The sequence below is a fragment of the Cibotium barometz genome, chromosome 25 (assembly GCF_041138505.1).
Source record: "Cibotium barometz isolate CiBa-2024 chromosome 25, ASM4113850v1, whole genome shotgun sequence".
NCBI classification, from domain to species: domain Eukaryota; kingdom Viridiplantae; phylum Streptophyta; class Polypodiopsida; order Cyatheales; family Cibotiaceae; genus Cibotium; species Cibotium barometz.
The window spans coordinates 6,020,506-6,092,594 of NC_141070.1; the positions used below are offsets into that span (position 1 = coordinate 6,020,506).

The 72,089-nt window shown below is 40.8% G+C and overlaps 1 protein-coding gene and 1 pseudogene across 2 annotated transcripts; both read right to left on the reverse strand.

The window, feature by feature from the left end:
• Nucleotides 1–16,295: 16,295 nt before the first annotated feature.
• LOC147624188 (abscisic stress-ripening protein 3-like) lies at nt 16,296–17,141 on the reverse strand. The gene is made up of 2 exons (XM_086819901.1): nt 16,874–17,141; nt 16,296–16,781 (listed from the first exon to the last, which is right to left on the reverse strand). Exons 1-2 carry the CDS (start codon nt 17,030–17,032, stop codon nt 16,599–16,601), a joined length of 342 nt encoding a protein of 113 aa, XP_086676027.1. The 5' UTR covers nt 17,033–17,141; the 3' UTR covers nt 16,296–16,598.
• A 23,811-nt stretch (nt 17,142–40,952) lies between these two features.
• On the reverse strand, nt 40,953–43,421 carry LOC147624189 (putative LRR receptor-like serine/threonine-protein kinase RKF3 pseudogene; annotated as a pseudogene). The gene has a single exon (XR_015269138.1). The product of XR_015269138.1 is annotated as a putative LRR receptor-like serine/threonine-protein kinase RKF3 pseudogene (transcript).
• Nucleotides 43,422–72,089: the final 28,668 nt, after the last annotated feature.

The following is a 72,089-nucleotide window of genomic DNA, read 5'->3' on the forward strand; positions in this document are numbered from 1 at the left end:
ATTTACTCATCAGATTGAGTATCTTGGATTTATTGTCTCCCAAGATGGTATCTCGATAGACCCCACCAAGGTCAAGGATATATTGGAATGGCCACCCCCTAAATTAGTCCGCGAAGTTTATGGATTTTTGGGAATCACAGGACAGTACATGATTTTCATTAAAGATTATGCACCGGTAGCTAGATGGATCTTCTTAAGAAGGATTGCAAAATAGTGTGGTTGCCAATTATCCCACTCATGATTTAGAGCTCTTAGCACTTGTTCATTGCCTCAAATTATGGAGACATTATCTCCTGGGGGGCAAATTCTAGCTCGAACTGACCACAAGAGTCTGAAGTGGATCTTCACCCAGCCTAACCTCAACATGAGGCAGAGAAGATGGATTGAAATCCTACAAGAATATGACTTCAACATCAAATTTTTCCCTAGAAAAGATAATGTGGTAGCAGATGCACTCAATCACAAATCCTTCTTGAGTGCAATTTTGATGCCAAATGATCCAATACTGGACAAGGTCAAAGAAGTATCATCTCGTGATCCTAATTACCAGAGGATGGTGAAGTTAGTAGAAGAAGGAGGAACTTTAGAGAAAGAGAAAAATCTAATCAAGGGGTACTTTAACCATGATGGGAGTCTTTACTTCAATAAAAGGCTATGTATTCCTAAGGATCTAGCTCTAAGGAAGCTAATCCTCCATGAAGCTCATGATAGCCCTATTGTAGGGTATCCAGGTGTTATGCAAAAACATTGAATGTTGTAAGGAGGAGCTATCATTGGGTAGGCGTGAAAAATGATGTCCTTTGATACTTGAAGCAATGTCTCTCATGTCAAAGGATCAAAGCTGAAAGAGTCAAGATGCGTGGGAAGCTTCAACCCTTGGATATCCCCCGGATAAAGTGGGAATGCATAAGCATGGATTTTGTCACAAGTCTCCCCATTGTACAAGGAGGATATGATTCCATATTAGTGGTGGTGGACTTGCTTACCCAAAGTAGCTCATCTTATACCAACAAAGAAAACCTTCAAAGCTTCTGATGTTGCCCAATTATTTGTCAAAGAGGGCTTCAAGCTTCATGGTCTTCCGAAAAGTATAGTCAGTGATTGGGAGGATTATGATTTCACTTCAAAGTTCTGGTAGTCCTTATTTCAAACCTTTGGAACCCAGCTTTGCTTTAGCACAACTTATCATCCAGAGACCAATGGCCAAACTGAGAGAGTCAACCAAGTAATTGAAGACATTCTCAAGACATATTGTGGATGGAAACCAAGAAGATGGATTCAATACTTTCCTCTGGTAGAATTCACTTATAATACATCTTATCATTAGAGCATAGGAATGTCACCATTCAAACCACTCTATGGGCAAGAATGTTTATCTCCTCTAAATTTCTTTGATCCAACCATAAGACTTGAGGCATCCAAAAAAATGCTCGAAGATATGGAAGAATAAACCAAGGCAATCCAAAAAGATATTAAAGCTGCTCAAGATCGGTAAGAACATTATGCTGACACAAGGAGGTCTGAAACGATCTTCAAGGAAGAAGGAGACAAAGTTCTTCTACAAGTGCGACCCCAGCGTAGTTCTCTGTCACTTGGAAAATATAAGAAACTTGGTTCAAGATATTGTGGGCCCTATACAGTTATCAAGTGTTTGGGTAAAAGTGCCTATATAAACTCCAACTCCCAGCTCATATCAAGGTCCACAATGTATTTCATGTAAGTTTGTTAAAGCCTTATGTACCTAGTCTCAATCATATTCTTGATGATGAACAAGTTTTAATCCCAACTCAAGAAGTCCTTGAGTTGTAGTCTAGTAGGATCATAGATTCTAGAGAAAGGCAACTCCGTCATAGAATTCTTGTAGAACATCTAGTACAGCTTTAGAAAGATTACCCCGAAGAAGATGTAACTTGGGAAGATGAAATGACACTCTTAAAGGATTACCCCGAATTTAGACTACGAATTTAGACTAGATGAGGACATGTTGATTTCTTTAAGGGGGGAAGGATGTAACATGCTCATCTTCAATTTAATACTACATGCCCATGAATTTATGGTATTTTGTGAGATGTAAAATCAACAATTTCAATAAACGAGTTGTTTCCACTTAGAATCTTAGAATTCTGAGTCTAAATTCAAAATCTGAGCATGACTTTACCCTTATTTAGGATTTTATAGCATCCAAAATGGACATCGGATCGAGCCTATACGTAATTTTTTAGTTATTTTCAGTTAAAATACTATAAACTTAAACCTTAATAAATGCACAACCGGGTGCCCGATTGATAAACGGTCAGCACCACCCCTATGACCAGGGAGACACCCTAGAGATTTTCACCGAAAAACTTTTTTTGCATCGTCGGGTGCTCCGACACGCATGCATATCAAGGCCGATGCCCCAAATTAGGAATCCTCGCCCCAAAAAGATGTCGTGCACACACTCAGGTGCTTGTACAACACCCGCGCAAGGACCAAACGCCAACTGTCCTAGTGTACAGTCCACACAAACTACCACGTGGATGCCCATGCTGCCTCTTACACCTAGAAGGTACATGCGTATTATAGCTTTTGTCCACACACAGGTACCATTCCTTTCCCCAAGCCCATGCAAGCCATATGTTGGTGCACTTTCACCGTGCACCCCGTCCTTTGCACCCACACTTTGCTCTCTCTTTCTCTGCACCCATACCCCTACCCGTACCTATATAACCCCCCAGCACCCTTCTCTTCCCTTACTTGTCATTTTGTTAGTGCCCATACCTGGCAGTCTGCACTCGGCACTGTGTGTGGTGCTATGCTATTATGTCCCCAACAACCTTCCAGCAAGCCATTTTTTTCCCATCCCCAAGTAAGCCCTCTGTAGAATATTTCTTGCCTCCTCTCACCCTTGAGGGTAGAGTGTCCTTAGATGCTCTCCCCCCCCTTTGTGAATAGACTTAAGAGAGGACTTTCCCTCCTCTCCCTATAGTTGCAGCCTTCTCCCTACAAATCCAATTTAAGGACACCTTCCCCCCCATTAGCAATGACTTTAGTAAGGGTTTTTTAGTCTCTAAGGTGAGGGGTTGAGAAGAGAGAACATTTGGAGATTTAAAAAAAAAGACCATAAACCACACTTTACCTCCTATATTGCTTGATTCTTTAATCAATGTAGAGGCCCCCAACCAATCAATTGGTTTGGTATGTTGATGAAGACTCCAAGGAAGATTGAAGAGAGAGAGAAACTCCAATCTCTCCAATTTGTAGAGGATTTTTAGAGAATAATAGAAAATATCATTATTTCAGTATAATACTGGCATGGTATAGTTCTCATATTTTTTTACAAAGGGATAAGGATCTATTTATAGTCCAATTTCTAGAATTTTCCAGGTTAAATTTGGGTAAATTTGGACAAGATTTGGACCTAGTTTGGCTCCCGTTTGATTTGGTTTGATCCAGAAGAGAGGAGAGAAAAAAATATCACAATATTTTTGAGTTTAAAACTCTACCACACATAGAGGGCTTGATATCCTTTTGTGCTATGGCCCACCTCATCGCATGCATTCTGAACCTCCTCAATGCTTAGAACATTGGTAATGTCATCCATTATCTCATTTGCGCGAGTACCTGTCGTATCTTCTTGTGGCGTGGGTCTCAAATAATGGAAAGAATGCCACGCCTCCTCACACAACTACGTAATATTTCTCCAAAATCTGAGGACCATTATCACCACATGCTTCTTTCAAAAAGTTCCTATTACAAACCAATAAAGATTACCAAAAAAATCTTAATCTATTGCTTATAACAACCACAACAACCAATAATTCCTTAATCAAAAAATTGAAAAACAAACCTTGTTGCATGGATTTATCGCTTGCCAAGCACCACCACCAACTAATGAGTTTTTGAATGTTATTGATTGTCCTCTTTCACTCTCTTGCTCCCATGGAGGTGCTCTTCATGCGAGGGATTGTATCTTGTAGCTTCATAACACGAGCCTCTTTCTCTTTGTCTCTTTTCTCTAGCTCTACAATATTATTTTGTGTATCTTGTAGTGCATGTTGTGTACTTCTCAAAGTGATTTGTAAGGCTTTGTGTTTGTAAGTGGAGGAATTGGACTCTCTATGCATCACTCATGCTTAACCTTCTACAATATCCAAGCAACCTATTCTCACCCTCTCCAACAAACTGAATAAATGAAGGGAGATCAGTCAAGGGTGGAGGACAATGCAAAGAAGGATCATTAGGATATAAATATCCATCAATCCAAAGAAAGATCATTAGGATGTAAATATCCATCAATCCAAAGATCCACATTGGTCTGACTCTGTTGTCTTCTTGCATGCTTCTCATGTTTATTCAGATGCTTTTTGTTGATTGGTGCATATTCAATCAATATGTGAATATGCAAGTCCACCCTCCGCACTCTTGTTGAATCGGGAATTTCTGTCATAACCAAAATGGAAGAGACTAATCTGAAGTGACTCAAGGCTGTTCTATTGTATTCACCAATAGGAGAAGAGAGCTTGGAAAAGAGAGAGAGAGAGAGAGAGAGAGAGAGAGAGAGAGAGAGAGAGAGAGAGAGAGAGAGAGAGAGAGAATCTTATTGCAGAGGTTGGGAGGAAACGTGATTAATAATAGTAATGATTGAAAAAAACAGAATGTGGGGGGAATTTCAAATATGACTATTAAAATGGAGTAAATAAGAATGAAAGTGTGGGTATCAATGATCTTAGTAGGGGGTTTAAATAGCTAGAATCCTAGAGAGAATCCTAGTTCAAGATTTAGAGAGATCCCCTACTTTTAGGCCCAAAGGTAGGCGTCATTTGAGCTAGAATCCTAGAGAGAATCCTAGTTCAAGATTTAGAGAGATCCCCTACTTTTAGGCCCAAAGGTAGGCATCATTTGAGCTTTATCTCCTTAACCCTAAATAAAATTAGTCTTAATTCCTTAAAATTAGGGAATCTTACAAGGCCCTTTTTATGCTCAAATGCCTCCTAATGGGGTATGTATGGCCTAGTTTAAGAAGGGATGTGTATCATTGGTGTAGGAGTTGTGAGCCTTGTCAAAAACAAGGCGGGAAGATTTTACAATATATAAATTGAGAAGAAGTATTGTATCATATGGGGCTTTTGAGAAATGGGGGTTAGATGCAATTATTCCTCTACCCACTACTGCTAGGGGCAAGACCTACATATTGACTAGAGTACATTATCTAACTAGGTGGGCTGAAGCTAGATGTGTGAAGAATGTAACTGCTAAAGAGGTAGCCAAATTTGTATTTTAAGACATATGTACTAGATTTGGCTGGAGTTGTTGACAGACCAAGGGCCTGTATTTAGAGGAGAGGTTGTACAAAAGCTCTTTTTCAGAAGTTACATATCACACATAGATTTTCTACTCCCTACTACCCATAATGCAATGGGCTAGTAGAAAGATTTAATGGAGAGTTAAGTACTATGATGACTAAGTTTTTGGAGGAGCATCCTAAGCAGTAGGATTTTCATGTTTCTTTAGCACTTTGGGCTTACAATATAGTGGTTAAATCAACTACTGACTTTTCACCATACTATCTTGTTTTTGGGAAAGAGGCTATGATGCCCATTGAAGTTGAGATTCCGAGTTTATAGTTTCTTTTGGCATATCAAGATAGCAGCTTCGATGTGTATAAAGAGAGATTGCTGGATTTTCAAGAGTTAAAGTTAGCTAGAGACGAAGCCTTGGACCACTATATCTAGCTAAGCAATAAAAGAGCTGAACATTTCAATGAGATATTCAAGGACAAAGGCATCAAAGAAGAGACCTCGTGCTCAGATATATTAACAAGCTAGACAACACCTTCTAGACTATGGGAGGGTCCTTTCAAGGTTGTACATATATATGAAAATGGTACTTATCAACTAGATGACTTGCATGGCACCAAAACTGCATACCAAGAGAGTCAATGGTTACAGGTTAAAGCTATATTGGTGCAAAATTATGACAATTCAGAAGGATGCAGAGATTATGGATATAAATTAGCCTGCTCATGGGCACGTGTCAACAAGTGATGCAGCAGATGTTTGTTGGGATTTGGATGTATTGTTTCTTTGAGGACTGTCTTAGTAAGCCAGCGGCGATTGAGCATGAATGCTCTAACCACCATGGGGGTTGTGCAAAATATGATAGGGTTTTTTGTGCCCAAATTAAATGTCTACCCTAACCCAAGAAAACAAAATAAATCATAGATGTATGGTTATAAACCTTAGGAAAGGTAGTTGTTGCATGGCCACTTTCCAAAAAAATAAAATTAGCCGTTGTGCCACCCTAGCCAATAGAAGAAAGTGTTGAAATTTGAGCATAATGAATGAGCTATGGTGGATCAAACACTAGAATCAACATCATTAACAAAGTGATTAGTAAATAATTAAGACATAATTAGTGGGTAATAACAAATAGATTAATGTAGGCATGGATACTCAAAAACCAGCAAATTCTCATTAGGGCTATGCCTCAATTTATAGAGTTTACTAAAAGCATCAAATCCCATTGATTTCTCCATGATTCACTCCCAGAATATCTCCACCTCTTGCTTGATTCTCTTCACCTCTCCGCTTTTCCCTGAATATCACCCAGAATAACTCCATACTCCTAAATTCTCTCATGCTACCCTTTATTCTCTCCCAGTAGATTCTTCTCACCTTTTCACAGGTTCTTTCACAATTACATCTCCTCTTTTATAGCCTCTAACCAAGGGCTTGTTCCCGCACACACCCTATTTCACTTGTATTTTCAACACCTCCCCTCAAGTGAATAATCCTAGCACACCTAGACCCTATACCGAATTTGCTTCCCCTTACTTGATAGCCCGCGACTAGTGTCTATTCCTCCCCTCAAGTTATCTTAGCACACCTGGACCCTGTATCAAGTTTCTCTCTTACTTGATAGTCCGCGACCAGTGGCTCAAGTCCCTAAACTCCATAGTCCTTGACACTCTCTCTCTCTATATGTCCAAGGCTACTATAAGTGCCCGCGACCTTGACTAAAGTGCTCACACATACATCTACCACGTGGCCTACATCATCGGTGGCTCAGAGGTGGTTTTACTTTGTTGGGGCAGGTTACATTGGGTTGTGGGGTCTCTCTCTCTCTCTCTCTCAGAGATTTTCACATGGCTCCTCACTCTTTGGAGCCTCACATCTTCTCTTGTCTTCAGTCTTCTTGTCGTGGCAGCTTCTCTCCATGCGTCCGTCTTTTCTTTCAGTCTTCTTGGGGTAGCTTCTCTTCTTGTGGCAGCTTCTCTTCTTGTGTCCATGTCTTCCTTCAGATCTTCTTGGTGTGGATCTTCTTCTTGGAAAGAGATATTCTTCTTCCTTCATGGCTGGGGCCATGAGCTCGTCCGTCAGGTCTTTTTGCTCCATGTGAGCAACATGTTTCAATGTTTTGCTGATAGTTCCTTTGGCTTTTTGATGTTTATCTTGTGTCATTATGCAATGCAAACCCAAATTTATGCGGGAGGTCTTACCTCTTGCCTTATTCTGGACAAGGGCAGTGTCTGTTCCCATTTTTACACTAATGTAATGTGCCCAATACATAATGTGTATAGCATTCATTCTCATGCACATTCCAAATGCAACTCTGGCTATGAATAATCTTGAATTTGAGTGAGATTTAAAGGCATTAACTGATGATTATCACAAATTTATCAGCATAATTTTCCCAGAAATTACATTAAATCAAGGGTAACCAATTTGTACGGGATGGTTGGAGTATCAAACCAACTCCGATTTGCAATCTGAAGCCATAGGGATCTGTATCAGATACCTAATGGTTAATTTGAACCCTCAATTGTACAAAATACAGTGTTTAGCAGCACTGATTAATCATTGATTAGCAAATTAATGCTCTGTTTTGTGTGCAAAAAATAGAGTATGCGGGGAGTCCAGATTTGGTGCCTTACACTTCAAATAAGCTCAAATGCTTTCAAAGGCATCAATAGCAATGAGTCTAGTAGAGGATTAAGCCAAGAAACACAAGATTTGACCAAATATTGAAAGCTTAATCTCTGTTTTACCAAAGTCACCTGGAGATTTGATGAAGAGCTTGGATCTCAATATAGACTTGATGAAATTGAATTCTATCTTCACCAGCTTGTAGAGCATGCTTGAATAAAAATTGAGCTAGGAGGAATTAGAAATATTTGACTTGATGAAGTAGCAATGTCAAGAACTGCATAGAAAAAAGGCACCGGCGAAAATCGTGAATCCTCCTTCGTTGCTTGGCGGTTTGCTGTGCCATCTTGATGTGCTTGAAGCCAAGGGAGTTGGCTAGCTTGTGTTAGAAGGGCTTGCCCTAATTCTATGTGTGCAAGGTGAATGGAGTCCTCCACTGGCTGGGGGTGAAGGGGTGAAGTGAAAAACAACTAAAAATTGGATTATTTCCTAATTATCTACTACTCTTGATTAATTAACTAATGAGCTCATAAACCTAATGGATTCTAGGCATGGCTCTGATACCATGTTGAAATTTGAGCATAATGATGAGCTATGGTGGATCAAACACTAGAATCAACATCATTAATAAAGTGATTAGTAAAATAATTAAGATGTAATTAGTGGGTAATTAACAAATAGATTAATGTAGACATGGATACTCAAAAACCAGCAAATTCTCATTAGGGCTATGCCTCAATTTATAGAGTTTACATCAAGCATCAAATCCCATTGATTTCTCCATGATTCACTCCCAGAATATCTCCACCTCTTGCCTGATTCTCTCCACCTCTTCTCTTTTCCCTGAATATCTCCCAGAATAACTCCACACTCCTAAATTCTCTCATGCTACCCTTTATTCTCTCCCAGTAGATTTTTCTCACCTTTTCACAGGTTCTTTCACAATTACATCTCCTCTTTTATAGCCTCTAACCAAGGGCTTGTTCCCGCACACACCCTATTCACTTGTATTTTCAACAGAAAGTACACATGTATGCACTACAGAGGGTAGACTACGAAACAAGGGCAATTCTTGTGGGAAGCTATGGAGATAAGCTTGGAATTGGAGACATGTGGAAAAAGAAGTTGGTAGACAGTGAAGATTGGATTGTGTGAGCTAGACGTCAAGAAGAGAGTAGAGACGAGAAATTGAGAAGAAGGTCAAAAGGGTGAAAAAAAGCAATAGAGTCGTGAGGAGCAAAAGAGGTACGTTTTTTTGGGAGAGAACTTTTGGAGAAGTTTGATGCAACTGTTATGAGCACAAGATGCAACAGGTTTTGTTTGAATTGACTTGAGTTTCGTCCAAAGCAAAAGTTGCAAAGGTGAGGGGGTCTCGTAGGAGGTAGGTTCCCTAAGACCTCTATGGTTGCAATTTTGTTAGAACTTGGACCGCTCAAAGCCTTCATCAAACAATCCTCTCTAATGTATGTTGGTGGATGTCTGCAGTGTGCTACCTATAGTTATGGTGGTTTTTTTCTGGTTTTTTGTGAAGTCGAGAATACAAGGTTTTGCTAGGATAATAATACAAAGGTTCCTTGGTTTCGTTATGTTCTTTTTCTTCTTCTTTATTCCCAAATCTCAAGGGTGTTGAGATTTGCTCTATTGTATATACACAAGGAAGCATGTTTATAATGGATTTATGAAATCTTATGTTTTGGTTTTAGTTATATTGTTTTGATGGAGTTTGTTGAGAAGAAGCAACTGTGACTGAAGAGATGACTTGTGTTGAATCATATCTATGCTAGTTAGTTTGTGTTTAAGTCAGCAAGTTCTAAAAGAGGCAGCTTGATTAGCTGTGTGTCACCATAGGTTAGGTGAGGTTGTTTGAGTATTGGTCTGGTCTTGTTTAACATTTATGAGATCTAGGCTAACAATCAGAAGTAATCACAAGTTAGTCTGACATCTTGAGCATTGTCTAGGTGCCATCTAAATACTATGACAGGTCAGAAGGGAGTTGGCCTGGATGAGCTAAAGCCCAATAGAGGTTAATTTTGGGTATTCAAAAGTGGTTTTAGTCTCTATGTACTGAAGGGAAAAAATTTGAGTTAGGTACTGTTAGCTGTCTCTCTCAGCACAATTGGACAAAATTAAAGGAAAAGATATTTCTAAGTTGGTAGACCATCAACAATCAGCAGTGGGTGTAGAGAGATGAGTCTTGCTGGGGTTTGAATTTCTTGAGGGCTTAAAAGGGTCAGTAAACACAGAGAAAAGAAATTCTACTCTAGTTAGGTATGTTGGGTCAGATTGGTCAGAAGTCAGAATATAGTCTATTGGAGTCAGTAGTGAGTCTTTGGTGTGGTAACTCTTTGAGATTTGAGTAGCTTGAGATTCAAGGAAGGTCAAAGGACCCATGAGTGAAGAGTTTTGCTTCTTCAGTTTAGATAGTTGGGTCTGTCAATACTATTTCAGATAGCTGGCTCTATCTCAGCCAATTCAAGCTATGAGGGTAGCCAGATTGGAGACAACTGTATCAGTTGTAGGTAGTAGAGATATTCTAGGGTGATATCTTGATTATATAAGTATAGCCTAAGAGTTGGGAGATGCCAAAGGACGCTTGAGGAGAAGATTCTATTTTAGTTGAGGTCTTTTGAATTGGTCGGTTCTTTGTCCCCACAGGCTTCTGAGGGAGATCCCAGTGGTAGGTGAAGGTCAGAGTAAGGTTAGAAGAGGGTTGGCAAGGGGTCTAGGAAGGACTTGGGGTTGAATTCTCTAGGGGGTCACTCATAAATATGTAAGCATAGCAAGTGGGTTCAACAGAAGGGGTTTTTTTAATCCCCTTTTTTACACTTTTTTTACATACAGAAGCGTACCATTTAAAGGGGGTATTTACAGATTGAATAGAAAAAGATTGTGTTTTATTTATGAAAAATTTACAGGTAAGGGGTTTTTAAATTAGGCCTTGAATGCACGTGATATAAAGAGTTTACATATAGTGAACCCCCCGAGGTTGTATGTAAGGTTAGTTGACATTAGAGGAAAATAGAGGATCTTGGAATACTCATTTTGGACTAGGGTTAGCATCAAAATTCAGAAGCATGTATTCTGTCAACATCTGATTTGTCTGTGGGGGGCAGAGCTAAGAGTATTTATGGCCAGCTACTAGTGGTGGTCAGCTAGGGTCAAGAGAGGCTTTTAGGTGGATTGTCGTAGCTTTTGGATATCAGATCTGACCTGGGAGGATATCAAAGAGAGACAGCTACATATTTTGAGGAGCTTGGAGTGAGCTTAAGTGTCCACATGTGTCAGCTGAAGATGAGGGGACATCAACTGAGTGTATTGGTGCCTTTATTTAGTGTTTGTGCTGGGTTTTGGTGTAGTTGGTAATAGTTCCTCCTCACGATGATGTGCTCTGAATGGGGTATAGAGACAAGTTCTCCCAAACACATCAACGTCATCAGCACAAAAGAGTAGGTAGCTATAACATTTTCACGAAGGCCTTGGGAGAAAAGATGCTCGATAGATTTTACACTATGCTTGGAGTCTTGGAGATGGAGGTTGAGCTTGTGGGGGAGTGTTGAGATGTTAAAATCGCAACACGAGTTGACACTCATGACATGCCTGGGTGACCATCCCCCCTTTACACCACTAGCATGTGACACACGATGAATCTTCTCCAGTTAACTTGGTTGGACTACACCTATCTAGACCAACCGAGTTATAACATACTTATCTTGGACTACACCTATCTAGACCAACCGAGTTATAACATACTTATCTTGGACTACACCTATCTCGTCCAACCGAGTTATGGCATACTTATCTTGGACTACACCTATCTAGTCCAACCGAGTTATGGCATACTTATCTTGCCTGCTCACCTACTTGGCATGTTCACATTATAGACCGCTTGTACATAGTACTCTAGTACTTATGTTGGTTTTCATTTATCTTTTGTAGACCTCTTTTGAGAACAAGAAGAAGAAGAAGATCTCAGCCCCGTTCCATGTTTGTGTGTGTCTTATCCATTGTTGTGTGACTGTATGTGTACTTGCAAGAGCTCAAGCTCTCTCTCCTCCCCTAATCTTTTCAAGGGTATCTCCTTCTTATCTTGGGGGGGTGGTGGTTTCACTCATAAATATGTAAGCGTAGCATGTGGGTTCAACAAAATGTGTTTTTTTAATCCCTTTTTTTACACATTTTTTACATACAGAAAGGGTACCATTTGGAGGGGGTATTCATAGGTTGAATAGAAAAAGGGTATGTTTTATTCATGAAAAATTCATAGATAAGAGATTTTTAAAATTGGCCTAGAATGCACGTGATACAAAGGGTTTACTTATTATAGTGAACCCCCCAAGACAAAAAGAGCTTCTTATCAAGGCTAAGGTAAGTTCCTGACTTGAACACACCTCAACCCTAATCCCTTTGGGCCTAAAATCATTAAGACCTTAATGTTTGAAGGCCTTATAACTTTGAGGCCTTAGAGCATTTAAGCCTTGGTGAGCTAAACCCTTAATGCATTAAGGTATTAGAGCATTTAAGCCTTGATACATTAAGAGCTTAGCACCAAAGCCATAATCCATTAAGGTCTTAGAGAATTTAGGCCTTAATGATTAAGGCCTTAGTAGCAAAGCCATAATGCATTCAACCCTAAGTGTTTTAGGCCTAAATGCGCAAAGGCCTAAATGGTCTTAGGCCTTAATGCTTTAAGCCCTAAATGCATTAATACCTTAGACCATTTAGGCCTAGATGCATTAAGGCCTTACTGCACTAAAGCCTTAATGTTGTAAGTTCTTAATGCATTAAGGCCTTCTTGCACTAAAGCCTCAATGTCATAAGTCCTTAATGAATTAAGGCCTTAGTGTCATAAAGCCTTAATGTTATAAGTCCTTATAGTATTTATGCCTTAGTGAACTAATGTTATAAGTCCTTATAGTATTTATGCCTTAGTGAACTAATGTTATAAGTCCTTATAGTATTTAGGCGTTAATGAATTAATACCTACTACTGAACTAAGGCCTTACCACCAAGGACTTAATGCCTTAAGGTCTAAATGCTTTAAGGCCTAAATATAATAGTATGGACTTACAAAGGGACTTACAACATTATGGCCCTCATACTTCATGCTTAAATCCATTACAGATTTAGAGCACTAAATCCATAATGCATTAAGGCCTTAGAGCAATTAGGCTTAGAGCATTAAGGCCTTAGCATATCGAGGTTTTAATGCATGAAGGTATCTCTCTCTCTCTCTCTCTCTCTCTCTCTCTCTCTCTCTCTCTCTCTCTCTCTCTCTCTCTCTCTCTCTCTCTCTCTCTCTCTCTTACACACACACACACACACACAAATTTCTAACACTCAAAATGAAATATATAGATAGTAAACCAAAGATATACAATAGCATGATCAAAAGGAAAATGGATGGAGCAGTGTTAACCTAGCTACTCTAGGTTTTGTCACTATCAGTAGTATTAGCTCAAGTGTGAGAAGATGATTCAAACTTTATCTATATATCTCAATGACATTGTTGAGGTATGTCTAGTACCCAAACTAGCTTATGTGGGACAGTCTACCTAGGTGCTCGGCTCCACCCCTTTGGATAATTGCTACATGCACACACTGTCTCAATAGCCCTTGGGTAATTATTGTGTGCACACTATCTCAAGAGCTCTCCTTGCATCGCCATGTGGAACCCTATGAAATTGTCCCTACCTCATGGTCCATAGATGAAAGGTTACACCAAATCGCACCTCCCACCCTATGTATGTCAAGATCTCAAGAGTCTATCCTATGCCTATGGTATTATGCTCACACCTTCACACTTTACTCCAAGACCTTGGCACTAACATCATCCTGAAAGTCTGAAGTCCTCTGCTGTAATATCGCAATCTCCTCGAAGTCTACAACAAGGATATTAATGTGGCCCTCCAACCTCGTGAGAGTGAAAGATCGATGTCATCCATGCCAAAAGAAAGGTTATCTATGCCCAAAACTCGATATGCAGTAACAATAAACCTTAGTGTTATAAAGTGGGCACAAGTGGGTACATTAGTAACATTGGGCTAGTAATGCAAGAAATGTGGAAGAGTTGCCAACATCCAAGTGCATAAAATCCTATCACTTAGGCAGATAGATAAATAAAATGGACGTTTTCATTCACATATGCTAGAGCATGCAATGGGAATGGTGGTGTGGATGATCTCTGCTTATGGGTAGAGGGCTATGTATGGCCTATTTCCCATGCCCCCTCGATGTGTGACATGCTTGCACGACTCGATGTCCCATGATTTTTGCTCATGGTGGGTAGAGGGCTATGTATGGCCTAGTCCTCATGGTGGGTAGAGGGCTATGTATGGCCTAGTCCTCATGCCTTGGCCATGTGACATGGTGGTGTGGACATCCCATGATCTATGCTCATGGGTAGAGGGTTATGTATGGCCTATTCCTCATGCCCCCTCGATGAGTGACATGTTTGTACTACTGGTAGCAATGCTCTACCTCTCAAGATCTACAAGGCATTCATCTCATCGTCTCCTTGTAGAAATGCTCTACCTCTTGTGATATAGAATCGTGTGCCTTTTGTCAAACATTCCCTTGTACAATTGATCTCTCATCTCTACCATTCCTTGAGTAAGTCTCTCAAACCTCTTGTGATATAGAATTGTGTGCCTTTTGTCAAACTTTCCCTTGTACAATTGATCTCTCATCTCTACCATTCCTTGAGTAAGTCTCTCAATGTATGCCCTTAGTATCAACATTGCATTTTTGTGTTACATGGGATAAGCTTTGTAACTCGTAGGTGGTGTGGGCTCCACAACTGGCTTAACATGTAGGGCTGATGATGATGCCTAAATGAAAAGTTTAACATAAGCAAGAATCATAACTTTTCATGCTTTTGTAAGCAAAATATAATCTCAAATTTCATGTAGACATTTAAAAGACACAATGGAAATATAGTTATGTAAAATGATAGTGAGAACATACTAAATGCTCTTACTAGTTCATCTCTCATCAACTCTAATCTAGCTACCCATAGCTACAATAGGAGTCATGGGAATGAAAGAAGGGGTCTCTCCTCTAGGCTTGGGGTAACAAGAGTAAGAATGGTAGGTTGTTCATGCCTAGCTCTAGGCCTAGTCCCTACTAGCATAGCTCTGCCAGGCTACTGTCTAGTGTAATCTCCCTACAAGCACCACTATCAAGATAGTATAAGGCTTCCTCCAATGATGATAGGTGACTACATAGACATTAGATATGTGAAGCTATCAATGGGTGTGAGAACACCTAGAGATAGTGCGAGATCTAGCAGTTATTACAAGATGCCTTGGCTATTTACAAACATGTCCAAGATGGCATCCTCTATCCTAGGGATCGTTTCCTACATCATGATAAATGCATGGAGATGGACATAGTAAGTATGCCCTCAAGGCTACGTAGTGATGCTAGCATAGCCTCTCGATCTGTCGCATGTGGAGTATAGCCATCACACTATCACGACCATCAAGAGCCCTCAGTCAATGAACTAAATGAGCTTGGCAATGGAAGAGCATGACTCCATGCTTCAAGAAGAGGGTGGAAAAGTGCAGAAAGACCTAAGGAGGGAAGGGTAAGAAGGGCCGCGCCACCACGCGGGGGGGGAGGGGGGGCCGAGGGGGGTGGGGTTTGGATGAAAAAAGATCAAAAGGAAGGCAAAAGGAATAGGGGCAAGAGCCAAGGTGGGGGCAAGGCATGGGGGTGTGGGTAAGCGCCAAGGCAAAGGAGTGGGAGAGGGGGGTGAGGGGGGCTGTGGGGGCTAGGTGCAAAGAGCTAGAACCAAATTGCAGGTTGGGTACAAGTTGTGAGACAGAGAAAAATGGGAAACAAGTAGATGTCTGAACGAATGGAAATATAGTGATAACAATGACAAAAAAGGGGGTTTATTAATATTTTTAATAAAAATAAAGCCCAATTAGCGATACCTCCACCAGATGGTGGTGGTCGAAAAGTAGCCTTGAGACCCTCACTACTCTCCCACTACTGACAAAGGGGGGAGCTTGCAATCTGTCCATGGGCCCCTTCACAAAAGCCCTTATCAAAAGCCAAACTATACTTCACTTGGTCTACTAATCTCCTTCCCTTCCTTCTAGAAACTAAAGACAGAAGAAAGGTATTTCCTTTTCTCACAAAGATGGCTATAAAAATCCCTAGGCAAATCCTTAAATGTTTGTTATCGTAACTTTTAAAGTCGAGCTAAACAAGATCTTCTTGTCATTACATTTGAAGTATTAAACAAAAAATGCTTTCAATGCACTAAAATCATTAGCAAAATAACCAACAGAATTTCGTATATGAGTGTGAGTGAGAGAGAGAGAGAGAGAGAGAGAGAGAGAAAGAGAGGGAGAGAGAGGATGGTGGCCTTTGTAAATTTTCAAGCTCAACTAAAGGAGATCTTGTCATTAGATTTGTACTATTATTTTTTTTCCAAAGCAAAGGCATTAAGAAGTTAGGAAGGAGTTACAAAGTGTAGCGATCTTGTCATTACATTTGTAGAGTTAAACAAAAAAAAATGATTTCAATGCATTGAAGTCATTGGAATAACCATTAAAATTTGGTCGGGGTGTGTGTGTGTGTGAGAGAGAGACAGAGTTTGAGAGAGTGAGAGAGAGCGAGAGAGAGAGAGAGAGAGAGAGTGGGAGAGAGGATGGTGGATGGATGGATGAATGAATGGGTTGATTATAATGACCAGTGATGAGCATGCTTGTGGGCCTCTTTCGCCTCCTTCTTGGCCTGCTTCCTCTCGTGCTTCTCGTGCGCAGCGAGCGCACCAGCCCCGACGGCAATGGCAGCAGCCACGTGCTCACGGACCTTGTGCGTGTGGTGCTGCTCAGGATGCTTCTTGGCCTCGTGCCTCTCGTGCTGCATTTGACGCCCAGAACGTCCATCAGATATTCGGATCAACACGTTAAAATCCACCACAGTACGCAAATATATATAGGAGGGGGACTCACCAGAGCAAATGCGCCCGCGGCCACAGCGCACGTGTCCGCTACGTGCTGGCGATGCTTGTGCTTCTTCGCCGCTGCCTCAGCTGATCGTCCGGCCTGCTTCTCCACGCTAGTCCGCGCAGAGCTGCTTTTGGCGTGGTGGTGAGAGGCGCTAGTAGCCATATCTTCGGGATAATCGATTGGGGTGAAGGCTTGATTTAGGCTGAAGGTAGTAATAATTAGGCGTAGGTTTACGAGAGCGGATCAAAGGATGCTGGTGATAGCACCCCTGCCGAGAGACCACAGATGCTATATAGCTAGATAGGCAGGCAGCACGGCAGCCGCGTGTTAGCCCAGCACCGACCTGGCTGCGCTTTCGTGCGCCGACACGGCCTTAAACACGCACACGCAAGCCCTGGAGGGTAGCTTCTCATGAAGTTCCACTCTCGCTTTCTTGCCACGCTGGACACACCAGTCAGCCCATATCCATCCACGTTCTCTCTGTTGGGCCCCCGCAACACTGATGTCTCTCTTGGAAAATAGAGCTGCTTATATCAAGCCTAGGACATTCCATTGGTGGAACTATTGTTTGGGTTTTGTTTGTGCTTTGTGCATGAGCTTGTTTTGTTTGTGCTTTGTGCATGAGCTCTCTACTCTAAACTCTATGCATTATGATCTATCCTTTTGGTTTGCACGTGTAGAGTATATTGCATGCATAGGGTGTGTAGAGAGCTCCTTTATGTATGAGATATGCATGAAAGAGTATGCACAAGGGAGCATAATGAGAGCTATGCGTATGAGCTTTCTTGCATAACCTCTTATGAGTTATGCATGACCTCTCTCATGCATAATATTTTTTATATAACTCATGTTTCTTTGATGTTCCTCTCGTCACACCATGCTTATGTGTAATTCTTTATCTTTATGCATGAGCTCTATACATAATACTCTATGCATAGAGTATCATGTGTTCTATGCCTAGAGCATCATACATGCATGAGCTCTATACATAATACTCTATGCATGAAGTATCATGTGCTCTATGCCTAGAGTATCACGCATTAGATGCCTAGAGTATCATGTGTTCTATGCATTTGGTTGGGGCATGCATTAAGTGTGTTGCATACATAGAGTATAAAGAGATCTCTTCTACTGATGAGCTATGCATAAAAGTGAGCTCTTATAAGCCCACTTCTGTATAAATAGAGCTCTTATAAGCCCACTTTTGTATAAATAGAGCTCTTATAAGCAATTTGATTTACGAATGTTTAGGGTAGTGGTTGGTAGCTTCTTTGTTGCTCAGTGATGTTGTCTATATCGTGGTAGCCTCTTTGCATTGTTGAATGCTTCATGTCTCTTGGTCTTTGCTGTTTGGCTTGACTCTTGGCTCTTTGATTGCTTGTCCTTGCTTGTCTTCATGTTTATTGCCACTTATGCTTTGCTTACATATACTCGCATACTCATTTGGTTGCGGCATTTTTGCAAGGGTTGTACACTTCTTTTTCACACACACTAGCATGCTCATTTGGTTGCATTTTACAAACACTTTTGACTCATGGTCACATATTTTTGGTGCTAGTGAAATGTTCTCGATGATATTGTTGATGCCCATCTCAGTGATGTCCATGCTGAAGAGCATGCATATGCCATGGAACTTTGTAGCTTGAAAGATTCTCCATTTAGCCCCAAATGAACACTAATGCTATCTCCCACCATTAGAAGAGCTACATTTACATCAATACTTTGTAACCTTATCTTCAAGCCTAAAGGGTTAGTTTTTCAAGCCACAAATATTTTTTATGCTCGTTATCTTCATTGAATACATGGTTTTCGCCTTTGCTGCTACGCCTCTACGAATGGAGGCCACCCTTGTGGTTTGTTGATGCTAAAGTGATGGTGGCCGCTTGTTCACTTGCTAAGGACCACCGAGCTTCTGTTTGCTAATTGATTATCACCTGGTTGATGTGAAATGCCTTTGAGATGGAGTGCTAGCAGATCACATAGAGACTGCAATGCTTACAGGAGGTGACTTCACTCATGCATTCTAACATTGACTATTACAAGGTTGATGCAAATCAAGGATTCAAATATGCTAAAAAAAAGTGATCCTTAACTCCTCTCTATCACTCTGAGCACATCCGCTATGATAGGCTAGCTCCTTTAGCACTGCTCTTGTTTCTCTTGGCTATGGTATGGTGCAGCTCTCTTGCTCAAGTTGTTGCTTCTTCTCGCTTTTCTTGCTATTTCTTGCAAGTATTGGCCTATGCATTATTGTGATTTATATTGGGAAGCTATTGCAACTAACCCCTTGCACGCTCTTGACAATGGCTCTTGGATCTGCACCAATCTTGCAACTTTCTTAGATGGTGAAATGCTCTTGATAACTGGTAACTTCAGCCCGCCACCACTGTGCTTATGGAAATCAGCCCTAGGTGTTGTCCTCCCTTTCTTTATAAGACGATCTCTTCCCAAGGAACTACTACTTAACAATGCTCTCCCTCCCTTTCTCTCTTGATAAACACTACTGTTGTTGCCTACAAGAGGAGAAAATTAGGGATAAAGAACTAATCTAGAACCTAATGAATCCAGTATCACCTATTTCAAGCCTACGCTAGAAGAGCTAGACCTAAGCCCTGATATACCATGTTAAGAATCATGGATCAAGCTCTCATTAATGACTACACTAATCTAACTAATCTAAGGTGGATAGAAATGAAGAAGACTCATCATGACTATATATCAATTAAGATGCACTCAAGTACTCAAGTACAATTAAACACCAAGATGTATTAGCTTGGATACATAAAGAGACTTGACATAAGTGTAAGTGATGTGTTCATTGCTTGAAATGGTCCCCTTTTATATGAGAAGGTACATCCTTGAACTTGTACATCAATGTGGGATAATCCCCTTTGCTCATGTAACTTCATGCTAGACTTTGCACTTGCTTGGCTACTCGTTCTCACTCCCTATCTCTTCCTTTATGCTTTATGGCACCACATTTCTCAACAACACAACTATACACATGACTATAACTACGCATTGATAGTCACATTGAATGGGGGAAAAATTGGATCCTCCTACCTAGGCCTCCCACCCAAGCCGCGATGCTCTGTCTTCCCCAAATTTCTTGGTTGCATGACCTAGCTACCTCTCATGATTCCTCCTTCCTCGCTCTTTCGTTATCTTCTTCATCTCCTTCCTTCCTTGGTCTTCCTTCCACCATTCCACCAGAATAATCACAAGGTATGTGTCTTCTTCCTTCTATGTTTTTCAATCCAAAGATTTTTATTTTCTATGTCCTTCTCCATTCTCCTCTCCATTCCCTTTCTCTCTATTGATTTAATATTCTTTGCTCTAACCCTAAACCCACTGCTCTTGTTTTTATGGTTTTAGCGACTTTTTTGTACTATGTTTATGCTTATGATATGCATGTGCATGTATGCCCAATGCTATGTGCATTAGCTCTCTACTACTCTAAACTCTATGCATAAAGTATTATGCTCTATCCTTTTGGTTGGCATATGCGTAGAGTATATTGCATGCATAGGTTGTAAAAGAGAACTCGTTTATACATGAGCTGTGCATGAAAGAGTATGCACAAGGGAACATAATCAGAGCTATGCATGAGCTCTCTTGGATAACCTCTTATGAGTTATGCATGAGCTCCCATGAGCTATGCATAAACAAGGCTCTCTTGCATAGCCTCTCATGATTACGCATGAGCTCTTTTAAGCTCTCTCTTGGCCTCTCTTATGCATAAATTGTTTTGATATAACTCATGTTTCTTTGATGTGTCTTGGTCTTCCATCTATCTTACACAGCCTTCTCTTGTCACACCCTGCTTGTGTGTAATTATTTATCTTTATGCATGAGCTCTACATATAATACTCTATGATCATAGAGTATCATGTGTTCTATGCCTAGAGTATTATACATGCATGAACTCTATACATGATACTCTATGCATAGAGTATCATGTGTTCTATGCCTAGCGTATTATGTGTTTTATGCATTTGGTTGGGCATGCATATAGTATGTTGCATACACAGAGTGTAAAGAGAGATCTTTTAGAACATCATGTGTTCTATGTATTTGTTTGGGCATGCATAGAGTGTGTTACATACATAGAGTATAAAGAGAGCTCTTTTTTGCATGAGCTATGCATAAAAGTGAGTTCTTATAAGCTCACTTCTACATATTTATAGAGCTATGCATAATACCTTATTTGTATTCAACCTATGCATGAGCTCTCTTAAGATCTATGCATGAGCTCTTATAAGCTCACTTCTACATATTTATAGAGCTATGCATAATACCTTATTTGTATTCAACCTATGCATGAGCTCTCTTAAGATCTATGCATGAGCTCTTTTTTGTATAAGTTGTGCATGAGCTCTCTTTCATAACCTCTCATGATTTATGCATGAGCTCTCAAGAGTTATGCATAGAGAGAGCTCTCTTACATAACCTCTCACACGGGGGTTATACATGAGCTCTATAAATAATACTATGCCTTTGGTTGGGCATGCATAGAGTATAAAGAGAGCTCTTTTATATGTATGAGCTATGTATAAAAGAGAGCTTTTATAAGATCTATTATGCCTCAAGAGATCTATGCATAAGTTATTATTTGTATGACATAAGAATGAGGGTTATGCATGAGCTCTTATTTGTATGAGATATACTGAGCTCTCATGAACTATGCATAAAGAGAGCTCTCTTGAATAACCTCTCATGAGTTATGCATGAGCTCTCATAAGCTCTCATAGGCTTAATGTTTTTCATATTAATAATGTTTCTTTGATGTGTAGGTCTTCCATCTATCTTGTGCAACCTCTATTCTCCCTTGTCATACACTCTTAGGAAAGCTCTTGTCATATGCTACTTGTGTGTAATTCTTTGTCTTTATGCATGATCTCTACAAAAGGCAAGGATAAACCTCTTTTGAGCCATACTTAGGCCAAGAGGGCTTTAAGGAAGAGAGAGAAAACTTTCTTAATTTTGGTTAACTAGCTTTGTGTTGAAGAACCATCTCCTAGGGATACATCACATGACTCTTTCCTTTCTAAATTTTTTGATTGTTTCCCTGAATGAGTTACCTCGTGGACTACCTAGTGCATGTCCTGAGGATCATCAAATACACATTATTTGTGGAAGTGCACCGCCTTGTAGAGCACCTTATAGAGTTAATCCTCTTGAGCAAAGAGAAATTCAAACTCAAATCAAGGATTTTCTTTCTCGAGGACTTATTAGACCAACTGGTTCACCATATGGAGCACCAGTCCTTCTTGTAAAGAAGAATCATTCATACACATCTCATCTCATTCATCCACATCCATCCAATCGTTCACATGTACGACTTCTCACATCTATCCTTTCATTCATATCTATCACTTCACATCCACATATATTCATGTCACATCACATCTCTTTACATCACATCACATTCTTTCACATACACATCTATATCCATTCTTTCACATACATGCACATCCATTCTTTCACATACTCATTCACATCCATCCACATCCATTCTTTCACATACTCATTCACATCCATTCTTCACATACATCCACTCACATCCCATATCATTCATTTACATCCAGATTCATATGACATCACATCTCATCCATTCATTCACATCTATCTAATTCACATGACATCACATCTCATCCATTCATTCACATCTATCTAATTCACATCACATCTCATCGTATCTATTCACATCACATCCATTCACATCTCATCGCATCTATTCACCTCACATCTCATCACCTCTATTCACATCACATCCATCCATCCATTCATGCACATCTATCTGATTCACATCACACATCTCATCACATCTATTCACCTCACATCACATCACCTCTATTCACATCACATCTATCCATCCCTTCATTTACATCTATCTGATTCACATCACATCTCATCACCTCTATTCACATCACATCCATCCATCCATTCATTCACATCTATATTATTCACATCACATCTATTCACCTCACATCTCATCACCTCTATTCACCACATCTATCCATCCCTTCATTCACATCTATCTGATTTACATCACATCTCATCACCTCTATTCACATCACATCCATCCATCCATTCATTCACATCTATCTGATTCACATCACATCCATCTATCCATTCATTCCCACCTATCTGATTCACATCACATCTCATCACATCTATTCATAGAATTTAAACATAGAATTTAGGAGAATTCTAACTTTGATATATAAAAAAGTTGCATCTATTTATACATAAAAATCAACTTTAATGAGAATAACACCGAAATAAAAATAAATCCTTTATGCATCTTTCTATGCATAAAATCAATTTTAATGAGAATAACACTTTTGAAATAAAAATAAATCCTTTATGCATCTTTCTATGCATAAAATCAATTTTAATGAGAATAACACTTTTGAAATAAAAATAAATTCTTTATGCATCTTTCTATGCATAAAATCAATTTTAATGAAAATAACACTTTTATAATAAAAATTTTCCATTATGCATCTTTCTATGCATAGAAATTAAATTCAATGAAAATAACACTTTTATAGTAAAAAAAATTCCATTATGTATCTTTCTATGCATAGAAATTAAATTCAATAAAAATAACACTTTTATAATAAAAAATTTTCATTATGCATCTTTATATGCATAGAAATTAAATTCAATGAAAATAACACTTTTATAATAAAAAAATTTTCATTATGCATCTTTCTATGCATAGAAATTAAATTCAATGAAAATAACACTTTTATAATAAAAAAAATTTCCATTATGCATCTTTCTATGCATAGAAATTAAATTCAATGAAAATAACACTTTTATGATTAAAAAAGTCCATTATACATCTTTCTATGCATAGAAATTAATTTTAATAATTAATATCAATGATATCCATGCATATTCATAGGTGAATATGTACATGGAGTAAATTAAAATTATATTTCTTTAGAATGCACAAACGGTGGGAATTACTCTTTTGGAATAACATAAAAATAAACTTTCTTTTCCACAAAATTAAAAAATTTTACCATAACCTCCTTTGTATGGCTGACCATTTCTCATTTTTATCATTCTAATTTCAACTTAAATTAACCCAATCTAGATGTATAGGACTCTAATCTACATAATTTTTAGAAATCAAGAGAGTAAACAATAAGAAAAGTTTAATTAATCTTTTTGCTATTCATTCTAGGATAAAGAAAGGCTGAATTGTAAAGAAGAGAAGGGGGTGGCCTTTTCATCAAGGCATAGCATTAGAATTTACTTCAATCAATTATAAAATAAGAAAATCCAGAAAACCATAGATTTAAAATTAAAAAGTAAGAAAATTTTAGCTTACATGGAGTTGTAAGCTTTCCTTTGGCTTGAGGGATTGAGGGTTCTACTCTTTTTTTAAGCAAGAGTGGCCACCAATTGCTTTGGAGAGGATTAAGCCAAAAACAATTGAATTATCAAGAAAATTCAATGTAAATGGCTCTGGGTAGGAGTAGAGTAACAGTGCCTAAAACACCATTAAGCTTTTAAAAAGGGGGAGGCTTCTATTTATAGGAAAAAGTGAGTCTCTAACCAAGAAAATTGATTCTAGAATTTTCTAGATCAGTTTGGTCAATTTTTGACCATTTTTGGGTCAGTTTAGCTTACTTTTTGGATCTAGTTGAAACAGGAGAGAGGAGAGATAAAAATATCTCATTATTTTTTAGTTTAAAACTCCTCCACACATGTGAAATAGGCACCTCCACACATGTGAAATAGGCACCTCCTTCATGAGGGAGATCCCCACACTGAGGTGTCAAAAATGCATCATTTCCTCTAAATATCTTTTAATTTTTAACTAATAAACCTTGTACTCAGTCAAGTCTTCATCTTATGTGAGCATTTACTCATTTTTGGAGGTTTTTCTTTTTTTTCTTCAATTTATCTCCTCTCTACATTTGGATTAATCTTATTGGTCCATAGGAACCTTAATTGGAGCATAATTAAAATCTGGACCCTTAGATTAAGGTTCTTTATACCTATTTTTAATTAATTCCAATTGCACATTGGAAATTTCTTTTTGAATTTCTATTTCAGGGGAAATCGTTTTAGACACTAGGAGGATTTTTATATCCAAAAATATCTCAATTTTGAATTACCTCCCTCTAGACATTTTCTCTCTCCAGGCCAAAATAGATAGAAACAAGATCTATTATTATTCTGAAAAGGGGATTGATTACAGGGGGAGAAACTGGACATCTTGAGGGACTGGGGAGGAATCTTACAACTTTCATGTGAGACACATCCGATCTTATGTGCCTGTAAACTTCTATTCACACGTCGTACCATGAACAGTTGCAATGGGTGTCCTGTTCATAATGTACACAGCAATTGCTACTGCTTTTGTCCAAAAATAATGTGCCGTATTCTTTTCAGCCATTAAGGCATATGCCACTTCTGTAATGTGCCTATTTTTTCTTTCTAAAATACCATTCTATTGGCAGAGTGTACCTGCATTATGTAAACTATCTCTTGATTCCTTGCTTTCTTAGGAAATCACTGAACTCACTAGAAAAATATTCTCCCCCACCATATGATCTCAAGCATTTTATTCGCATGTCTTTTTCCTTCCCGGCCAAGGCTTTAGATCTCCAATAGTGAGCAAATATCTCACTTTTCTCCTTCATAAAGTAAACCCACACTTTCCTAGTGTGGTCATCAATGAATGTAACATAATACCTGCAACCTGCAATTATTGCAGCTTTAGCTGGTCCCCATACATCTGAATGTATAACATCTAATGGCCTTGCACTGACATGATTTTTGGCAAACTTGCAAAAATAATATTTTGGGCTTGCATAGACTTTAGTCGCTGTATATTCACCTGACCAATGCACTTGTGCCATATGTCAATATCTATGACACTTGTTCTATGCGCAAACATAGCTACCTTTACCTTAGGCATGTTTACATCCAAAGTAAACATCTTGCCATTTCTGTTACCCTTTGTTGCAACCAAGCGATACTGATTTTTGAAGTCTTCCACAAAATATCCTTGAGGATTAAACCTCACTTGTTTGCAGACCCTGCTCAACCATCTGTCTAATAAAAACTAGGTTCTTTGTAATATTTGGAACATGTACATTTTCCAAGTACTTCCTTTTTCCCTCTTGCATAGATAATGACACTTTACCAACATGTGCAATGGGATGCACAATATCATCACATGTTTCTACATAACTTGGTTTTTCATTTTTTGCATATCTCTAAACCACTCATTATGACTAGTCATGTGGTTAGAGGCACCATAATCTATATACCATATATCCTGAGATTTTAAAAAATCCCATGTTATGAAATTAAGCCTGTGCTGCATCACAAATAGTTGCTCACTTCTTTCATCACCACCCTATTTACTAGATGATGCATAATTACCTTGCTATAAATTTCCACTTTTAATGCCATTCTGTTTTTTATAGCAGTACTTTGCCATGTGCCTTGCTTTGCCATAATAATAGTACTCTATGCTATTTGCACTCTGATTTCTTTGCCAACCACCTCGGCCTCTTTGGCTCCCCTTGCCTCTAAACTGGCCTCTTCCACTATGTATGATTGCTGCTGTGTTGTTCGAATCATTGGAGTGTTGTCCAGAATTCTAGTTTGCTTTTGTCAGTCACACCTTGGCCTCGACCACGATCTCTACCTTTACCTCTACCCGAATTAGAGTAAAAGGCATGTTCTGATGTGTTCTTGCTTTTTGTGAAGAATAGTCCTCACCACAAGACTTTTCCTCGTATCACGCAAAGGGAAGGAAAATTTATGCCTAATCTCTAAGCAAGTCACTCATATGTGGATGGTGATTCTAGCGGCTCAAAGCAGAGCCTTGATGAGGAGCTTGGCATTCTGTTTGTGGGCACTCCTAGTGTAAGGAGAACGAGTGTTGTTTTAAGGACACCTGGCAGTGATCCAAGTGTACGCAGGTCTACAAGGGCTAGGTATCTTGTTGATGACAGGTTAAGATATGATGGATATACAATCCATGATTATGCTTACATGGTTAAAGCAGCATAGGAGTTGGAGCCCACTTGTTTTGAGCAGGCGCTTAGAAATAAGAAATGGAAAGATTCCATAAATGAGGAGATGGAAGCATTGGATGAAAACGCAACATGGACGTTAGTGCCTTCATCTAAGGAAAATAAGGCAATTGGATGTACGTGGGTATATAAGGTCAAGCATAACGCTGATGGTTCAGTGTGAGAAAGTATAAGGCAAGATTGGTTGCCAAGGGCTATACACACACTTATGGCATTGACTATGAAGAGACATTCAGCCCAATTACAAGAATGGCAACCGTGAGCGTTGTCATTGCTATGGGTGCAGCATTAGCAAAGGGTTGGTCTTTACATCAAATGGATGTAAAGAATACCATCTTGCATGGTGATTTACGAAGTATACATGATGCAGCCACCAAGTTATGAGAGTGATGCACACCTTTTTTTGTGTGCAGGTTATGCAAAGCCTTGTATGGCTTGAAGTAGGCACCTAGAGCATGGTCAAACAAGAACAGGGAGTATCTTGTTACCATTGGATTTGAGATATCCAATGCAAATTTTTCACTTTATGTGAAAAAGACAGATAAAGGGATCATGCTATTAGTCATCTATGTGGATGACTTGATTATCACTAGTGATAGTGATGTTGACATACATGATGTCAAAAGGCTTTTGAAGTAGAAGTTTGAGATGAAATATTTAGGTGAGCTGTGGTATTTCTTGGGCATAGAGGTGGTGAGATCACCTCATGGTATTTTGTTATTACAGAGGCAGTATGGCTTGGACATGTTGTCCAAGTATGGTATGATAGGCTGTAAGCCTATTTCAGTGCCATTGGAGCAAAACACAAAGCTTTCCACAGATACAGGTGAGCTTTTGGAGAACCCCACTACGTACAGGTGCATAGTGAGAACCTTAATCTACATAACCACTATGTTGTTGGACTTGTGAGTCAGTTTATGCAGTCCCCTAGTAGGAAGCCACACTTGGATGCGGCTAGATGGATTCTCAGGTACATAAAGTCCACAATTGATTATGGACTTTTATATGAGGCTGATATAGAGATATACCTACATGGGTTGTAGACAGGAGATCTACAAGTGGTTTTATGTTCTTATTTGGGAGTGCTATTGTGAGTTGGAGCAGTAAGAAGCCGCCACCAATAGTTTCCTTGTCAAGTACAAAGTAGGGGTACTGCTATGTGGCAGCTTGTGAGGTAGATTGATTTCAAAAGTTACTTGGTGATATGGGTGAGACCGTGGATAGGGAAGTTGTCATTTATTATGATAGCATGAGCAGCATACAGTTGGACGGTAACCCAATATACCATGCTAGAAGAAAGTACATTGAGGTGCATTATCACTTTGTGAAGGAGAAGGTTCTAGCAAGGTGATGTAGATCTGGTATATATCAGCACAGAGGATCACGTGGCTAACATCTTCACAAAGGGATTGGGCACAAAGAAGCTCCACAGGTTTAGGAGATTACTTGGAGTACAGTGTGTAAAGTTAAGCTTGATGGGAAGTATTGAGATATCAAGCTTAATTAGTGCTATGGGAAAACATTGATAACCCATTAGGTGATAGCTTCTGCACTTCTGCCACCACTGGCATAGTTGGTGAGATTATGGTTGATATGTCACTAGTATGATAGGCTATGTGACAGCCACTTTGTTGTACTAGAGTTATGGCATAGTTATAGGTTCCATCTCATATAGTCAGGCTCACACTATGGACTGACCATTTGTATGTTATTTGTTGGAATTAGGGTTGCAAGAAAGCACACAAAGCTTGGAGAAGAAGAAGCAGGAATGCACACAACACAGAGTGTATTAGATTGTGTGAATGTACAAAAGATAAGTTAGCCCTAGAAGGATGGGCGTATATACAAGCCGGGGGAAAAAACCTCCTAAGGAGGGAAAAAGTCCCCCGGCGGTCGTAAGTGTGTTCACACACATCACTGCCTATATATATGGCAACAAATCCCCCCTGGTGGGAGTGATGGTGGGAGTGATGGTGTGAACGAGAGCTGGCACTCATGTATAGGGAAGTGCCATTCCTGAAATAGATCAATCCACAAAGGGGAGCAAGCCCAAAGCTTTGCGGAAAGCTTCAAATTTCTCACAAGGAAGCGCCTTTGTGAAAAGATCGACAAGGTTGTCCTGTGTTGGCACATATGCCATGTTGATTTCTCCTGCTGAGAGTCTCTCCTTGACATAGTGATAATGCACCTCAATGTGCTTTGTGCGAGCATGAAAAACTGGGTTTCTCGCAACTGCCAATGCGCTCTGACTGTCAGTGTAGATACAGGTGGCAGACTCCTGTCCAACACCCAAGTCAGCCATAAGCCGTCTGAGAGCTACACACACTCAACCGTAGCTGTGAAAGCTGCCTTGTACTCAGCTTCACAACTAGAAGTGGCCACAGTAGGTTGCTTCTTGCTCAACCAAATGCATGAGCTAGCCAAGCATGAAACAAAAACCACTTGTGGACACTCTTGTGTCATAGCAACCAGCCTAATCTGAGTCCGAAAAAGCATGTAAATCTGGCGGCAACGATCCCTCCTTGGGATAAAACAACCCAAGATATATGGTGCCACTCAAGTAGCGAAAGATGCGTTTAACTGCCTTCCAATGCTGCGACCCTGTGCTATGCATAAACCTGCTCACCTGTGAGACTGTAAACTAAATGTCTGACCTTGTAATGCATACATAAATGAAGCAACCAACAGGTGTCTGATAGAGTGTGACATCAAAGTGATCTCCAGCATCATGAAGACTCAACTTCAAACCTGTCTTCATTGGAGTAGCAATAGGCTTGCAGTCTTCAAGGCCAAATCTCCGTAAACAACAATGTCTCAATATACTTTGTCTGACACAAAGCAATGCCTCCATCACATTGCTTAAATTGTATCCCCAAATAATGATGCAAATGCCCCAAATCTGACATCTCAAAAGAGGCATTCAAATCAGCCTTAAAATCAGTAATATGACTCTCATTTGGTCCTGTGAGCAGCATGTCATCAACATAGAGAGCAATGATTAGATGTGCATCATCCACACGTTTAACATAAAAAGTGCTTTCTGTTGGACTATTCTGAAAACCAAGTGCAGTCAAATATGCATGTATCTTTTCATACCAAGCTCGTGGAGCTTGGTTTAAACCATACAAAGCCTTTTTCAACCTGCACACTTTGTTTTCCTGCCCTCTTTAAACAAAACCACGAGGCTGCGATACATACACCTCCTCATGAAAATCTCCATTCAAGAACATAGTCTTTATGTCCAACTGATGTACATTCCAACCATTATGAGCTACCAATGCACAAATGCTACGAATGGTAGTCATACGACAAGTGGGAGCAAAGGTTTCATCAAAATCAATGCCCTTTTCTTGAGCATAACCCTTTGCAAAACAAGTCTAGCCTTATAGCGATCAACACTGCCATCTGGCTTTCGTTTCAACTTAAAAACCCACTTACATCCAATGACCTTTTTACCAATAGGCAAATCACACAAAGACCATGTACCATTCTTCATTGTAGCATCATATTCACTTTGCATTGCAGCCAACCAATTTTTTGATTTTTGTGCCTCATCAAATGAAAGAGGTTCTTCACATACTAGACACAGCCAAAGCATAACAATCTGATGCATAAGAGGCATGCTAAAAACCTGAACGAGTACAACTAGAAATAGGTGCATCAATTTTACTATCACGCAAGGTTTGCACCAGCCATTTAGGCATACCTCTAGCTTGCTCATTTTCAGCCCTATCCTCATAAATTACATCCTATAAATCTGCATCAGAAAGAGGCTGATTTATGATGTCGTTTGAAATCTGCATAGGCTGAATATTTGCCTCATTAGGACTTACATTTGAATTCCCACCTATAAACAAAGGCAACAACGTATCAAATACATCCGGTGAGCTCACACCTGTCTCTTTGGTACATGATAACAAAGGCTGGACAGCATCTTCCACAAAAACAACATCTCAACTAATCAAGATACGCTTTGACTGCGGATGATACAATCTGTAACCCTTGCTCTCAACACTGTAACCAACAAAAATGCATTTGAGAGCCTTATCATCCAATTTTCTATGTTGTTGCACAGGCACTAAAGCATAGGCCAAGCAACCAAAGACACACAAGTGACCAATAGAAGGCTTCCTGCCATGCCAAGCTTCGTATGGAGTAACAGACAGCAAGGCCTTAGTGGGACACTTGTTGAGTACATATGCAGCACACATGACAGCCTCAAGCCAAAACGCATGTGGCAAAGCTTGGCTCTTTACCATACATCGTGCCATCTCCATAAGTGACTGTTTTTCCTCTCAGCAACACCATTTTGCTGAGGGGTATACGGCACTGTACATTGGTGTTTTATCTCACAACTAGCCAGAAATGCATCAAACTCTTTAGACATGTACTCCCCCCCCTCGATCAGAACGGAGGGTGCCCACAGTACAATTGGATACATTTTCAACCATAAGCAAAAAATGTTTGAAGCACAAAAACACTTCGAACTTTGCCTTCAGTGGATATACCCATGCATGCCTTGAGTAATCATCAATGAAAGTCACGAAATACAAGTGTTTACCAAATGACAGAGTTTGTATAGGCCCACATACATCACTATGTACAAGTTGCAATTTGCGAGTGGCCCGCACAGAACCATCCTTTGGAAATGCAGAACGCTGCATTTTGCCTAAAATACAGCCTTCACAAACATGTTTTAATGGTGCCTCAAGAGGGGGCAATGAAGCAACCATATCAAATTTTTGCAAATACAACAAACTAGCAAAGTTCAGATGACCAAAACGAGCATGCCATAGTTTTGGTTCATCTGAAACTCCCTTTTCATCAGAAACTGCATTTGTTGAATCTTCCACACACTTGGCATAAGAATTGAGCCTATACAGCCCACGAAACAAGGTGCCAGATGCAATAATCGTATCACCAGAAGTCAAATCATGAACAGTACATCTGTCATCCACAAATTTGACTACAAGTCCAACTCTAGCAAGCGCAGAGATAGACAATAGATTCTTCTTTATCCCTGGCACATACAAAGCATCTGAAAGTGTGAAAGCGCTGCCATTTGCAGCAGTAAGCATAATTTTACCAACGCCCTTCACTAGGAAAGAAGCATTATTGGCACATGTGACAATATTCCCATTAGGGACAGCCTCAAGACAAGTGAACATATCACGATGCGAGGTAATGTGCTTTGTAACACCACTGTCAAAATACCATACATCAGAGTCAACAGAAACTGCCAAACATGCATCATGTACAGATGGGTCAAACTGGTAATACACTCTAAACGCCCATTCTGTATCCTGCACAACATTTACAGAATCTGCATTTGTAGAAGCATTCGCTATTGTGGCTGCATTTGACTCTGTCTTCTTTGCCTCTTTAGCCTTTAGCTTAGGGCAATTCTTAATGACATGATCACTTGCCTTACAATAGTTACACCTAATTTTTTTCTTGCCTTTTATCAAGAGCCTTCTCAGACCTATTGTTGCTACCTGTGGAAGGAGAAGAAGTTGCAGACCTACTAATAGGAGAAGAAACAGTGGAAGGGGCTGCCTTACCACTTCTTCTCTGCTGGGCAGCAACAAATGCCTGATCAACTGCATGCTGCCTAGCCTTGTTTTTCCTGGACTGCGCTTCTTGCAAGAGCTTGTTGACTAAAGTATCATACTTGACAACATCAAATCTGTCCTCAGTAACAAGTCTCCACGTGGAAGCAAAAGTCTGATATGACTCAGGTAAAGCATCAAGAAAGAACAATCTACACAAGAGAATGATCAGGAATAATCTCACCTGTAGAAATCAACTGTTCCTTGAGATCTTTAATCTCAGCAAGAAAAACATTCATGTCATCATCTTCCTGCATAATCTTCGATTCTATCTCTTTACGCAGGTAAGAGATTTTTGCCTTGTTATACGACCTGCATACAAACCAGCTAGAATATCCCAAGCTTGTTTTGCTATTTTAGCTGAACAAATATGTGGAGTGATGTTACGTTTGACAGAAAGTGCAATCAAGGCATGAGCCTGCGCATCTTTACCATCCCAACGAGCTTGTTCAGCATTAGTGGGATAAAACAATAGCAAACAGTAGAGCTGCTAGAACCTGCAACATCCTCAACAGATCCTACATCCACAAAACCTGGACATACATCCATACCCTGCACAATGTTTCACACTCCTTTTGCAACCAAAACATGCTACATCATGTATGCCCAAAGTGGATAGTTGCTATCTCCATCCAATTTGTCATCAGTAGACAACATGTGAAATATATCATTGCTGTTATCAGCCATGGCCACTGACTTAAACTGATGCAAAAGCTATCTGTAATGAAGCAAAGACTGAACAGAGAATAACTCGTGCTATGTAGCCCGGTCCACAATAGAATACGTATGCCTGTTTTGCAAAAAGCTGTAGTGTCAAAATTTCTCAATCAGAGAACGTGAGTCGGAGGGTGCTAGCGGCGTAGCCCTGGGAGCTGATGCCTGCTCTGATACCAATTGTTGGAATTAGGGTTGCAAGAAAGCACACAAAGCTTGGAGAAGAAGAAGCAGGAATGCACACAACACACAGTGTACTAAATTGTGTCAATGTACAAAAGATAAGTTAGCCCTAGAAGGATGGGCGTATATACAAGCCGGGGGAAAAAACCTTCGAAGGAGGGAAAAAGTGCCCCGGCGGTCCTAAGTGTGTTCACACACATCACTGCCTATATATATGGCAACATTATTGTAGGAGCGTACTTTCCCTTTATGTATGTAGTCTTATCTTTTAGTTATATGGTTGTAGAGAGAAGAAGAAGATAGAAGAAATTTCAGCCATTCATCTCTCCCTTGTGTCTTGCACTCTCTTGTGTGTGTGTTTGCTTGCAAGGATCTCAAGCTCTCTCTCTTCCCCACATTCTCTTTAATTGAGCATACACAAGATGAAAATTTAAAAATTCTTGAATTTTGAGATGTCATGTCATCCACAATGTGCCCATCATTTCCACCACCGAGGTCAAATGGAAATTCATCACCCTCCTTTGTGAAAGAGTGCTCATTATGTGACTCTTCATCTTGTGTTTCTTCATGGAAATTCTCAAACTCTTCATCTGTTGAAATTAGGGCATTGTGATTAGCTATGGTGGATCAAACACTAGAATCATCATTAACAAAGTGATTAGCAAATAGTTAAGACGTAATTAACAAATAGTGGGTAATTAATAAATTAAGACGTAATTAGTGGATAATTAAGATGTAATTAGTGGATAATTAAGATGTAATTAGTGGATAATTAAGATGTAATTAGTGGATAATTAAGATGTAATTAGTGGATAATTAACAAATAGATTAATGTAGGCATGGATAATCAAAAACCGGCAAATTCTCATTAGGGCAATGCCTCAATTTATAGAGTTTACATCCAAGCATCAAATCCCATTGATTTCTCCATGATTCACTCCACCTCTTTTCCCTGATTCTGTCCACCTCTTCACTTTTCCCAAAATATCTCCCATAATATCTCCACACTTTCCAGAATATCTCCACACTTCTTAAATCTTCTCATGCTACCCTTTATTCTCTCCCAGTAGATTCTTCTCACCTTTTCACAGGTTCTTTCACATTTACACATGCTCTTTTACAGCCTCTAACCAAGGGCTTTTTCCCGCACACACCGTATTCACTTGTATTTTTAACACCTCCCCTCAAGTGAATACTCTCTAGCACACTTGGACCCTATACCAAGTTTCCCTCTTACTTGATAGTCCGCGACCAGTGTCTACTCCTCCCCTCAAGTTAACTTAGCACACTTGGACCCTGTATCAAGTTTCTTTCTTACTGGACAGCCCGCGACCAGTGCCTCAAGTCCCTAAACTCCATAGTCCTTGACACTCTCTCTCTCTATGTGTCCAAGGCTGCTATAAGTGTCCGCGACCTTGACTAAAGTGCTCACACATATATCTACCACGTGGCCTACATCATCGGTGGCTCAGAGGTGGTTTTACTTTGTTGGGGCAGGTTACATTGGGTTGTGGGGTCTCTCTCTCTCTCTCTCTCTCTCTCTCTCTCTCTCTCTCTCTCTCTCTCTCTCTCTCTCTCTCTCAGAGATTTTTACATAGCTCCTCACTCTTTGGAGCCTCACATCTTCTCTTGTCTTCAGTCTTCTTGTCCTGGCAGCTTTTCTCCATGCGTCCGTCTCTTCTTTCAGTCTTCTTATGGCAGCTTCTCTCCACGCGTCCGTCTCTTGTTTCAGTCTTCTTATGGCAGCTTCTCTTCTCGTGTCCATGTCTTCCTTCAATGCTTCCTTTATATTTTTTTGGTGTGGATCTTCCTCTTGGAAAGAGATATTCTTCTTCTTTCATGGGGCTCTCTGGCTATGAATAATATTGAATTTGAGTGAGATTTACAGGCATTAACCAAGGGTTAAATGCAAAATGATGATTATCACAATTTTATCAGCACAATTTTACCAGAAATTACATTAAATCAAGGGTAACTAATTTGTACACGATGGTTGGAGTATCAAACCAACTCTGAATTGCAATCTGAAGTTATAAGGATCTGTATCAGATACCTAATGGTTAATTTGAACCCTCAATTACACCAAAATATAGTGATTAGCACTGATTAATCACTAATTAGTAAATTAATCCACTGTTTTGTGTGCAAAAAATAGAGTATGTGGGGAGTCTAGATCTGGTGCCTTAGACTTCAAATGAGCTCAAATGCTTTCAAAGCCATCAATAGCAATGAGTCTAGTAGAGGATTTAGCCAAGAACCACAAGATTTGACCAAATATTGAAAGCTTAATCTCTGTTTTACCAAAGTCACCTGCAGATTTGATGAAGAGCTTGGATCTCACTGTAGACTTTATGAAACTGAATTTTGTCTTCACCAGCTTGTAGAGCATGCTTGAAAACACCTTGGGCTAAGAGGAATTAGAGGCATTTGATCTGAGCAAGAAGAAATATCAATAACCCTTCAAAAAAATGACGCCTGGTAAATTTGTAATTTCTGCTGCATCCATCGGCGGTTTGCTGCGTGGAGTTGATGAGCTTAAAGAGTATTGAGATGGCTAGCTATGGTTAGAAGCACTAGGGCAAATTTTAACTGTGCAAGGAGAATGGACTCCTCCATTGGCTAGGGGTACAAAGGTGAGTTGAAAACTAACTAAAATTTTGATTATTTTCTAATTATCTATTAATCTTAATTAATTAGATAATGGGCTCATAAACCTGATGGATTCTAGGCATGGCTCTGATACCATGTTGAAATTAGGGCATTGTGATGAGCTATGGTGGATCAAACACTAGAATCAATATCATTTTAACAAAGTGATTAGCAAATAATTAAGACGTAATTAGTAGGTAATTAACAAATAGATTAATGTAGGCATGGATAATCAAAAACCAGCAAATTCTCATTAGGAAAATGCCTCAATTTATAGAGTTTACATCCAAGCATCAAATCCCACTGATTTCTCCATGATTCACTCCACCTCTTTTCCCTGATTCTCTCCACCTCTTCACTTTTCCCAGAATATCTCCCATAATATCTCCACACTTCCCAGAATATCTTCACGCTTCCTAAATCTTCTCATGCTACCCTTTATTCTCTCCCAGTAGATTCTTCTCACCTTTTCACAGGTTCTTTCACATTTACACATCCTCTTTTACAACCTCTAACCAAGGGCTTGTTCCCGCACACACCCTATTCACTTGTATTTTTAACATCATCCTCATGAGAATCTTTGGTTTCCTCTCCTTCATCCATGAGAATCATAGTGCCACAACCTTCTTCATTTTGCATATATACCTCGGTGATTACCTCTCTTTACACTTAAAACATAAGCCTTTGCTTTATAACTCTTCAATCTTTGGATCATCCATTCTTTAGGTCTTCTTGAAGATTTGATGAGGATTTTTGTTGAATCTTTGCATCAAAATGAGCTCCACTCTTGGGTTGTCTACCCATATAGATGGTAGGAAATCTAAGAATGGAAGATGGTGGTGTAGGAAGAGAGTTTCTACCCATATTAAAAGAAGTAATGGGTTGCTTATGTGAGTCCTTTATGAGTGAAATGAGCTGAGATTTCCTATATTTAGGCTCATAAAGTTCCGCCAATCTCATAGCCTCTTTAAGAGTGTTTGGCCTTTGAGAAGACACACCCACCTTGATGAAGAAATCCAATCCGTGCACAAACTTCTTCATCTTCATTTTCTCATTTAGCCCCTCCACATGCATGGACAACTTCATGAAACTCTTGATATACTCTCTTACGAAAATGCCCTTTTTGAGAGAGTTCATACCATTGCTCATGGTATGTATCAAGTACCACGGGTGAAATGAAAGCCAAACTTATCTCCCTTTTCAAATCTTCCCATGAATGTGGTATATTTTATTATTTGATCATATTCCTCCACCATTGGTGAGCGAAATCCTCCATGTGCAATGAAGCAAATTGTACCTTATCTTGCTCACTCGACATAAAGCTCGACATAAAGCTAAAAATAGGTCTCCATCTTGGTAATCCACTCCTCCATCTCATGTAAAGCTGACCACACCCTTAAAATTAGAGAGGTAAACCTTGTCTCTGATATCCTTTAAAGTATTAGAAGAAAGACTCCCATGATGGATAGAGGGTTTGTACTTTTGCATTTACATGTAAGAATTCATGAATTGAGTAAATTCCTTGTACTCCTTTTTTATAAAAGAAGGCAACTCCACCCATATATCATCTGTCTCTCTTTGCCTTTATGTGAAGGACATATGCTCCCAATCATGCATAGCCTCTTCCTCATCCCAATACATCTCTTCATCTAAAATTATGGGCTGATTTGCCTTTGGATAAATGGACACTCTCTTGGCATCCCCAAAACATGAATCCATCGACTTGAATGAAGCTTGTTGTTGCTTTGCGATTCATCCATCTCTGGAGGTGGACATCCCAAGAGTGGAGCTTATTTTGATGCAAAGAAGGGGAATACTTTCAACAAAAAGCGTACTCAAACCTTCAAAAGAAGACCCAAAGAATAGATAATCCAAAGATTAAAGAGTTAAGAAGCAAAGGCTTATGTTTTAAGTGCAAAGAGAGGTGGTCCACCAGGCATGTATGCAAAACTAAGAAGGTTGTGGCCACTATGATTCTCGTGGATGAAGAAGAGGAAAGCAAACATTCTCATGAGGGTGAAGAGGAAAGCAAACATTCTCATGAGGGTGAAGAGTTTGAGGATTACCGTGAAGAAACATAAGATGAAGAGTCACATGAGAACCACTCTTTCATAAAAGAAAACCATGAAATTCCATTTGACCCTAGTGGTGGGAATGATGGGCACATTGTGTGGATGACATGACACCCCAAAAATTTTTGAATTTTCACGTTGTGTGTGTTCTATATCTCAAGAGCTAATGGTGGGTTGCAAGAGCCCAAGTACCCTACGATTGGTGGAATACATCAATGGGAGAGTTACTCACATTTTAGTGGGTTCGAGAAGCATCCATAGCTTCATCAATTCAAAACCCCTTAACTCTCTTAAGCTCACTCCAATGGAGCTACCCATTGGGAAGGTGATTTGGTGGTATTGGACATGGGTCCTTTTGACATAATATGGGGTTGTGATTGGTTGCCATCACTTGGTGACTTTCATATGAACCTTCAACAAAGGATTATGAGCTTTGAACATCATGGAGAGAACGAGGCAACTTCTTCAACTATGCAAGGCCGACAACATGAAGAAAGCCAAAGAGGTTATGAAGGCTAATGCGAATGAGCTTAGGTGTAATGTGAAGTTTCAAGAAGGAGATTATTTACTCTTGAAGCTACCTAAGAGCCACCACAACAAACTCAATGGCTCTACTAATGCTCAAAAGGATTGGTGATTTCGCGTACAAGCTCTTCTATTGGAATCCATATTATATTCCATGCATCCAATCCCAAGAAGTATGTGGATTCTATACCTCATGAAGTGGAAGAGCTTCCTACTATGGATGAAGAGGGAGAAATCATTTATAAGCTGGAGAGGATTGTGGGAAAAAGGACAAGGGGGCTGAGTAATAAAAGCATAGAGGAGTTCCTCATCAAATGGAAGCATTTACCCTTTCATGAGGCTACATGGCAACCACTTTTCTATGTGCAACAAGAAGGTCTACCTATGAAAGATATTTCTTGACCATGTGGCAAAAATCTACATAAGCATTTTTTAGAGTCTTTTCTCTATTCCAGTGGCTATTATGATGAAGACTTATAATGTGGGAATGGTTTGACATTGTGTATAATTCATTTGCAACTCATTTCAAGATGTTTTTCATGAAGAAATTAGAAGGGTTTGCAACTATGACATGGGTTGTCCAATCCTCTACATGTGAATTGATTATTATTCTTCATTTGGTGATTGAAGCTTATGGTCTGAAGCCTTCCAAGCTTGTTCATTTTTGGAGGCTTCAACACTATCTTCTAGTGGTATGATTCATTCATGGGAGCATATTGAAGATCAAGGACACTCTTTTCTCATGATTGAAAGATCTAGTTTCTGCATCTATGGACTAGTGGATTTTTATGGTTCATACGTCATTAACGTAGCTATTTTTGGAGATTCTTCTATCTATTCTTATGGTCTTATGGATATGATAAAACCTTCACTTCTCATTTATGTATATTTGACATTGGCTAATTATACATATGATAGATTTTGAAGACAAAATCATTGGGAAGAGATGGTTTGTAATGAAGTAGCAATTTTATGAGTTAGGTCTAGGGGCTATGGTCATGGGCTCAAGTATAAAAAGGGACTCATAGGCCACTATCGGCATCTTTTAGATATATTACTTTTGAAAAATCTTGGAGCCTTTGGCTTACACACATTTGGTTTATAGAAGGTTATTTTCATCCTTATGGTGAGCAGATAAACCACTTAGGCATCATGGATTTGTATGTGATTTCTACCTTGATGCTAGCTTTCATGGTGGTTGCACTATTTTAATGTAATAGAGAATCACCACGAAAAATAGAGGATCCTAGTGATTCTCTATTACATTAAAATAGTGCAATCATCATGAAAGCTTTTATGCAATCAAGGCAGAAATCACATACAAATCCATGACGACTGGTTTAGCCTCTCACCATGAGGATGGAAACAAGAAGCCAAATGTGTATAAGTCAAAGGCTCCAAGATTTTCCAAAAGTAAAGATACCAATGGTGGCCCATGAGCCCCTTTTATACTCGAGTCCATGACCATAGTCCCTAAACCTAACTAATAAAGTTGCTACTGCATTACATCATGCATGATGACAATAGCAATTTTAATGAAGGCCCAAAGTTGTTCTATGTGTGCACAAATAAGAATAAAGACTTCAGAGAAACTTCAATCCTAGCAACTAAGCTCGCGCCTAATGCAGAAGTGTAAATACAAGATATCACACATGACGCCTACATCTCCTTCAGATCATCTCATGAGCAACCGTTTAGCTGGTCACCCCACCCATCTACTGCTACCCGTATATAACTTTCTAAAGTGAAGGCTACTTTACAAATATAAGTAAGTTATTAAATAGAATATAGCATTGACATAGTTGAATGGCAAGACTTCATTGTTGTATGTGGAAGGGTTGGTTAAGTGAAGCAAACTTTAGTAACAAGTGGTATTATATTGATTGATGCTTTTGGCTTGATTGTAAAAAGAAAGGGGTTGAATGCATCCACAAGATTATCCATTTGGATCATGAAGAGTTCAAAGATTGATAGTCCACACTTAGCTGCCACCTTCATATCAACTTCACACTTATGGTCCATCCCCTTATCATTTCTCAAGTCTTTTACTCGACTAATTAGGATGCTCTAGAATACATAGAATTCTTTTTCAGATGGTTTTACCATTTTTCTCCAAGTCCAAGTAAAATGGAATCGTAACCGACAAACAGCAACTTAGGAGAAGATTAGAGCGCCAGATCATCAATGCCGAGATCATACTAGCCGTGCACCATCGCATGCAAAGGCATACAAAAAGTCACCATGAGACCACATAAACAAGAAAGACTCTTCCGATGTTTAAAAACACAGTGGACGCATACATAAACAAGAAATATATCATCTTGCTAGGTCTGATTGAGAGCTGAATGACCGGAAACCAGTGCTGCTGGACAAAAGCCCCGATCTACCAGCAGCCCTTTCTAAGTCACTCATTGCTACTGTGTAGGGAGGGGGGCGATCGGGTACAACAGGCAAAGGCTGGTCAGTTTCCATAAGTTTTAAAACCTGATCTATGGGAGGTCTAGAAGATACATGAGGATGTGAACACAATAAAGCTATGTGAACATACTTCTGGACGACCTCTGGCGGGCCTAAGTTGTCCATGTGTGGATCTAGAACATCCATTATTTTACCCTCTTTTACCAATGACCATGCCCAGTCAGTAATAAGGAGTGGTCCCTCTGAATCCATGGAAAAACTGATGATCCTTTTCCCTGTCAGAAGTTCAAGAAGTAGAACCCCAAAGCTGTATACATCACTCTTCTCATTGATCTTGCCATAAAGAACATACTCGGGTGCTACATAGCCATGGGTACCAGCCACTCGAGTAGTGACATGAGTGGCGCCCTCTGGTGTGAACTTTGCCAGCCCAAAGTCTGCAACACGAGCATTCCAATGGCTGTCGAGGAGAATGTTGCTGGATTTGATATCTCTGTGAATGATAGCCGGTTGCACATCCTGGTGAAGGTATGCTAAACCTCCCACTATCCCGAGGGCTATGTTCTGCCGTTTGGGCCAATCAAGTGATGTTTTCTGGGTAAAGAGATGGTCATGGAGACTGCCATTCGGCATGTAATCATAGACTATGATCCGCTGATGGCCTCTTGGGTCCGACTTATCTACGCAGCAGCCTCGCAAGGCCACTAAATTGCGGTGCTTCACACTGCTAATGACCTCAACCTCGTGAAAGAACTCCTCGTCCCCTGCAGGAGAACTATCCTTGAACCTCTTCACAGCAACCTGTGTTCCATCCAGGAGTATACCCTTATACACGCTGCCAAAACCACCAGATCCCAGCAACTTGCACACAGAGAAATTGTCTGTGGCTGCTTTGATTTCATCTAGTGTGTACCATGTGAGATTGCTATTGGATTTTGCCATCTTTTCTTTGCTGGCTTCAAGGTCCCGTTTGCTCGCGGCGACTCTCCGCATCCGATGTCGAAAATAGATGGATAGAAGCAAGCCCAAAGCTAACACAAGTGTCACTGCTGCTCCTATAGAACCAAAGATGAACGAAGAGTGGGTGGCTTTATGATCCTTGTGAAGCACGAGGTTAAGCAGGCAAGTTGAAACATTTATTCTTGAATCTGTGTTGGGCATAGTAGAAGCCCCATACAGTTGCAACAGGTCTTGGCAACTGTTGATGTTTCCACTGGAGTTCCCAACAGGCATGTGATCATTAGTAGCTTGCACCACGGCCTCAGTGCAAGCTGAGCAGCTACTTAGCCAATCTGCAGAAGCATTTATGCACTTGACGGAGATGTCGGATAAGACCCCGACAGGCACCACCCTCTTTAAGATTTGGACTGTAGTGATGTTCTTGCAGCTATCTGATCCTTGGGCTATGGAGGCAGTCATGAAATTGCATTCTGATCTGACATTTACAGCGTCACCAAGAGCGCCAAGCTTCTTGTCGAAGGCATCCCAACATGCATTGGCAGATACACTCGGAACCCAGAAGTGTCCGGAACGGGCCACATAGTCCACCATGACAAACTGGAGAGCTTGGACAAAACTGGTACATCTGTAAGTGTTGTTAGGGGAGCCCTTTTTAACGTCTTCACCTATGGATCTTAATGAATCAAGAAGGGTGAAATTCAAGGGGCAAAAAGAAGAGGAAGGGGGCGGATGGGAGTGGACTAAGAAGGGTGGTGGTGGAGCGAGGCCCATAACCCACATGATGGAAAGAAGAGGACAGAGCAGCCTTGGAGCCAAGCCAGTCCTTACCATAGTCCAAGCTTTACATACTCAGGTCACTCCATGAACTCAATTCACACAATAACCCAAATCAAATCCTTTGCAGATATCAACAAGAGAACCGAGAGGAAGACAGCAATAACAACGTAGATTTACTTTCAATAGAAAAGCCTAGCTTAGCTTAAACCTTTTCCACCTCTTAAATTAAGAGAAACCCTACCATAGCCAGCATATTGGTACCAGAAAATCATAATCAAGCCTCTGTCACGGTACATGCTGATTCGCCCATCAAAGCATGCACCCCACTCTGTTAGGTGCACTTGGAATCGGATTCCTCACTTTCCGTGCTCCTTCCACGCAGAGGCCTCCTACATCCCCAAAGTTATAAATAATGTGGATGGTAGAAGAAAGGGCATAGGCAAATGGGCCTCTTTTAGTTGTTCAAGGATTTTAGCACTGAACTAACAAAAATGTGGATGGTAGAAGAAAGGGCATAGGCAAATGGGCCTCTTTTAGTTGTTCAAGGATTTTAGCACTAAACTAACAAAAAGTGAAAATGAGCAAAAACTGGTACTCCCATAAATAACTATAACATAACACATGGCCCTCTCACATCTAGGGCCTCCATGTGTGTGTGTGTGCGCGCGCGCGCACGCGCACGTGTGCGTATGCAGGCATGCACATGTATGTGTGTGTGAGTGCTATGCGCGATATCATCCTTTACACGCAATCGATGTGAGTTGGGTTTTGTATAAAATTCTTACCAATGCAATAAAGGGCATACACTTTACCACCATATCACAGCTAAGCACACCTAGATATACCAGGAAATTATTGAATAAAAAGCAAGCATTTGGAAAATATGTTATCATGAACCATAATTGGGCTTGAAGGGGAATTCTTTTTTTGTAATTTTATGGTCTCTCATGATTAACAACAAAACATAGAAGTGTTTTCTAAGATTTGTGGTGTATCATAGTGGAAAAAAATTTATTTTTATCCAATGCAATAAAGGGCATACACTTTACCACCATATCACAGCTAAGCACACCTAGATATACCAGGAAATTATTGAATAAAAAGCAAGCATTTGGAAAATATGTTATCATGAACCATAATTGGGCTTGAAGGGGAATTCTTTTTTTGTAATTTTATGGTCTCTCATGATTAACAACAAAACATAGAAGTGTTTTCTAAGATTTGTGGTGTATCATAGTGGAAAAAAATTTATTTTTATCCAAGTTTTCCATTAAAAAAAATGTGCACTTCTAAGGCGATGTGAATGGCATACCATTATGGAGGAGGAAGGGGTGGTTTGTTTACTAAGAGGAGGGAGAAAAGCAATGGGCAGCCGGGGGGGAGGGGGGTGTGCTTGTGTTGTTGACGATATCATGTGGGAATGTTGTCAATATTTGAACACATTATTTTCTTAGGCAAAGCCAAATCCTAAATTGGAATCAATCGATTACATTTATCAACTCAAATTGATATACTATTATAATAGCATGCATAAACTTTTGAAAATATATTTAGCTTACATTATCAACTCAAATTGCATTATGGAAGAATATTTGGAACATAGGTGGGATAGGGAATAAAATACAAAGGCAATATAGGTCATTGACTTTGTATGGCCATAAAAAAACACTAGCATAGAATAAATTGGTCTTACGAATGCATTCTCCCTATGCTTTTCCTCTAAAAGACCATGTCAATCTCATTATATATAAAAATCATTGTAGGTATGCATTTCTTTTTTAAAACTTGGCAAAGAGATCACAAAGAGGAATCTTGGATGAACTTTGCAATCCATGATTAAGTGTATGTATCACTTTGTATATCAATATCTATGTATAATCATGCTTTAATTATAGACCTACTTAATACGTACGCTACATCTTCCGATCTAGCATATTAGTATTTCAACATCAAAAAGAAGATTTTTGCTAATTTGTTCAAAATAGAAAAGTTGTATTTTTTTTAACTTGTATAACATACACAATGGAATGTTAAACATGAAAAAGAGCATGAAACCACACATTTTAGACTAAATAAAAAAGGTGCACATGACGCATTAGTATGGAGCTTGTGCATGGCTTACTTCTTGTTGGTAATGCTAAAACCATGCACAAGCTCATTGCCTTAAAAGTGCATAAGCTCTTCACATAGTCATTCCACAAGTGGCACTCGATGTCAATTCTCCTTTAAGGGATATATAGGTATTTATCCTCCTAAGAATGACTCTTTCACACGATATCTTAATTGGTCCATCTATAGATTGCACTTCGTTTCACTCTCAACTCTTTTTACTTAAAACATAATTTTTTAATTCCCCTTTGTTTTCAAGCTATATCTTAAACACCATGTTACAAGGTGGCCATGTGCTAGAAAAATGTGGGTTATATCATATCTTTAGTTTGTGTATGCCATCCTTGATCTATATCATATCTTTGATTTATGTACGCCATCCTTGATCTAATATTGTGAAGGCTATTATGAAAGCAATCAAATCTTGGTAGAGTATTTGATTTATTGATTCTTTTTATCGAATTGTAAATTGACATTTTACATTATGGATAAGTTCTAGAATATTAGTGTATATAAGGTCTTCCTCTAGTTGGTGTTTTTTATACAAAAACTAGTGGACCTTATTGCTAAACTCTTTAGCTCCTAAGCTTTTTAGAACATGCCCTCCCATGTTTGTATAACCCCTTGTAAACAACTCATAAGCCCTTGTAAAAAACAACACATAAAAAAGAGGGTTCACCCTACACAAAAAGAGGCTACCCCCATGTAAACACAATTTACATACAAATACATTTCTAATGGTCAAATAAATATTATGAATCCACCTTATTTATTAAAAAAATCCGTACTGTGAATGCACGTTTAATGATCCTGGGTGCTAAGTGGATTAAATATTCAAGATTTGTTTACAATTTGTGTGCTGTTGAGAAGAAAGAGAAATGAACCCCAAAGGTGCCAGGCGATACATTTTTTTATATCTTTGGGATGGTTCTGATTAGGTGGAGGGAGGTTCATCAAAGGGCATTATAGCTTAGCATGGTTCATAAAGGGGAAGTCATTATAAATTTGATCAGGTTATGGAGAGTGACTTGGCCTTTGAATCCATGGATAGCAGATGGAGAGACCTATAGGAATTGCATAAAGAGAATGTGGGGGAGAGAGAGAGAGAGCTTAAGTTAAACACTACCACACACAAGAGAGTGCAAGACATAAGAGAGAGATGGATGGTTGAATTTTTTTCTATCTTCTTTTCTTCTCCATTTAACTAAAAGATAAGAGTACATATATAAATGGAAAGTACTCTCCTACAACATACAAAGTGGTCAGTCTGGATAGTGTGAACCCGACTATATGAGCTAGCTTTATAACTATGCCATAACTCTAGTTCTCCAAAGTGGCTGTCACACAGCCTGTCATCCACTAGTGGAATATCGACCATAATCTCACCAACCATGCCAGTGGCATAAGTGTGGAAGCCGACTATATGAGCTGGCTTTATAACTATGCCATAACTCTAGTTCTCCAAAGTGGCTGTCACACAGCCTGTCATCCACTAGTGGAATATCGACCATAATCTCACCAACCATGCCAGTGGCATAAGTGTGAACCCGACTATATGAGCTGGCTTTATAACTATGCCATAACTCTAGTTCTCCAAAGTGGCTGTCACACAGCCTGTCATCCACCTAGTGGAATATCGACCATAATCTCACCAACCATGCCAGTGGCATAAGTGTGGAAGCTGTCGCCCAAGCGGGTCATCAATGTCCGTCGTAGCACTAGTTGAGCTCGATATCTCAACACTCCCCCTCAAGCTCAACTCTACACACTGCAAAGCTCCTAAACCTGTGGAGCTTCTCTATGCCCAATGCCTTCGTGAAGATGTCAGCCACCTGATCCTCTATGCTAACATATACCAGATCTACATCACTTGTCTACAACTTTCTCCCTCACAAAGTGATAGTGTACCTCAATGTGCTTCGTTCTAGCATGGTATACTGGGTTACTAGCCAATTATATGCTATTCATGTTCTCATAATAAATGACAACTACCCTATCCACGGGCTCACCCATATCACCGAGTAGCTTCTGAAACCAAGCTACCTCACAAGTTGCCAATAGCTGCACCCCTGTACTATGCCTCTGTACTTGACAAGGTAAGTGTTGGCTGCTTCTTACTGCTCCAACTCACAGCAGCACTCCCAAATGAGAACAGAAAACCACTGGTAAATCTCCTATCTATAACACTACTAGCCCAATCAGCATCTGTGTACCCATGTCGCTGTATCTCTATACCAGCCTCATAGAAAAGTCCATAATCAATTGTGGACTTTATGTACGTGAGAATCCATCTAGCCGCATCCAAGTGTGGCTTCCTAGGGGCTTGCATAAACTGACTCACAAGTCCAACAGTATAACTCAAGATTGGCATAGTAATGGTCATGTAGATCAAGCTACCCACTATGTGTCTGTATGTAGTGGGGTCCTCCAAAAGCTCACCTATATCTGCGGAAAGCTTTGTGTTCTACTACAATGACACTAAATAGGCTTACAGCCTGTCATACCATACTTGGACAACATGTCCAAGCCATATCGCCTCTACAATAACCAAATGCAATGAGATGATCTCACCACCTCTATGCCCAAAAAATATCGCAGCTCACCCAAATCCTTCATCTCAAACTTTTGCTTCAAAAGCCTCCTAACATCCTGTATGTCAACATCACTATCACTGAAAGATCCCTTCCCCCTCCGCGCATTGAATTCTGGGGTGCTAGCAGCAGCGGAAGTAGCACTTCTTGCACCGGCCAGAGCCTCTCACTCAAGGCCTCGCCCACGGATATCCAAACAAGAGACTAATCCCTCGGTTCTTCCAAACCCGAAAAAACTTCCCTCGCCCAGCAAACAGGCAATTCCTCCAGGATATTTTATTCTAATGTAGTCAAACTAATCTGATCGAACCCGCAAGTCTCATGGTCAGATCAAGGAAGAGACTTGCACTTGGATCATAGAGTCCAACGCTTTTTTCCTCATCAAGGGTTATCCGAGATTTACTTCAACTATCGTAACTTAACAGAATTGAGTCTCATTTTAGGGATCCATCAGTCCAGCCTAACCCCATCCAATCCTATGGGTTAGCCAACCGCCCAACCACTGTAGTGATAGGATCCATTTAGGAATTTTGTTATGTTTTGCCCCAGGTACCAGGGAAAAGAGTTTCCAAGCTCCCTAACCGGCGCTTCAAGCAAAGTTCAAGAGAGTCACACCACTTACAACTTACAAGGAGTATTTATAGAACTTCCTTGAAGTCTTTATGGATGACCTATGTGTCAACTCTACATGGAAATTACATTTATGGTGTTTGAGAAAAGTGCTAGAGGGATGCAAACTCTATAGAATCTCTCTTAACCCCTTAAAATGCTAGTTTTGGGTCCAACATGGAGTGATCCTGGGACACATTATTTCAAAACATGGCATTTCCATGGATGATAACGAGGTGCGACTCATTCTCAAGTTTCCACCTCCCTCCGCCGCCACCTCCTACCAACTTTAAAGGAGTCCAATGATTTATGGGGCATGTGGATTATTACCAACGCTTCATCTTCATATATGCAAAAATAGTTCGTTCCCTTTATGGACTCCTTGTGGTTGTTTTCGAATGGATAGAGGAATGTTAGCAAGCAAATGATACCCTCAAGATAGCATTGGCAACAACGAGTGCTCGGATTTTGAGATTCCTCAACAATTGGGAAATAATATTTCATATCAATATAGATGTTTGTGCTTTCACAATTGGTTGTGTACTGGCTTAATTGGAGATCATAACAAGGAATTCCATGTTAGCTTTGCTAGTCGTTGGCCTATATGGTCAAAAAGTTTCGTCATTATGTTCTAGAGACTAAATTTGTTTTCTTTATAGACCACCAATCTCTTCTTTACCTTGTGAACAAGCCTTGTACCATGGGTAGAATCACAAGATGGCTCCTAATTTTATTGGAGTTTGATTTTACCATTACAGTATAGAAGGGTTCCCAACATGTACTAGCTGACCACATGTTGCGCATTCCTAATGGAGAACCATCGGTAGGAATCAATGATGACTGATGCTTCCCTATTCCAACTTTCCTTGATTCTAGAATGGGGAGAGGAAGTTGTGCATTTCCTAGCTAATGGTATACCCACCGAAACATTGATCAATAAGGATCGAGCAAGATGCCTTATTAAGAAGGAAGGCCCCTATCAATTAATTGTGGCACAATTATACAAATAAGGAAAAGATAGAGTAATAAGACGAGGATTCCGTGAGGATGAGTACGTGTCTATTTTGGAACAGACCCCCCATATTGGAGTTGCCGGTGGACACTTCATAGCAGATAACACTGCTTGAAAGATCCTCCTGGTGGTAGACTTATGGTGGTTAACCCTGTTTAGAGATGTATCTAAATATGTCAAATGATGTGATGAATGCCACAACATGCCATAATTTTTCACAATAAGGATAGAATACCGCTCTATCCCATAATGTCCTTGCAACCATTCAAGAAATAGGACATTGATTTCATTGGTCTCATTAGCCCAGCCACCCGAAACACCTAAGCACGGTATATCATAGAAGCAAACAAACTACTCCACTAAATGGGTGGAAGCTCGAGCCACAAGAAAGGCTTCCATGGCCAAATTCCTTTACGAGTGTGTGATCACTCAATTTGGATGTCCTCTTAAGCTTGTTAGTGACAATGGCAGTAGTGCGATTCTTGCTACAAGACTTCTTGGTCACACACTGAAAATCTTCACCTTATTAGCCCCAAGATAATGGGCTAAGTAGAAAGCATTAACAAGATGATATATGCCATCCTAACCAAGATGATAGAGGCAAGTTGACAGGGAACATAAGTTATCGGGCAACACACTGGGCTTATAGGACATCATACAAAGTAGCCATTAACACAACACCCTTCAGCTTAACATAGGCATTAAAGCAATCATGCCTATGGAATTCTTGGTGCCTATGGTTGTGGTACATGAAAGGCTCACTGAGAACATCTTAAGTGATCGACTCTTTGAGCTCGAGAAACACGATGAAACGCGTCTAAGAGCGGTGTATGGCATGATTATAGAAAAACTCAGGTGTAAACAATGGTTTGATGGCCACCTTAAGGACAAGGAGATGAGTGAGGGGGATATGGTCCTTTTATACAACATAAAATTTTTTTTAAAAAGAAGCTTAAATACATAGGATTATGGCCCTTCCTAGTAATTGAAATAATCCCATAGGGCATATGCATTGAAACACTCAATAGAGTAGAAATGGCGGGTTATTTCAATGGTAGCAAATTATGATGCTACTATGGGCCACTCACGCAAAACACCTTGAAGGAAATTCACCTCAAAATGGAAAAAAAAACAAAAACGAAACGAGATGAAAAAGGCAGCACAAAAGGAAGCCAAGGAAAGGTAAGGAAACCTCAAAGGAAAGCAAACCTTTGTGAACATGGCTCAAGCAGTTGACCTTGAGAAAGAGGATTGGGAAGTCAAGCCTATCCGTTTGTGGTTAGGAATGACCACACAGGATGACCTTTACCCAAATGTTAGCACTAGTAGACACGAGTGCTAATCGTAACAACCTGATGTCCTACGACACATGAGACTCTCTGAACCAATATACTTTACTCCACACCTAGGCCACAATCACTACAGTTGCTTCAAATTGTTTTTAATGCCTAGGTGTTATTTACAGTTTTATTTCACATTGGGAATAACCCCCTAGAAGGAAAGCTCTATGTCATGCCTCTACAGGGACAATGCAAGAAGAAATCCTCCTTGGAAAAGGATGGATGGGCCACAACAGGTGTCGCATGGACTAGAAAGCAAGGGCGGCCACACTATAACTTACCTTAGTACAAGTTCCTAGCCAAAGCCGTGGACTCCACCACAGCAAGGCATATCATCTTCATCAGCAATCCTACCCCCAAGATGACACAAAAAGTTAAGATTGTACCACCAAAAGAGAGGCCAATACTTTACCACCATGAACCCTACATTGCCAAGCGCCTTTCCACCAACAAAGCCTCATCAGCAAACAAGCGGTGAACTCCACATCATGCAAAGGTTCACCAATGATGCCTGCTAACCAAGATAACTCTAGTAACACTGCTAGGCTACCAAAAGGTATCACCTCAAAATGCTCCAGAGCACAGACCCCACAACCAAAACAATCAACCCAACCCAATACTCAATGGTGGGTAATAAGGAAGGTCCTTGACGCACAAGGATACTACAAGGGTGCTACTACAATGTGGATCCCCAGAATATCCCAAAGCCCTAGTGACACCGAAGGCCAAGACATGCATATCTGCCCACAGAACCGAACGTTGCCCTCCACTAAGGCATCCAAAGAAGGAAAACACCGAAGCAACAGCATAAAAAAAGGCCACCTTGTCCTCAAGTGACAACCATTTGAAGATGGGTACCTAAAGAACTCATGTAATAGCCTAGAAGTTTTATGAGGGCAATACACAAATATGCCTCCCAAAGCCAGCATCTGGTACCACAAGCCCACCACACCGCACAACTTACAATGGCAGCCAATGCTAGCAACACACATCACCACTCAGACTCTACCAAATAAGGGTAAGGGAAAAGTGTAGGAGGACGCCAAGGAGACGAGTACCACAATAAATGATTTCATCAGTGATATACCCTCAACCTCAACAACCCCACTTGCCCTCATAATGTGACTACCAAGCTTCACCTCTACTAAGCAACCCATCTCCACAACATCTATCTACCAAGCTACTCCCAACCAAGTTTCCGCATGGCAAGATGAAGAGTTATAAACCTCTCAAAAAACTAATTGGACCTGCCTTGTAGCCATTGCAAATTGGGCAAGGAGTTAGTACAAAACCCAATGGGGTGTTGACCACCTAGTCAAGGGGCACAAAACCTATAGATAGGGTGCCAAAAAAAACATTCTCTCTAGGGGTGAAGGAATGGCCATCCACTCATGCTAATCGTTCACTCTTGTTTATCCACATGATAGTCCCCTCATTCTATCCCATAAGTATTCACTCTTGTTAATCATGGCCGTTCCCTCTCTCTTATCCACGGCCATTCACTCATTCTATCTATGGCCATTCACTCTTGCTTATCCATAGTCGTTCCTCCTTCCTTCTGTACAGACACGGCCATTCCAATTCTAAGCCATGGTTAAACCTCCCCAAAACATCTATATAAGGGTCCACCCCCCTCATTTTTCCCACTTTTTTTCTTGCTCTCTAGCCAAACTATTAGCCTTTTTTCTCTCGAAGTTTAGTAGCATCTTGCCCTTCCCTCACCTCCTACTCACCTGTGGTGCCATGGCCAGTGTGGAGCAATCTAACTCCTCTCTTGAGTTGGTCACCCACATCCCCCAAAAGAAGAGAAGGTAGGCCGACCATCGCTTTCAAGAATATGGCAAGCATCCCACCTAGCTCTCCCATCTAGGAGAAGCCCTCATGAAGTAGGTCGATGACTATGCCATCCATAGCTTGATAGAGAACACACACAAGGTGGAGCATAAACTCCTATACTACAGAGAGCAGTGCTACCATGCCATACCCAAACCAGTTGTGTGGAAGTTCTTGGAGCAAATTAGCTCGGTGGTTTCCCCACCGAGCTAATTTGCTCGGTGGCGCTTTCGTGGGGGACCCGCCCTCCTTAATTACTTATACTTCATCAAAATCTACAATGAATGCCATGCAACAAGCCAAATTATACATTCCAAAGAAGTCTCCCTCATAGTGCCCCACCTCAGCTTGGACGCGGTCCGAGAAGCCCTCCAGCTCCCAAGGATATTGAGCAGCCTTATGTCTACCCCATAGCCATGTCATTCAGCATGTGCATGACACTTTCCAAGTCCCCACCACCAAGGATGGTGTGGAGTGGCACAACATCACCCGAAAGGAGCTAGTGATGCAAGCATGGGCACTCTCTTTCCTCCTCACCACCCATTGGGTGGATCACTTCAGCTGCCTACAACCTCTCCACTCTTGCCAAAGTTCATCAAGAAGTGGCAGTAAACTGGGCCAAGTATCTCCACAAAGAGCTCCATGCGGTTTGCCATGAAGCCCCGAGGCAAGCTGGCAACCTCCTCTCTTCTCACTAAAGTATTGTATCATGCAACAGGGTGGGACATATTTCCTATCCCCTTTCAACTATAGGAGGATATCACTATACACCTCAGCCAATCCCCAAGCCTTAATCTTCCCCCACCACTCCCCTTCCAAATGCCAGCATATCGAGAAACAAGAGAAAGACAAACAATGAAAGGCTATAGAAGAGGGGGAGCTCCGTAAGACCTCCCCATTTGTGGAGGAAACCCTTTTGCATTCCTCGCCCAGCACCCCTGCTGATGGCCAACCACTGCTCTCGCCCTTGCCAGCTCACCCTGATGAAGGTCCCTCTGCATCACCCTCCACCACCAAAACAGGCACACCATGGACACACTATAGTGGGTGTAGGCCAGGTGCTTCTTATGCCAACAGGTTTTCTCCAAAGGCATCTGCACCTCCCAAGGCACACTCTTCAATTTTGATACTGGCTTCTCCAATTTAGTGCAGGAGTTAATGACATCCACGATAGAATACATGTCGAGGGAAGATGAGTAGGTCATGGCCTGTCAACCATGCTCCTGGAAAGGGCTGACCTTATCCAAAGTCAACAGGACCTCCATGTTGCTTTGAATGCTAATGCCTAGCTGCAAGCCTTGCTCGCAGACAGCCTCATAGAAGTCCTACATGTTGTGGACCACCTGCAAGTGCAATTACATGACACTAAGGAGGAATGCATGTCCAGAGGTAGAATGCTCCCTAGCTTGAAGTGAAGCCCATGAGATTCTCCCTAGCTTGAAGTGAAGCCCATGAGATGCAACATATTGCTTAGGTCACCCAGGAAATCTGAAAAAGAATTCGCGCCATGTTCCAGACCTATAAGCAAATTATAAAAGAAAAACTAGCACGGAAGGATGAGCAGCTACTCGGCCACAAAAGAAAAAGCTAGCCAAGAGAAGCCCACAGCTATGGGGCAGGCATCTATCGTACATAATGCAAAGTCGATACCTTGATGGATGCTACCACCAAGCTTCTTACCCTTTCCTGTCCACCCCAAAACCCAGCCACAATCCTAGAACTCCATTATCGAGCCCTCCAACTTAACCTCCTCCAGCATAACATCTTTTTAGAGTAGCCAATCACCACCTCTTCCCTCTCCTATATTATAACCAAAATCCCTCCACACTCCATTAATCTGCTTGTGAGCCTCTTCTTCCAAAGACAAATTTCTTTCGATAACCCCACCATCTCTTCACCCTCCCAATCCATCCTCTTACCGTCATTGACCTCTTTAATTGGGCCCGCATCCTAGAGCATGGATAAGCCACTGAATCTGACAGCTTGGTCGAGCTCATTGTACCCCATGGTCTCTGTCCAATGCCTTGTCTAAGTCTCTTACTGCCATCACCTAGATGGAAGGGGAGGGGTGGCTTAAAATCTACATGGCCCACAAGACACTTCATCTCCAAGCACACGAACCATACTCCCCCACCAAGGCCTCGTAGTTTTGTACAAGAAATTCTACCATCAACTAATTGCCACCACCACCATCATGCAGATCGATGACTCACATGTGGTGTGCCTAGGATTTCATAGTAGAAGAGGCCCACCAAGACAAAATCTTTTGATCCTCCAAAAATTCTACTGCTCCCCCCCCCCCCCCCCCCCCCCCCGAGGGAGATGACGATGACAATGATGAAGATGATGATACTAATGAATATCCCTTCCCAAGTGGGTGACACTCAACCTCAAGGCCCTCGCCCCTGGCACCCTCATCAAGCTCCCCACCACTCACATGACCACAAAGGCTCTACAGCACCACCATCAACAACTGGCACCCACCAACATCCACTCACATGACCACAAAGGCTCTACAGCACCACCATCAACACCCCCCTCCATGCCAAACTAACCTCTGACATTAGCTTTCCACCCCAATCCTCCTCCTCGATCACCCTTCTTCTCTTTCCTCCCCCACATGCCAACCCTGGATCCAAGGAAAGTGAGCGAGATTACTCTCCTTTCTTGATTCCAATGCATGAATTTGTATGTACCCGATTACTCAAAGCTTGCTTGTTGATTATTGAAAATTATGTTGATTTTTGCAATTTGGACTAACTTGAGATTTTGCATATAGTCTTAACACAGATGCTTTGGTTGCTACATCTCTTCGGGATGAGTTGGTGAATACGTTTAATATATGCACTACTAATCCGGAGGATTATCTTAAGGAGTTGTCTCCCGAAGATGTGGATTTGATCATGAGAATTAGGAGGAAGAATACCAAGGGTGCAAAGCCTTGGTTTCCCTTAACAAGGAGATACCTAGCTCGGCTAGTTTATAATGTATGCTTCTTTAGACTATTGTCATAAGCCATTGGATGTTTTTAGCTTTCAAGTTGAATGTTCTTCACACTTTTCCTCTAGGTTCAAATAAACAAAGAGCTCCATCAAAAGTTGGATCCCCTTCGCCCTTCTCTATCTCCAGAAGCGTTAAAGAGACATGAGGTAGAAGAGCTTGATGACCTCACAAGGAAATATAGTGACAAAATTGGGACAGTAAGCTTGAGAATTCTTTAACGTAGTGTTTACTTTGTTGTTTAATGTATAATTAATTACACGTGTGTGTTTGTAAAAAGATATTAAATATTGTGGATCCCAACCTCGGTGATGGTTGGTGGCAAAGAGTGCTTTCACTCAAATGGGATGCACAAAGCTATGCCACGCTAGAAAAGATTAATCTACTAGCTATTTGTCCACAAGTTTCAACGGAGACAAAGGTTCTTTGGTTGTCACTATTGGAGGTAAATAAAGCAACCAGAGGAGTCTATGGTGTTCCAAGAGTCACGAGTTTAGAAGGTGAATACATAATAATGCTTTCTTTTGAGAGAAATAATTTGTTTGCAACACATAATTATGTTTTCGTCATTCTTTTTAGTTGGTTGCAGAGGAAGTCGGTGTTGGAGAGAATTCTTGCAAGAGCACGTGATGTGCTTAAAGATTTAATCGATCAACCTGGGGGTTTGGTCTTGGTTGAGGAGTTCCCATTTGCAATAGATTTATGAGGAGGTTAGGATGGAAAAATGCAAGTCGCTCTTTCCTACTATAGTCCGACTAGAGAGTAGGGAGAAGAATGTGGAGTTAAAGAACTTGACAAAGTATGACTTAATTCAGATGGCTGCACAACGTGTTGTTTACAGGTGGGATGTATAATGGGCTTGGAGTTTTCTTTCTTGATAGCTTGCAGTATTTATCTACTTTGTCTCAAGCATCTTTTGCTTGTGTTCTGTCTTCTTTGATTCTTTTTGTGTGACAGATACTTCGTGTTTTTAAAAGAGGGTGGTCATATGTCCACTCTTCCGATCGCTTGTCAAGCATGGATTTCTATCTCTGATGACGCTACTACCATGTACTGCCTAGACATGCACTCCCTCTCTAAGTGGGAACTAGAAAACTACCCATGGTGGATCGACATGTGTCGTGGGAAGTATCTTGAGAGAGAGAGAAAGAGATTCATGTGGTTTTCTCTTAGGAGAATTCAACGAGAGAGAAAGACTCTACCTCAAACATTCATGGTAATTCTTTTCGTTTCATTTAAGTAGTATTCTAAAATGTTTGCATATTAGTTGAGGATTATGTGTTTTTTCCAAAGGGTGTCAATCCAAAGACATGGATCAAAGAGGAAAAAGACAAGAGAGGAGTGAAAAGGGAGTGAAAAGGAGACTTCCCCGCTTGATGATGAGGATGATGGCTCCTTATTAGGTAATGATTCTCACCATGCTCACTCTCCATGCTCTCTCTCACTCTCTTTCCATATGCCCAACTCCGCTCCTTTCACAATCATGCACACGACTCAAATGTCACTTTTCTCTCTCATGCATTCATGATCTCTCCCTCCATGCCTCTCTCTCTCTATTATGTCTTTTTACCATTATACACATGGCCGTAATATCTCTCTATCTTTCTCTTTCCCTTACACACATTACTATATTACGCCCTTCTCTCTCCATTCTCCCATGCTCTCTCTCTCTCTCTCTCTCTCTCTCTCTCTCTCTCTCTCTCTCTGCCACATTTCCTTGGCTTATTGTTTAATATGCTTTGAAGAATGGTTGTTTTGATGTTGTAGGGTGTGATGGCAGCACTTGTGTTGCTAAGAGGACATGCACATTTGTATAGGTAGAGACTTTGCTTGTGGACAAAAAAATCCATGTACACTTAGGTACATGATCACTTCAGGACATTTTGTCCTAAGGGTAGAGAGTATGCCCGCCCGCAATGGTAGACCGGTTAGTTGGGCGACAATATTGTTTTCTTGGACTTGCCATTTGGTGGAGTGCTCTTTGAGCCAGTGCCTCACCCATAGTGGGATATTCTCAATGAGGAGCACGTGCACTATGGCATATGTGTGTCTGCTGCCTCCATGTCAGACAGTGGATGGTTGTTGATTATGAGCTCCCATGCAAGTATGCAAGTATGCAAGTAGAGTTTCACAGGTCATCTGAAGTGTCGATGGTTGGATGGTGATGCCTTGTTTGTTTTGTATACAGGGCCAACCACTGGTTGGATTGAGAGACATGTTAAGGTGAGTGGTTTGGACATTTGGCATCGTGTGGTGGTCATGGATCACACACCTTATGGTTCTATAAAGCTTATGGACTCTTCATCTATGGAACAAAGAGAAAATCAATAATTGTGTTGTTCGGTTTGATGATTGAACTTGTTCCAAATGCCAATCGCTAATTTTTTTTACTTTTGGTGTTTATTGCAGTGTTCAGCTTCTATGCTCTTCTTGGTTCGTAGACACAGTTGTGATCCTCTTGTTTACCTTGATTCTAGCCGACCTCTGTTTGAGGCTTCACGCGACAACATTGTCCACCATCATCTAGATACCTTCTGATAGCAAGGCTAGGGCCTCTAACGGATGCAATTCGAGAGGAGGCATGGAGAGGAGCCACACCTTTGTGGCATGTTATTTGGAGCTCCTCTGATGGGATAGCACTTGAGTTAGGTTGTGGCACTGCTCCCCTCCTTCAGGCGTGCATGGACTCTAATCGATTATGTGTGGCCATTGACATTGATGATGCACTCATCACATCACACGTGGTTCCCTTGCTTCTTGAGAAGAAGCAGAAACTAGGTGTTAGGGCAGGCACATTAGAGATTGTTGAAGATGAGGTGGATGTTTTGGCAGGGGTCTTGAGCAGCTTGCCTTTTCATTTTGTTGCACTATATTTTAATTACACTATGGCATTTGATTTCATGCATTTACGATAACATTTTGTTTGTGGCTTGCTACCTTTTGGTTAATGTTTCGCTATTACTATGTTTTAGTTGTGTAATCAAAACAGTTGTTAATGCTATATTGGATGAGATTCACGTCTTTAGATCTTTGATTGGTGATGTTATATGCATGAACCCATATGTGGTGTGTGTGCACATGTGGCGAATGCAAATTGAGTAAGATCATGTTCGAGATTGTTGTTTGGTTGTGACTATTTTGTTTACATTTATGTAATGCCATTACAAGGTCTTCATTGGTTGAGCAAGTTCTTTGTCCATGTTAAGTGTCTTGCCAGATTATGCTGAGGCGATTGCTTTGGAGATGGCTCAGGATCATCGATATGACAAGGTCACAGGAGAGCATCATCGACGACGATGCTTATTTTTGGATGATGAAAGTTGTGTCGATTAAAATTTGCATATAGATGTGCCACCGATTAAACCTCATTATTACAACCTTTGTAATTTTGTGCGAATAGACCAATGTCACAGTGCATCATAATTATCTATTGTGTGCATTATGGCTTGGATCTTATGTGCACATAGGGTGTGTGTTTGTGTGTGTGTGTGTGTGTGTGTGTGTGTGTGTGTGTGTGTGTGTGTGTGTGTGAGAGAGAGAGAGAGAGAGAGAGAGAGAGAGAGAGAGAGAGGAGCATTTATTTCATCATTGTATAATAGCATAAAGACCAATGTCATAGTGGATCATAATTATCTATTGTGTGTATGAGTGTTCAAAGTGACAATAGACATACTTAAGTATGCGCAATGGCACGGAAGAAATTGTGTTCTAGTTAGACCAATAACATAGTGCATCATAATTATCTATTGTGTGTATGAGTGTTCGAAGAGGCAATAGACATACTTAAGTACGCGCAAGGGCATGGAAGAAAACACTTGCATGATGGCATTTGTTTTGTCATTGTATACATTTTCATGATGGCCTCCAGCCTTCCCACTTGCTCGATCTTCCTCTGGCTCGCTCACGCTTGCTCGTTGTTTGGGGTGCCTCAATTAGAGAGTTAGAGGATGCCCATTTCACAAGTAATCGGAATGAGCCAAGCCTTGCCTCGAGCAAGTGTGAAAGGAAAATTGTGCATTGTGTCAGTCTAAAAATCATGCAAGAATTGCCTACCTCAGAAGGAAACTTGATAGTAAAAATATGTAAGAAAATGGGTCCATGAATGAACATTTAACAAAATTACATGACTTGAGAGAGAAACTTCTTAATATTGATGAAGTCATTCCTAAAAATGACATGATAAACATCCCCCTTAACACTTTTTTAAATCTTATCTAGGTTTCAATACTTCCCTTTATCTTTCCTTGAGAGGAAATGTAGCCCTTCTTACCTATTAGGATCTTGTAAGCTTACTGTGTGCAAGATGAATAGTTCAAAAAGAATGTTTCTATGAGAGCTCTAGTAATCAGGATCTAACAAGGATAAGAGCAAGAAATTTTAGTGGAAGATAAATTTATTTTAACTTAAAAATAAGGAAAAAAAAACAAATCAACAAAGTTCCAAGTAGTTCTTCCTCTGACAATCACAGTTCTAAGAAAGAGGACTCTACTAATATCATTATCCATCAAGACTTCTCACTAATGGCTATTTGTAGTTATAATCCTGAACATGATGCATGTCTTAGTGCAACTATCTCTGACAATTAGTTTCTTGATTATGGTACTTCTAAGTACATGAATTCTTTATTTCGTGTGCTAATAATTCCTCTTACCCCATAAAAGGTATTAGTGAGATAGTTCTCACTACTACAAGTGGTGAGGATACTTGACTTCAAAATTTACTTTTTGTTCTAGGTATTCAAAAGAACCTGCTTTTTGTGCCCACTCTAGCAAGGGGGAGTCTTAATGTTGAATTTACAAATGATAAATACATTATTTGTGGTAGAGAATAGGACAAATAGATTGTTCTTTTACTGGATCTTTAACCACCAGTGGTTTGTATAAATTGGACATATATGACAAGTGTGATGTTGCTTATAATGCAATGAAAGACATCTAGTTATGGAATGCTAGGTTTGGCCACACTTCTATTGGTGGTTTGATGCTTTTTGCAATAACATCATAAGATGTTAGAAGATCTTCCTCAACTTGATCCACAACCAAGGTATGTTTGTGAAGGATGCATCCTTGGCAAACTTGCTCACCAACCTTTCCCAAAGAATGTAGCTGATAGAGCTTCTCACAATTTTTAGCTCGTACATAATGATGTGTTTGGTCCAACTACTTCTATGGGAGAAAACTTATATTTTGTTACATTCATTTAACACTTTGTTGCTATGGTTGAAAAGGAAACTGTCTTTAAAATTCAAACTATTTGTTCAAATAGAGGAGGGAATATCCAAAGCATTCAAAGATTTTTTGGCATAAAGAGGCATTAAGCATTAGTTTAAAACTCTTATACATCGCAAAAAATGGCATTGTTGAGAGATAAAAAAGAACTCTCATGGAGATGGTTCGAATGGATAAAGGTCAGCAACTTCCACACAAGTTTTGGATGGAAGCAGTCTTTGTGCTACCTATGTGTGGTGAACAAGTGGCCTCACCAAAGCTTTGAAGACTATTACTTCTTATGAAGCTTGGTTTAATCGAAAACCTAAGGTTGAATACATGCATGTTTTTGGTTGTAATATACACATGTGCCAACACAAAGTAGAACTAAGCTTGATAATAAGGTAATGAAATGTATTTTTATTAGTTATAGTGCTAAAAGCAAAGGTTAACGTCTCTACAATCCTCTCACTAAGAAGATTTTTGTCAGTAGGGATATCATTTTTGTAGAGGATTATGTCTATTCAATGATGGAATTCCATGCCTATGCCAACTCTTTGGACATGTTTGATGAGTTATTATATGTGCTAGTTTTTGTTATGAGGAGTAAATTCATGGAATTTAATATTCTCATGCCTCATTATTTATGAATTCTCCTGGAAAAGTTTAGATTAGGATGCCTTTCTTAATCCAAGTGATCGCATAGAGCTTACTTTACACGTGCATGGGTGATTATGGGAACATGCAAATGTAGAGCTTACTTTACACATGCATGGGTGATTATAGGAACATGCAAATGTAGAGTAACATGCATGCATACATGGGTGATTATGGGAACATGCAAATGTAGAGCTTACTTTACACATGCATGGGTGATTATAGGAACATGCAAATGTAGAGTAACATGCATGCATGCATGCACAATTGAGAGCATGCATACATAGCTAGGAACATGCATGCATGACTAGGAATGTGCGTGCATAACTTTAGAATAACATGGGAACATGTGTATGCATCTAGAACATGAATGCATAACTTGGAACATGCATGTGCATCTAGAAACATATGTGCAACTTGGAACAATTGTGCATAACTTTAGATTAACATGGGAATGTGCATGCATAGCTAGGAATGTGCATACACAACTTGGAACATGCGTGCAACTTGGAACATATGTGCGTAGCTAGGAATTTGCATGCACAACTTGGAACACTTGGAACGTGCATGCACAACTTGGAACACTCTTGAGATTTGTATGCATTTAGATATGGTGATGTGGGTGATAAGGGGTGTGTGCTTGAGATTTTCATGCAAAAAAGTCCTTATTGAATATGTAGGTGTGGTGTTGGGTGTGGTGTTAGGTCATGCCTATGGAAGTGTGTTTAAGAAGTGGTCTTCCAATCATTATCAATCTAGGTGACGTTCTATACCATGGACCAAGTTTTCACCCACCATCGCCCCCCCATCTTGAGCTGTACCTAGAAAGCTAATGATTAAAGAACTACTTCCATGATTAATATCTGCTTCCATGGGGAGTCTCCTTCATAGATCTCTATCACTCTTGCTTTCTTTGATTTCTATTTTCCTCCTTGCTTACTTCTTTCTTCAACATTTAATTTTTAGGAGGTTGGTTTTGGGATGGGTAGTTTTCTTATCTGACAAGGGCATGGTACTTGTTTTTGGACCATTTAGCTAGGCTTGAGAGTGATGTCGACTGTGGTGGGTGATAGGGGAATCAATACTTACTCTACAATAGAGAAATTGGTGTAAGTGGGGTGCTACAATTATAGCATAAGATGCTCGAGTGGATGAAGAAATAATCTCTTATTTAGAGTGGGTTTGGTTATTGTGCGCTTTTGCCGCACAGGTCGTAGCTGGGGACTTGCCGAACACCGTATGCGAGCCACGAATGGCTGCAAGCATACAACCAGGAAGGCAAGCTCAAAACAGAATGCAAAAGGTGTGTCACTCACCGCTTAACTGCCGCCTTGAAGGATTCCCGCGTCGCAGCCGTGAAGGAGGAGCCGCCGTCGTCGCTCTACCGCCTCTCCGCCGCCTCGCCGTGCCGCTACACAGTGCGCTCGATCGCTCTCTCACTCTCTCTCTCTCTCTCTCTCTCACGTAGGAGAAGGAAAACAAGGAGATAAGGCAAGAGCACTCTTGTATTCACAACACATGAGAATGAGGATTTTAGGGTTACATTTGACTCATATAGGTGACTTGGCCGTTCACACTTGGGCGCCCATACATGGCCGGCCGACCCTAACCCTTATCCTACTGATATCCAAGGTGTGCCTCTCATCGGCGATCACCCAATCCCTTCATCCTTAACATATGGTACCGACAAGCCCGGCCCATGACTCAGAATATTTAAATTAATGATGTAAAACATAGTATGTGTCCGTCATGGGTTAACATGCCCCCCTTCCTGATGTAGATTCTGTCCTCGGAAGCTATGGTATGGTAAGCTCGAGAGGGTTGTTGTTGTTGACCGTCTGCAAAACAGGGAAGTAGAGTGAAAGTATGCTGGAATTCAAAAGATATAAAGTGTATAAATTCAAGCATGTTAGACCACAATGGATGTTGTTATGAGAACTTAGTTTAAGGGTCACATGAATGAGCTAGTGTAGCAAATTAACAGGAGTTTAAAATTATTGAAAGTAAATCCAGAGTAAGCAAGGTGTCAAAGGTTAATCAAGGTTTATAACTGGCGTAAGTCAAGGTAAATAACCAAGCTTAATAAATAAACAGATGACCACACTGTGTCTACTCTAAGAACAAGTTAATACCACGAGTCTAGGGACACAAGAAACATTAGAGTTACAGGAGCCTTTTGCCTTTTTTTTTTTTTAAATGCATGTGACAATTTTTACACAATGGCGACCTTCCTAAGGCAAAACTAACATCGATCCTGGTACCATGTTTAACACAAGGCATTATCCAGGAATCTATTAGCTCACTTTAGGCAAGGCTACCCCCTACCAACCAAGGCATCGGTTTGGAGTAGAATACTCCTCGCCTACCAAGTGTCAATAAGGCGATAGGCCAACATTGAAGCACATCATAGACTTGTATTGCCATTTATTGTAGGCTTGTTTTTTTTTTAAATCTATTTCTTTTGATCCTCGCTCCTGAACTATATTTTGTCTTGCATCTTTTCGACAAAGGGGTAATAGCTATGTCCTAGAGGTCAACACACACATGGCCAGGTGTCAAACATTAAGATGGTTTTACCCTAGACCTAAGACAATCGTATTCCAAGGTTAACTAAAGACGTCATGCTGCCTAGGAATATTTCCAATAAAGTTAAGCTCATTAATGATTTACACTAGCATGCAAGTAACTTCAAAAACTAAGTAGTACATTGACAATTTCCATGTGGTCATGCATTATAGTTTATGCAATTGATTGAACAGTAAAAACGAAAGAGAGTGGGTATGGAAGAATTACACCTGTAATTGGAGACAGCTTGTAATTTGATGTAGATATATTTTGATGAACGTTGCGGCAGTCTCTGGACTTGGAAGCGAACCCACCTCAAAGTTTTTAACCTGTACAATCAACTAACAAGCACTATACCTCGAGAGGCACATCAGTGTGAAAATTTCAAGACTTGTTTAAGGAATCTGAACTAGAAAAAACTTGGAAACGCTAACCTACCTACCAGTCACCACACTACTACTGAGGATACGGTAAGAGGATGTTGTAGAGTCCTGGCTCTAGCCCTAAGGCTAAGCCTCTATCCGCATCATCCAAACAAATAAAGTCAACCTCAGTAGTGCCATGAGTTTCATCCATCCATTCATCATTGTCAGATATTTCCTTTTCATTTTCCCATCCACATAAACTCATCAAAAATGTAACCATGCGAGGATAGTCATCTTGTGGAAAAGGAAAGCATTGGGCTATCGGGGATATGTCCTCTACGGAGTAGGGGTTAGTCATGGTCAATAGGCGAATTAGCCATTCTAATTCCTCAACATTTTCCTCTCTGGCTAGTATATCTATATGATCCCATTCAGTTTCAATTACAGGATAGCACATGTGGAATATCTGAGAAAGGTACAGATGATACCTCTCACCAAAGGTAGGAGTGGATGAAGTGTATGATGATCGGGCATCTGCCATATCTGCAAACACAGATATAGCATCAGTAGGTTTAGACAGGTCAATCTAGTTCTTGATTGTATACGGATATTTCTCTTGTTTTGTGCTCTTGCTCTTTTTACTATTTTTTGTTTTTCTTTTCTCTGTTTTTTATGTATGAAGCTATATATATACATCCCCTTGAATTTGGCAATTACATGGTCAGGGGAGAAGGTTAAGGAGGAAGCATTAAAATGTCAAGCGTGAGTACATGCTCCCCCTTTCCTTGGACAGATCATATTATTTGCAATGATGTTGCAGCCTCTTGGAACCAATTTGTCCAGCGGGTCATAGGTTGTGATGTGGGCAGATAGCTTTTTATGACTCTTGTGGCCACATCCAATTGTAGAGATGGTAGGGTACGCTCCCATTGACGAATGGAGGAAATGGTTTCCGACGATACTATTACAAGGGGAGACGTAGACTCATCAGTTTTTTGTTGGGTGTTGGCAAGAGTAGGTGTAGAGCATGTAGAAACTTCTATATCAGCGTCGTGTGCGTGGCATGAGGAGCTAGAAGCTTCATGTGGCTCCCCCCTTCCTGAGCTAGGTGGTAGTGATCGATATCGTTTGGGAATCCAAACTAACTCTGGAAGAAGTGGTATGGAGCACTCTGTTACCTTTCCCTTACCACGATCTTGAATTATCGTTGGGGTGGCAACAATTGGTTTGCAAGGTTTTACAGGTGATGTAGAGGGATTCAGCTTATGTTTAGGGACCCAAATCTGGTCACTCCCCTCGTAGTACCCTTGGGCTACTAATAATTTTTTAGGGATCCATCGTGATGTTACATTGCCCTTTCTCGGGTGGGTGGCTGCTTTCCTTTTACGAGGCTTCTTGGTGGCTAAACGAGATTGAGCAGGGGAAGTAGCTGTTTAGCGAAGCTTTGGGGACCCATTTGTATGTACTCTTTGGCATAGTAAGCGAAGCTTTAGGGACCACCTTGCCTGTTTCCACTCTTGGCGTTGAAATGTTAGAGGGGTGGCCAACAATCGAAGATGGTTTTGCCACTGGACTTTGTGATTTTTCATTATCTAATATTTGAGTGGATGACTTAGGTGCGGGATTTTGAGCGGTCAGACCTAGTGTTGGTTCTTGCGTTGTGACTTGTCTGGTTGCCCAATCGATATTGCACTCGGTGGCCATCATCCATTTGCGCCCTAAGATTACAGTCCCTTCCATGGTGCCAGCTGGCATAACCAAAAAGCTTTGAATTATGGTTCCCTTGTCATAGGCAACCGGAGTGTGCAGAATTCCTGAGACGGGGGTTTTCTTCTTGTTGATTCCTTGAACTTGGATAGAACTCTTGGATAGAGGTGGTTTTCCCAGTTGACACCACACGCCATATGATAGCAAATTGTGTTGAGCTCCTGTATCCAGTAATGCATTGTACAGCACCTCCCCGTAAGGACTCTGTAACTCAATTGGGTATCTTAGAGGTGGGTCAGATTCCAGTGCATCCTCTTCTGCTTCCTCGAAAAATACTTGCATAATTCCCAAGTTGGCTTCTCGTTGTCTCCTAGCACGCTGTTGACGTTCTTTGGCTTCGACTCTCGCTTGTATCTTTTTAAGCTCAGCTTGTTCTTTAGCTGCCTTCTTTTGATGGATTGCATGTAACTCCTCCTGGCTCAGGGGGTCATAGTATCATTTGAATTTACTCCCATTAAGGAATCCAATGGTTTCAACTCCGTCGAGAGTCTCCACTCTGATGGTACCTTGCGGGGTAATTTCACATACTCTATATGGTCCCTTACCAGCGTATTTGAGCTTCTTCTTTTCGTTTCGCACTCCATACATCAGGACTTTATCCCCAACCTTGATGTCCTTGTCCTTTAGATGGCGATCAAACCATTTTTTCCTTCTATCCTTCTCCACAAGGGCATTGTATACAGCCAATTGTCTTTCTTCGTTTAGCCGCTCAAGGATATACAGACGCTCTGCTAAGGGATTACCATCCCATCCCTCTTGAGTAGCAACACGAAGACTAGGAATGACAAATTCCCATGGCATGACTGCTTCTTGGCCATATACCATTTTGAATGGTGTGCAATTAATAGCCACTTTGTACGCAGTACGATAGGCCCATAAAGCTGTCGTAAGCTTTAGATCCCAATCCGTGCGATGAGCTTCAACTGTCTTTGTCAAAACAGAGATTAATGTCTTATTTGTACTCTCGGCTTGGCCATTCGCTTGCGGATAATAAGGAGTAGATTTATGATGGGATATCATGAAATTTGTTGTGAGCTCCTTAATCACTTCATTTATAAAATGTGTACCATTGTCGCTCACAAGTTCAAAAGGACAACCGAAGCGTGTGATTATATTTTCAAAGAGGAACTTGGCTGTTGTCCTCGCATCTGCCTTACGTGTCGCTTTCGCTTCAGCCCATTTGGTCATATAGTCAGTGGCCACAATAATATAGCGAGATTGTGTGTTTCGGGCCGCTGGACTAATTGGACCTACAAAGTCTAAACCCCACTTTTCAAATGGTTGGTTTACTTTGATCGGATGTAGGGGCATCTGATCTTTCCTCTGGGGTTTCTTATATCGTTGGCATTCATCGCAACCCTTCACAAAGAGTGATGCGTCTTGGAACATAGTGGTCCACCAATACCCTGATTGTAAGATCTTTCGTGCAGTTAAGTCTCCTGAGAAGTGACCACCGGCTACGCCCATATGTGCCTCTTGCAAAATGTATAGATACTCATCCTCTCGAGCACAACGCCTAAGAATGTCATCCTTTCCTCTTTTATAAAGAGTCCCTGCTATCAGGCAATAGGGTTCGCATTCTTTGATCAGCTTTCGAGCTAGATCTTTGCGAAGCTCCTTGGGTGGAAAGCCATTAACCAAAAAGTTAACAATCTTCTCACTCCATTCAGGCATTGTCTCCACCATGAACAGGGAAGTGTCTGGTAAGTCATCATCAACCCCCGTAGGAGCCTCACCATTAGGTATGCGAGACAAATGATCAGCCATAACATGTTTTTTGCCAGGTCTCACAACAACAGTGAAATCAAACTCAAGAAGAATCAATAGCCATTGTGTGATTCTTCCTGTGGAGCATGGTTTGTTTACCAGATACAACAATGCTTGATGATCTACATAGAAAACAAACTTGGTGGCAAGGAGGTAATAACGAAATTTCCTTACTGCATATATCATTGCCAACCCTTCTCGCTCCGTAGTGGTGTAGTTCATCTCAGCATCGTTCGACTGGCAAAGCTAATGGGGTAGTCTAGCTTGTGTTCTCCAGGTTGAGTTAAAACACACCCAATAGCAAAGTTTGATGCATCCATATGCACATGGAAGAGTAAATCCTAGTTAGGCATTCTCAAGATTGGAGCACTCGCCAAGGCCTTCTTTAATAGCTCATAGGCACGGTCACATTCTTCGGTCCAAATAAACTCGATGAGAAGCTTATACAATGGTCGAGCTATCTCGGCGAAGAATAGAATAAACCTTTGATAATAACCAACGTGGCCCATAAAGCGTTGGACTCCCTTGTAGTTGGTGGGTGGTGGCAATTCCAGGATGACCTTGATTTTACTCTCATCAGTGGAAATCCCATTTTTGGACACTATATGCCCTAAGATAACTCCGTGTTTAACCCAGAATTGGCATTTGAAAGGATTCAAGGAGATGCGATATAATCTACACCTTTCAAATATTTTTCGTAAACACATCAAGTGCTCGTCCCACGAGGAATGAACACAAAGATCATCTAAGAAAGCTTCACAGAAGTCCCTTAGATATTCCTTAAAGGCCGTGTTTATCAATCGTTGGAATGTTGCAGGTGCATTGGTCAAGCCAAAAGCCATGACGCGAAAGGCAAACACTCCAAACTCTGTGATAAATGCTGTTTTAGCTTGGTCCTCGTCTGCAATTATGATCTGATTGTAACCCAAGTACCCATCTAAAAAGCTATATGCCTCCTTGCCTGCCACTCTTTCAAGCACATGTTCAGAATATGGCAAGGGGTAATGATCCCTTCTGGTGGCTGCATTAACCTTTTTGAGATCAACGCACACTCTGAGTTTCCCATTCTTCTTTGGCACGATGACTATCGGAGAAACCCATTCTGAGTGCTCAATTGGGTATATGAATCCACATTTTACCAGCTTTTCAATTTCCTCTTGTACAATCTTTGCATACTTAGGATTCATTGGGTAGGGACGTTGCTGGACTGGTTTAGCAGTGCTAATCATTGGAATCGTGTGTTGCACCACCGAGGGTGGAACACCCTTCATGATATGTCCAAGCAAATATGTCCTTGAATTCTTTAAGAAGCTTCATAAGTGCAGCTTCTTCCGCCTTGGTGAGGTCTTGAGCAATAAAAACTGGTTTAGACTCCTCACCCGGATCTGCTAAGTCTATCTCCTTGACTACCGCAGGGCCATCGTAGACGCCGCTACTCCCATTGGTAGGCATTCGTTGGGCTTTTGTGTAGACTACTTTACGTTCCCCTGTGGTGAATGATTTGAAATGCTCGGGTGCGGGGTGTAAGTCTACTGGTTCTTGTTGTGCCAGGCTTTTTTCTTTCAATTCCGCTTCCTTTTGCTGTTGAGCCAACTCTTGGTTTTGCCGCCTTCTTGCAGTACGACTTAGTTTTGGCTTCTCTTCGATTTCTAATTGGGCAACGTCATGAGGTTGCGGAATACACCACATGACACTTTGGAGGTATTGTCCCCAATTATCCGCTATCTTCCGATGAGCGTCAATGGCTCCTACATAACTAAGCCATTCTGAAGTAGATCTTTCCTTGTTTATTGCAGTGCGTACATTAGCTCGATAGCGTTGGCGCTTATGTCTCGTTTTCTTCTTACCAAGTTTTTGATTTTTGTTTCTATCAGATTCGGACTCACTTGGTCGATCTTCACTTTCGGACGAACTGCAGGAGGTCACTGTCCTAGGCCTTGAGCACCTTGCTTCCACATTTGGGTGAATATTTGATTCATCCCTCCCATCAGGCTCAGGGTCATTTTCTTCTTGTTGAGATTCATACTCAGAGTTGCATTGGTCTGAGTCTTCACTACTGTCAGTGTCAGTGGAGTTTGCCACGTTCTCATCATCAGGAGTCAAGTGCATAACACCTATCATGTTCATTGGCACTAACGGTGGCATATCTTGCCCGTCAGGTGTTACCCAGCTTGTGCCTCTATTTCCCCATGTGTCTATGGTTGCCGCTAAGTGTACCCAATCCACGTTATCCGACTCAGTCATACCCGGTAGGACATCCATGTAAGGAGAATCCTTCCCATCATCAGTCTCTTTTTTGCATGTATAGCACAATACCTTAATGGGGCGGAGTGAATAGTGGTATCCGATCGATTTATATCAATGATAACCTTGCTTCCTAAAGGATGTGCACGACCATTCTCAAGATCAACTCGAATGACAGAGTCCTGGAATTGTAGGTAGACATGGTTTTTCGACCAGTCATGCACCATTTGTGCTTCCCTCATGAAAGGACGACCTAAGATCATTTGATATGACATAGGATGCTTGGAGAAATCCATTACAATGAAGGTATGTTTTACCTTGTATCCCAGGACCTTGATCTTGAGGTCCCTTAACATTCCAATAGGTTTAGCTATGGTTCCGTTTGCCATCTTAACCACTATGTTTGTGACTTCAAGGTGAGGCCTTCCCATAGATTCCCAACAGTTTTTAGTCACAATGCTCACTCCAGCACCACCATCAAGGATTCCCTTTAGAGTTAATCCCTTGGTAGTAATGGGGAGGGTGGCATTAGATTCGTCCCCTTCAAAGTACTGTCCCAACTTGTTAACAGGTATTTCCACGACCGAGTTTTCATCTAGGTTGGGTTGTAGATCCCAATGTTCTCCTTCATCTTGAAGCGTGTCGGGTCTATCCATATTTGCAAATTGTGGTAGCCCCGCCTTTAGTTCTCCATTGAGAAATGCCCGAAGAGCTAAGAATAGCTCAGGATCTCCGTATAATTTGGATATAATCGTGGTTCTGATCTCAGAGGACATGAAATCCATTAGCTTAGACACATTCAATGGTACTTTTCGAGACATCGCCCCTTGACTAGGGACTGGTGAAGATGGAATCACTTCCTCTTCAATGGGGTCAGGCAGTCCCTCACTAAACATTCTTTCCAGCAAGAAGGGTGTTTGCCCACTTCCGGATGTCCTATCCTCGCTTTCTTCCCGAATGATACTAGGTATAGCTAACGGTTTATGGGTCCGGTGAGGCTGAACTTGCGTAGGAAACACTGTGTCTGGAATTTTGATTTTTCTTGGCTCCAGTTCTCTTTGTGTTTCTTCCACCAAACCCCTTAAGTGTTGCACTTGTTCAATCTCCTCAACTGGGTTTGGGTAAGTTCCAATCTTTTTCTTGAGGGTTTTTGGCCCACGTGGCTTGTCTTGGGGAGTCTCAGTCAGTTTGGGTGGTCGAGAGGGCATTGACTAACTTGGTTGTGGGGCTGAGGAAGTTTCCTTCGGTTTTCCCTTATTTATGTACTCGTTTGATTCTCCTTCATTGAGCTCCCGAGTGGGTTCCTCCCTTAGGGTAGTGGCTTTGGTCCCCATGGTTTCTATTGAATCGGAATCATCTTCAGGATCATTCATATACACAGGGTCGTCTCCTGTCCCTATGTTGGTCTTTGAACTGGGCTTGGAGCTCGTGGCATTAAGCGATCTCTTTCGTCGTGTTTTCTTTTTCTTTGCTTGAGCGATTGATGCAGTATCCCTCTCTTCAAGAATGTAGTTTTGATTTTGAAGCATTGATCGTGTAACTACATTCGCGGGTACAACGGGTGTGGTTCTTCGTGCTTGGTTGGTGACCTCAACCAAATTCAATGGCGTAATCTTGGGTGCATTAGGATTATGTGGACATTGAGCGATCAAATGATCTATGCCACAACGATTACATGTAAGTACCGGCATTCCCGATGTGCTCGCTTGATTTGGTTGCATCTGAGTAGAGATCTTCTGTAGCCTATTAGGGCACTCTGCTACACGATGTGGTCCACCACACTCGTAGCATTGAAGAGGTGGTCTCCTTGCCAAGGTGTTAAGGTTTTGCCCTCTTGTGGCGAGAGCAGCCGCTTGATATACAGGCTTGACGTGCCCAAAATGATCCTCCATGTAGTACTGGGGAATCATTTCAAACGTATCAATCCCGTATGGAGCAGTGGGGTCTATCTCCTCTTCATAATCCCCACACGCACTATATGACTCACAACCCATCTGGTTTATTGGGGTAATCCTTGGATGTGGAGGTTGTGGTCCTAGCACTGGCGGTGGTAACGGCACAGACTGGACTACATTCGAATTCCTTGGAACTATGTGCTGTGACGGTTGCTCGATAGGTTGTGCAGGCATTAGCGCGGGTACTTGAGGTGTGCTTGACCAAGCTAGTGGTG

What these genes read in the sequence shown, in the direction of transcription:
- LOC147624188 (XM_086819901.1), bottom strand. Translation starts at nt 17,032, where the DNA reads ATGGCTACTAGCGCCTCTCACCACCACGCCAAAAGCAGCTCTGCGCGG. An exon ending in CCGCGGGCGCATTTGCTCTG is followed by an intron (nt 16,782 to 16,873) that starts GTGAGTCCCCCT and finishes CGTCAAATGCAG; the next exon opens with CACGAGAGGCACGAGGCCAA.